We start from the raw sequence: 72,089 nt of genomic DNA on the forward strand, positions 1-72,089 counted from the left end.
AGCGGTAGTGCAGGGAGATCATGTCTCCCTGCACTACTGTGGTGCTTAACTGCATCGGTGTGCTGTGCACACCGATATAGTTAACAGTGGAAGAAGCTCCAGGTGGGCCCCTCAGAGCAAGGGGCCCGGGGCGAACGCACCCTCTGCCCCCCTGGTAGCTACGATCCTGAGAAGTGGGTTTAAGTATGTGTCCATGACTGAACACCTGAGAGGCGTGTGGCTGGAAACCGGATGTGACGCGATGGTGGAACGCACCAGAAGTGCCAATAGAAGAAGTATGTTGCGATCCATTCCGGAGATGCTGTGAATGAGATGGAGGCTTGAAACGCAAGATGAAAATTGGGCACCAAAACCAGGAGAATTAAAGAGCCCGTGGATGTATGATAAGGAAGCAGTGTCCCATGTCTTGTAACTTTAGAAAAAATAAAGTCCAAATTCCACCGTAAATAAGAGAATAAAGAAAATAATTACTAATGAGAATATGGATTAAATGAAGAAGTTAAACATTAATTGTAAACAAAGTTAAAAATTCAAGAAAATAATAGAAAAATAATAGAAAAAAATATAAAAAAGAAAATGAATGAAAAATAAAAAATAGAAAAATAAAGATAAAAATAAAATATAGCATATATGACAATAAATAAAATTACAAGGTAAGATATTACTATTTAACTCCATACCCCTCTTGTGTTTGGGATCATGTGCGAGATTGTGAAAACTGAAAAGGGAACAAAGGGAAATACATTATATGGACATATATAGAAAAATTATACAAAAATAGTTAGTATAAGCTCATGACATCGGTATTCCCTATTGAGACCTTTGGGTTCCATACTTTGTAAATAATGAATCTAAAACTAGAAACCTAAGCTGCGCAATTGTGTGTCCTGCGGGATACACACTTGCGCAGCTTAGGTTCCTAGTGTTAGAGCAAGTTCATCGGAATAGGAGAGGGGGCAGCCAGGTCGAATGCCTCAAATTGACAAAGGCGTTTTGGATTCATTATTTATAAAGGCCTGTATGTAAGACCAAAACATCACATGAACTTGTTGGGATTGCTTTACCTGAATAAAGATATTCTAAATCATAAAGAGGGACAGATTTGAAATGTAAACAAATTTAAATATTAAACAAAGATAACATAAGCAAACACAAAATGCAATTTTCAAATGAATTACTTTATTATTAAGGGAAAAATAAATCCAAACCTATAAAAAGTTATTGCCCCTCCCCACCGCCTTGAAACATAAATTAACTGTGGTTTATCACATCTTTGGGAAGCAGAGCTCAAATTCCTTTGCACACCCAGGCCTGATTACTGCCATACCTGTTTTCAGTCAATAAATCACTTAAATAGCACCTGCCTGACAAAGTGAAGTAGACCAAAAGATCCTCAAAAGCTAGACATTATGCCACGATCCAAAATAATTTCAGGAACAAATGAGGAAAAAGTAATTGAGCTCTATCAGTCTGGAAAATGTTATAACACCAATTGTAAAGTTTTGGAACTCCAGCGTACCACAGTGAGAGCCCTTTTCCACAAATGGCGAAAACATGGAACAGTGGTGAACCTTTCCAAAAAAGGCCGTCCGTCCAATATTACCCCAAAAGCGCAGAAACGACTCTTCCAAGAAGCCACAAAAGACCCCACAACAACATCCAGAGAACTACAGGTCTCATTTGCCTCAGGTAAGGTCAGTGTTCATGATCCCCCATATGAAAGAGACTGGGCAAAAATGGTCTGCATGGCAGAGTTCCAAGACGAAAACCACTGCTGAGAAATAAGAATGTAAAAGCTCATGTCAGTTTTGCCAGAAAACATCTTGATGATCCTCAAGACTTTTGGCAGAATACGCTGTGGACTGATGAGACAAAAGTTAAACTTTTTGCACGGTGTATGTCCCAATTGCATCTGGCAAAGAAGTAACATAGCATTTCATAAAAGGAACATCATTCGACAGTAAAATATGGTGGTGGTAGTGTGATGGTCTAGGGCTGTTTTGGTCCCTCAGGACCTGTAAGACTTGCTGTGGTAAATGGAACTATGAATTCTGTTATCTACCTAAAATCTTGAAGGAGAATGTCCGGCCATCTGTTCGTGACATCAATCTGAAGCGCTTTTGTGTTATGCAGCAGGACAATTATCCAAAACACACCAGCAAGTCCACCTCTGAATGGCTTAAGAAAAGCAAAATTAAGGCTTTGGAGTGGCCTAGTCAAAGTCCTGACCTTAATCCATTTGAGATGCTGTGGCATGACCTTAACCCCTTCATGACCTTGGGATTTTCCGTTTTTCTGTGTTCGTTTTTCGCTCCCCTCCTTCCCAGAGCCATAACTTTTTTATTTTTCTGTCAATATGGCCATGTGAGGGCTTATTTTTTGTGAAACAAGTTGTACTTTTGAACGACATCCTTGGTTTTAGCATGTCGTGTACTAGAAAATGGGAAAAAAATTCCAAGTGTGGTGAAATTGCAAAAAAAGTGCAATCCCACACTTGTTTTTTGTTTGGCTTTTTTGCTAGGTTCACTAAATGCTAAAACTGACCTGCCATTATGATTCTCCGGGTCATTATGAGTTCATAGACACCTAACATGACTAGGAAATTTTTTATTTCAGTGGTGAAAAAAAATTCCAAAATTTGCTAAAAAAAAATAAAAAAAAAATTGCGCTATTTTCCGATACCCATAGCGTCTCCATTTTTCATGATCGGGGTCGGTTGAGGGCTTATTTTTTGCATGCCGAGCTACGTTCTTCTGATCGCCCGTCATTGCATTTTAATGCAATGTCGCGGCGACCAAAAAAATTCTGGCGTTTCGAATTTTTTTCTCGCTACGCTGTTTAGCGATCAGGTTAATGCTTTTTTTTTCTTGATAGATCGGCCGATACCAAATATGTGTAGGTTTGATTTTTTTTTATTGATTTATTTTGAATGGGGCGAAAGGGGGGTGATTTAAACTTTTATATATTTTTTTTTACTTTTGCCATGCTTCAATAGCCTTCATAGGAGGCTAGCAGCTGGCACAACTCGATCGCCTCTGCTACATAGCAGCGATCATCAGATCGCTGCTATGCAGCAGAAATGCAGGTGTGCTATGAGCGCCGACCACAGGGTGGCGCTCACAGCTACCGGGGATCAGTAACCATAGAGGTCTCAAGGACCTCTATGGTTACTATACAGAAGCATCGCTGACCCCCGGGTCAGGTGACGGGGGTCAGCAATGCGCTCATTTCCGGCCGCAAGCGCCGGTTAAATGCCGCTGTCTGCGTTTGACAGCGGCATTTAACTAGTTAATAGCAGCGGGTGAATCGCAATTTCACCCACCGCTATTGCGGGCACATGTCAGCTGTACAAAACAGCTGACATGTCCCGGCTTTGATGCGGGCTCACCGCCGGAGCCCGCATCAAAGCGGGGGTTCTGACCTCAGACATACTATCCCGTCCGAGATCAGAAAGGGGTTAAAAATGTGGTTCATTCTCGGTAATTCTCCGATGTGGCTGAATTACAACAATTCTGCAAAGATAAATGGGCCAAAATTCCTCCAGAGCGTTGTAAAAGACTCATTGCTAGTTATAGCAAACGCTTGATTGCCTAACCAGCTTTTAGGTTTAGGCGGCAATCACTTTTTCAAACAGAGCCCTATAGGTTTGGATTTCTTTTTCCCTTAAAAGGCCTTCATTTAAAAACTGCATTTTGTGTTTACTTGTGTTATCTTTATCTAATATTTACATTTGTTTGGTGATCTGCAACATTTAAGTGTGACAAACGTGCAAAAAATTGGAAATTAGGAAGGAAACAAACACTTTTTCACACAATTGTAGTACAGGTAACTCCAGTACAATAACAAAATGTACCACTACATAATGGCTACTGCATACACCCTGCTGTCATCTATCGCCTTGTGTAATTCATATATATTGGGCATTAAGAACAAGTCTGTACCAGCCGAGTTTGTCCTAATATTGGTTCAATTTAGGAGATTTGGACTCTCCTTGTCATATGCGTTGCAGCACTTGAGTCTGGATTTCTAAGACCATTTATCAGTAGCACAGCAAAGACGGATGCAATGACATTACTGTATGATGCCAGCCGCCGTTGAGCATCCTAGTCCTGAAGTGGTCTGTGGAGCAGGGAGTCAAAGGCTTCCTTGCTCTGTTATAGTAGTCAACTCTGTCTATATCGTTTCGGATAGTGGTGTGATAGAAATATATATCATGTAGATCTCACTTGCATGTATACTCCTCTATAATCAAATATATACTTATATGCTCACAGCTAATATATACATTATAACCTAGACAGATCAAAAAATGGCTGACATGAACTAATATAAACCAGACAGATCATATGGGGTTTTCCATCCCTAAAAGCAGAATGATGTCAGATGTCTGATGACTGCTGATCAGATGTCTCAGCTTAATCAGCAGTCATATGAGCATTAATCACAATATTCCATATATGTTTAGATAACCAATGACAGAGGAGCTAGACAATATGATAATTAACTGACCACCCCTGACAACCCCTAACCACTCCTTTCTATGTGAAAATATAAAACTATGTATGTACAATAAAATTCAGTATTGATGGAATGTTGTTCTGTCACAGTTGTGTACAGTCCATTCTTGATGAGCGCTCAAAATACTCAGTCTAATTGGGAGCGGCCACAGCACACACAGGGATATATTTATCCAACCCTAATATTTCCATAACATTAATGGCGCCCAACGTGGGGCCCGGATGAAAAGCACGTGATCCTTCTTACCGGAGATACGGAAGTTATGGCCGTGGCCTGGCACAGGGGCAGGAGACTGCGCAGCTCCATAAGTAAGGTAAGAAAATGTTATCATCTTACCTGAAAGTCCCCTGTGCCCAGTCCTTGTCTATGCTTCTTGCCGGTAAGATGTGGTCACAAATTCCCAGGTAGTGTAAAAAATCCGGAGCCACGAATCCACCCTGGGAGGTGTCTGCTGTGAGCCGTGTATATGTATTTGTGTAAAATCCGAGAGAAGAAGGAAAAAGTGACTTTTGTTTGTGGTTGCTGAGAAACAGACCGCAGGATGTCAAATCGCTCGATAAGTTATTGCAGGATTCCCGTGCATAGGAGGAACACGCAGAGTTCCGGGGCAGGTGGTCCCATGATCCAGGCACGGGTAGTGATAACTTAAGAGGGCTACTGCAGATTCCCGTAGTGCCGGCGATCCAGTCAGGACGTCCGGACCGGGGTGGTAGAACCCGGGCGCAGGTGCGTCCAGTGCGATTGGCAGTAGTCTGTTACCAGCGCAACCTGCATGTGTCACAGAATTTAAAAGGGCATCTCTCGGATTGTCTATCTGTGTCTGTTTGTGTCATGTACTATTGCCGCTTTAAGAAGCAGAAATAGTTCTCTTGTCCGAACTTCCTCTTTCTCCGTGCTGTTTAGCAGAGAGATATGCATTGTAAATCAATTTTTTTTTTTTTTTTTTCTCTGACTGTTTTCAGCTGCAGTGCTGGGTATGTGTAGCTTTTTGTGAAGAATTTAAATTGTATCTATCATTTTTTGATGTGACCTAAAGAGATTCTAAAGGAAAAAAAAAAAAAAAAGAGAAAAGCCGTTTTCATTTTTAATTTTTTTTACTCTCTTAAAGGGTCTTTCTTTTTGCGGCATTTTAAAGTTTTTAATTAAGTTTTCCTCAATCTTCAATCTCTTTACCTTTTTATTTATTTTATTTTTGAAAAAAAAATTTTTTCCTCTTGTATCAAAGTTTTGAGTTTTTGGTTGTGAACTAAGTTTTTGACGGTTTTTCTTATCGTTTTGGGTTTTTCTTAGAGTTTTATATACTCATTTTTAGAAGTTTTTTTTAGTACTGTTTTCTTTTCTCATTTTTGTGTGTTTTTCATTTTCATTTTTTGCTTTTGCCATGGGGAATAGAGTGGCCGAGCAACAGGAAAGTCAGTAGATAGTGACAGAATACGAAGGTGTTAAGTATGTGAAGATTTTTGGAAGGTATAAAGTACGTGAAATTCATTAGAATGGCAGATTTCAAGCTGCAGAGTGGCACGACGTAGAAAGGAAAATAAGGGAAGTTAGCTGATGTTAGATTGCTGAATACTAATACATGGTATGAAGTGGCAGCAGAGCTTACATCGTTTAGGTGGAACAGAAAGTTATGTGAGCAAACCAGGAAGTGATTTTTGTGGGTATGAGACGGGAGAATCTGCGCAGTCTGCTTTTAGCAGAATCCATGGTATAGGTAGTTATTTTTGCACAGTATGTGGTGCGCCCCGTCTCTCCCTACAGGGAGAAGGCATAATTGCTCCTCTCTATTATTCTTGTTGTTCTAATCTATCCTCTTTTTCCTCTGTCAGTCTTTTCTCTCCGCACTCTCTCTCTCTCTCTCTCTCCTTTCCTCTTCCTCCACATTTTTTCTCTTCTCTCTCTTCCCCTCTTTCTCCACTCCTCTCTTCTCCTCCCTCTCTCCTCCCTCCACCCTCCATCTTCTCCTCCCTCCTTATCCACTCCCCCACCACACCTTTCTTCTCTCTCTCTCCACATTCTCTCTCCCCTCCTACTATTCCTTTGTCTCACTCCTCAACCCCTCCTCCTTCTTCTTCCTCTTTTTTTCCTCCGTGTTGCCGGCTGGGCCAACGCCCAATTCAAACAATATGGTGCTTACAGCACAAGGTGTCCCTGGCACAGTCCAGCCATTGCCAGTTGTGATATCGGGGAAAGAAGGTGAAAGCCCCCCCTACAGTGGGCAGCCCCAGACACATCAGGCAGCAGTCAGCTCAGCCCTGGGTGCAGAGGGGGGAGGAGTGATATCAGAACGAGCTCACTGACAGATCCTCCGTTACCTCATTTCACAGTCAACAATATTGTAACCCTTAAGGTTTTACATGAACTTTGATATCACCATGTATTGATAATGTACAGCTTCAGCACCGGTCAGAGCTGCCTACATCCACATTCACACCAACATGAAACTATAGTCCTAATCCATCATAGCTTCAGCAAGGGGGGAGACATCCTCACACAAAAAAGCAACTTCTAAGTCCAATATCAGTCAGTGTACGACCCCAGTACAAGCTATCACAACTATTCCTCTGATGAAGATGAAGAGGGAACATCATACATGCTGTCTAGTACTAGAAAAGAAACCCACAGGCACCAAGAATGCAGGGGCAGATAGAGGCACCGCCATTACACTATGTGCACTGCACTTCAAGTCAGGTGACAATAGTCCAGACCCAGGGATGCATCCCATGCCATTTTACCGAAGAATGTAGCAGAAGCAGCAAACATATGCAGCCAGCTGGAATGATCTCTGGGCCATGAATGAAAATAGAAGCAGGTGATGCACTCTGGCCAATCATGAAGGAACAATTCAAACTTCCAGCAGAATCAGATGTACACGCTTGGGAGTCAGGGCCACAGCTAATTGAACAGCTCAGAGAGTGGGCCAAAGGCAGATTGGCAGGACAAGCCATGACATGAGCCAAGATAAGACAGAGTCTGTAAAGAAGTTTCATTGCAGAGTAATGCAAGTATTCCAAGACTTGGGCTTCACCATTCATGACCAGATACACAGGCCTTTGGACATGGACTGAGACAGCCAATCAGGAAACCACTGATAGTGGCTAGGCCTGAGAACAGGTCAATAGCAGTGGACTGACCCAGAAAAAATGTTTTATGTGCGCCTAGGAGACTGTCTATTGCCGATTGTCACCAAAACTGCCACCATTATAGCACCACAAAGAGCGCGAAGAAGGAAACGGGTGCCGTGCTGCTGAGAACGCTGGAAGGGGAGCCAGAGGTGAAGACGCTGCAAAGTGCCGACCAACACACCACCAGAAGAACCGCTGCAGACTCCAGAGAGGAGACACCGACCTCAATAAGGTTAGCAAAGGGGAGAAGCTATGTCGGAGCAGGGGGAAGAAGTGATGGCAGATGCAGCCGCAGCCCCTGTAATGCCCCAAGACCTTGGGTTGGATGCAGCCGCCGGTCTCATGGCACCCCCGGGCCTCGTCACTGATGCACCTGCAGGCCCCGTCTTACCACCGCAGCTTCAATCAGCAGGCCGGACCCCGCTGCCGCTACAGTACCCATCATGCCGTTGTCCACAGTAGCCAAGAGGATTGAGTCTCAACCAGGGGTGCAGAAGACAGCCCCTCTCATGGTGACCACTGACCTGGAAGCGCAACCACCCTACAAAGACAGAAGAAGTGTCAAGTGTTACATTTGTGGCGACTCAGTTTGGCCATTTCCAGAACCAGTGCAAAGCACTCACGCCCCCGAAGAGACTGGACTCATGCAACCCAAGAGTTGGTCCAGAGAAACAGGTCAAGGAGGAAGTGCAGAAAGCAGTGAAGTACCCCGTCCATAGGACAGAGGCAAGCAAGCCAGGCCCGCAAGACACTATGCTCCTGACATGTAAAACTTCATCTGCAGGACCAATACCTCAAATTACCTTTAAAAGTGGATGGCGTTGTCAGATCCAAAGTGGTGCAGCCAGAAGTGTGATGACACCTGTGGAACTCGCTGATCCCACCTGCCTATCAGAATCCTCTGTGTCTCGCATGGGCATTGATGGTCAAGTCAGACATTCTCAGCTTACAAAGCCACTGAGCGTGTGCACTCAGCCAGGACACTCTATCCTGTCCCAGTTTGTGGTGTAAAGGACCTGCCACTCAACCTGCTGGGAGCGAACCTACTGCAGAAGCTGAAGGCAACCACAGTGTTCCAGGAAGATGGGACAGTGACACTTTCTTCATCCCTGACCCAAGAAGAGTCATGCTGGTGGCCCTACAAGAACATTAAACAATCGAGGCCTACCCAAGGAGGTACTGGATGTAGTACCAGAAAGTCTATGGTCTAAGGGACCCCAGCACGTGAGAAAACCTCAAGTTGCCCCAGTACGGGTGTCACTCAAGCCATGTACCCCGTACCCTCGTAAGGCCCAGGCCAGGCCTAGAGTCAAGCTGCCTCTGACCAACTGAAGGTCTACCTGGAAATAGGAATCATTGTTCCTCGCACATCGCCTTGCAATACCCCGCTTTTCCCCGCCAAGAAAAAGACTGTAAAAGGAGAGCCAGCCAAGTTCAGAATGGTATATAACCTGAGAGCTGTGAATGACGCCACAGTGTTTGAAACTGCAATTATGCCGAATCCGCACACTCTGCTCTCGAATGTGCCTGCCACAGCAAAAGTGTTCACAGTGACCGACCTGGCTAAGGTTTTCTTCAGTGTTCCCCCTCATCCGGAAGACCAGTTCCTGTTTGCCTTAATGCACCAGGGGGGACACCACACATGGACAGTGATGCCACAGTGGGCCCAGAACAGCCCTTCACAGTTCACCAAAGCAATGTCCACAGTTCTCACCAACTGAGTCACAGAACAAGCAGAAGTAACCCTGCTACAGTACATGGACAATCTACTCATTTGTGCAGTTGACTTTGACACGTGTAAAGCCCTTTCCTTGTATCTCCTACTCTACCTGGCGGAGCAGCACTGCAAGATCTCAAAGAACAAAGTCCAGTGGTGTCTGAAGCAAGTTACGTTCCAGAGACACTGTATTGCTCACCAGGCGAAACACCTGACAGATGACCGGAAGACCACAGTGGAGAAGATGGTCCCTCCGACAACTCCAAAGGTGCTACAGGCCTTCCTTGGTCTAGTTTCATATTGCAGAGCCTGGATCCCTGATGCTTCCGTCCTAATGCAGCCTCTGTGTGAATACGTCAGCGTGACCCCGTTCCTCCAGACAGATGTGGCCTTCAGTTCGTTCAAGAAGTTAAAAGGCTCTGTAGTCTCAGCGCCAGCACTAGGCCTATCTGACTACAAGAAGCAATTCCGTCTCTACTTGATGAGAAGAGAAGGCCTTGCTACTGGAGTCCTGACACAGCTTCAGGGGGGAAAGCAGAGACTTTCGGACTACTTTTCAGCTTGCCTGGATCCAGTTGCAAGGGAAGCCTCTTCCTCCCGCATGATAGCAGCAGTTGCAGCACACGCCCTCCTGGACAGGACTACTGACATCAGTGGAAAAACCATTGGAAATCCTGGCTCTGCATGACATCTCAGCAATCCTCAACCAAACCCAGCTAAAACATCTCTCCACCGCCAGGCATCTTCGCCTCCAGTGCTCTCTACTCCTGCCCAACAATGTCACCATCTCCAAATGCACAGTCCTCAATCCGCCCACTCTACTCCCACTCCCAAGGGGGGATACAGATACGGATCCTCAGATAAAAAGTCTGATCAAAATCTGCATGATACCTTCTGCAGCGATCTGAATTTGCTCCGGACGGATGACCATGATTGCTTCAGCATCATGCAACAGGAAACAGCAGGACTACCCAAGGTGGCAGAAGAGCCACTGACCAACCCAGAGTTGATCCTCTCTGTGGATGGCTCCAGATTTGCAGATGATGAAGGAAGATTCCACACGGGAGGTGCAGCGACCAGCAATCAAGAGATCCTGTGGTCCAGAAGTCTGCCGCCCAGTCTGTCAGCCCAGGAAGCAGAACTGATAGCACTGATGAAGGCCTACCAGATGGCAGAAGACAAGACTGAGAAAATGTATACCGATTCAAGGTACTTGCATGGCATAGCACACGACTTCGGACCCATCTGGGCTGCAAGGGACTTCCTCACAGCAAGCGGAACAACCGTGAAGCATCAATGGAGCCATTAAGGACCTGCTGAACACACTTCAACTTCCAAAAGTGGTGACAATGCTAAAAGTCAAGGCGCATGGAAAACTGAACACAGTTGGGGCACGAGGCAACAACATGGCGGATATGGCAGCCAAAGAAACAGTCAAGGGAAGACAATATGGACAAGTGGAAGAGGTCGTAGAGCCGGACGGCTACTACAGGACGGCTGAAGACAGGAAACCTGACAAGATGACATCCTGGGATCTGCTCAAAAAAGTTGCAAGAGCAAGCCCCAAAGGACAAGAAGGAATGCTGGATGCAGAAGTGAGCAACACATGAAGAAGGAAGGGTATACTAAATGGACTACAAACCCTGTTTACCCCGAAGCATGTACCCTATGGTGGTCCAGTGGGCACATGGGCCCACACACAGATTAAAGACACAGATGAATGATCCGATTGGTGCTTACTGGTTCACTCCAGAAATCTCCACCCTAACAGCCAAGTTCATAAACAGCTGTCTGACCTGTGGCAAATGCAACCCTGGAAGAATGAAGAAAGTTCCCACACATCAACTTGCCAGACCACTGTACCCCCTTCCAAAGGATCCAGATAGACCACATCCAGATGCCGCCAAGTGGAGAATTCGAATATGCCCTTGTGGCCGTGGACATGTTCTCAAGATGACAGCCAGAAGCTTTCCCAGTGAGGAACCAGTCAGCAAAGACTACTGCAAAGAAGCTACTCTCAGAGACGAGATATGCAGCTATGGGGTCCCAGAAGTGATAGAGAGTGACCAGGGACCCGCATTCACAGCAAATCTCACACGAGAGATCTAGACAGCAGTAGGGTCAGACTTAGGCCTACACACTCCCAATCACACTACTCAGTGTTAAGCACACTCCCAGAGGCCCAGAAAAGCTATCACCATATGAAATTTTGTTTGTGTCTAGTCCCAGGTTAGGGGTATCCTTTCCCTTAGCAGCTGATTATGTAATATGATACTTTGTCTGCTTATGTAATTGAAATCACCAAGAAACTTGCTAACATCCATTCTCGAGTTTTTTCTTCATTGCCAGATCCAGATTCAGTGTCCGGTATGCACTCCTAGAAGCCAGGAGACTGGGTGTTGGTGAAAAAGCTTGTAAGGAGAACACCACTCGATCCCAGATTCGATGATCCTGCTCAAGTGCTGCTGATGACACCAAACTCTGTGAAACTGGATGGAAGACCCACTTGGATCCACTCATCGCATGGCAAGAAAGCTCCCCTACCAGAAGATGACACCCAAGCCAGAATGATGTCGTGGATGCCCTGCCTGACCGGAAAAGATGACCTACCTGATAAAGACTACACATCGCTCACTACACCTGCTATTGACTAAGAGACTGATTGCAACGAACCCCCGTTAGGGACAGATCTCCTGACCGCCCATTTGCGAAAAGTCTGTATGGAGTGGGGCACAGGCGTTAGGCTTGTGTCAGTTCGCCAACAGCACAAAAGAGTTGCAGCGCTTTGGGACAGGAGGCTAGGATTAGGGCAAGTGATATCTAAGGGGGGCTTGTGATAGAAATATATATCATGTAGATCTCACTTGCATGTATACTCCTCTATAATCAAATATATACTTATATGCTCACAGCTAATATATACATTATAACCTAGACAGATCAAAAAATGGCTGACATGAACTAATATAAACCAGACAGATCATATGGGGTTTTCCATCCCTAAAAGCAGAATGATGTCAGATGTCTGATGACTGCTGATCAGATGTCTCAGCTTAATCAGCAGTCATATGAGCATTAATCACAATATTCCATATATGTTTAGATAACCAATGACAGAGGAGCTAGACAATATGATAATTAACTGACCACCCCTGACAACCCCTAACCACTCCTTTCTATGTGAAAATATAAAACTATGTATGTACAATAAAATTCAGTATTGATGGAATGTTGTTCTGTCACAGTTGTGTACAGTCCATTCTTGATGAGCGCTCAAAATACTCAGTCTAATTGGGAGCGGCCACAGCACACACAGGGATATATTTATCCAACCCTAATATTTCCATAACAGTGGAACAGATCAGAGAGCGCAGTCTTAGAGGGAACCTGTCACCAGGTTTGGCCAATACCAGTTACAGCCATCGCCTTTCAGGGCTTATCTACAGCATTCTATAATGCTGTAGATAAGCCCCTGATTCAACCTGCAAGTGAAGAAAAATAACTTGTATTATATTCACCTGGGGGATGTCCAGTCCAATAGGTGACGCAGGTCACGGTCCGGCGCCTCCCATCTTCTTGCCATGCCACCCTCCTGCTTGCTTCAAAGGCTCCCCGGCATCGCGCTCCTGCACAGGCGTACTTATCTGCTCTGTTAAGGGCAGAGCAAAGTACCGCAGTACGCAGGCGCTGGGCCTCTCTGACCTTTCCTGGCGCCTGCGGTACTTTGGTCTGCCCTCAACTGGACAGATAAGTACGCCAGTGCAGGAGCGCGATATTTTGGGAAGCCTATGAAGCAACAGGAGGGCGGCATTGCAAGACGATGGGAGGCGCTGGACCAGGACCATATGTGGGGTATCGGCATGCTCAGGAACTTGCACAAATGCAGGGTCCATTTTCTCCTGTTACCCTTGTGAAAATAAAACATGGGGTCTCAAGTAAAATTTTTGTGAAAAAAAGTTCATATTTTTCCTTCCGCATTGCTTCAGTTCCTGTGAAGCACCTGAAGAGTTAATAAACTTCTTCAATGTGGTTTTGAGCAACTTGAGGGGTGCAGTTTTTAAGATGGTGTCACTTTTGGGTATTTTCTGTCATATAGACCCCTCAAAATCACTTCAAATATGATGTAGTCCCTAAAAAAAATGGTTTTGTAAATTTTGTTATAAAAATGAGAAAACGCTAGTCAAATTTTAACCCTTCCAACTTACTAAAAAAAATTATGTTTAGAAAATGGTGCTGATGTAAAGTAGACATGTGGGAAAAGTTATTTTTTAACTTATTTGTGTAACACATCTCTCTGATGGGCTTAAAAATTAAAAGTTTGAAAATGCGAAATTTCAATTTTTTTCACAAATAAACGCCAGTCATATCGAAGAAATGTTACCACTGTCATGAAGTATAATATATCACGAAAAAATAAACTCAGAATCACTGGAATGCGTTGAAGCGCTCTAGGATTACTACCTCGTAAAGTGACACTGGTCAGAATTGTAAAATTTGGCCTGGTCATGAAGGTGAACAGGTTCGGAAGTGACGGGGTTAAAATTTGCCTTTCTGAAGTCCAACCTTAAAGTCTGAGTCTTCTGCTCTTGTAATCTAAAATTGGAGGATAACATGATTACTGCCTCCTAAATTCCCAGCCACCTTTACTTCCTGAACCATTTCCTCCCTGTTGGTAATAATTACCGTATTTTTCGGACTATAAGATGCACCGGACCATAAAACGCACCCCAAATTTTGGGGTAGAAAATAGCAGAAAAAAGATTTTTATAAGATGGGGGTCCGTTTTATTGTCCGAATTTAAGGTATCTTACCTGAGAGCCGGCGGTGGTACAGCGGGGTCACAGAAGGCAGGGTCCCTTTCTCAGGAAGCCGGCAGCGGCTGAGGTGGGGCATTGCTGCAGTCCCGGGGTGCGATGCTGTGGGTCCAGTGTCGGCAGTGAGGCAGAACTGGAGCAGGGTCCCATCCTCAGGATGCCGGCGGTGGCAAGGTGTGGCAATGAGGCAGAGGTGGGTGGTGCAGAGTGCACCTGAGCAGGGTCCCTTTTTCAGGACGCTGGCGGCAGAAATGTGGCGGCACGGTGAGCAGAGTGCATCATCACTGGTTTCCCTGGGGCCATCTTCCTGAAGTGGGCCGCCTGAAGCTTTAGGAAAATGGCCTCTGGCGGCCTATGGCTTCAGGAAGATGGCCGCAGGGAAAAAGGTAATGCACTCTGCTCACCGTGGACACTGGGACGCGGCGCCACCACATTTTTACCTCTGGAATCCTGAAGAAGGGACCCTGCTCAGGTGCACTCCGCAACACCCACCGCTGCAGCATCGCCACACATCTGCCGCAACCCCCCGGCAAGCCAGCGTTCGTACCATAAGACACCCCCCCAATTTCCTCCCAAATGTTGGGGGGGAAGTGCGTCTTATAATCTGAAAAATACGGTAGGTGCCAGATCCTCTTGTTCTTTCTTCTATCTTTTAAAAGATAAAGTTATCAGCAACAGAAGATAAGAGTTTTCTGAACCCATTTCTTTTTTTTTTTTTTTTAAATGGGCCATCATTCTCTGCAGCCGCCAATGCTGGATCCACAGGGCTAAAGCTACTGAGCAAGCCTCAATATATTTTTTAATCCTTTCTGCTGGAAGATTTTGTCAATCTTTTTTTGGGCGGCTGTGGGCTACTGTTTAAAGGCTGGGGGGGAAGCTAATATCCATGGCCCCTTACCAGCCTGAGAATACCAGCCCTCATCTGTCTGCTTTAGCAAGGCTGGTTGTCAAAAATTATGTTTATATAATTAAAAAAATATGGCGTGGGGACCCCTCTATTCTTGATAACCAGCCTTGCAGCCACCAGCTGTAAGTTTTGCCTGGACGGCGGTTATCAAAAATACAGGAGAACCCACGCAGGTTTTTTTTTTAATGATTTATTTACAGCGCAGGAGCCGGCTGATAAATTCTCCTATCATCTGTTGCTGCTCTCACTGTTATCAGCGACAGCAGGCGTTGGATGATGGGAGCTGTAGTCCCATCAGCTGACACCAGTGACCGGAGGTAAACATTATACCTCCGATCACAGCTGAATGCGGATGCTGTCTTTTGACAGCGTGGGAACTGCGGCTCTCTGACTAGCAGGGATGATTTTACCGCCGATCAGAAGTGGTGTTTGCAGTGCTGTCATGCAGATGACAGCGCAGCAAACACTGGATGTTTGGGCTCCTCATTCAAGTGAATGGGGTTTGAGTCTGCTGCTCAGTGTCTCTGCTGGATGACAGGCTGTATGGTCGCATCATGCAACCTGCCATGTAGATGTAGCGGGGCTGACTGTGCGGTCACATCCTGCTGTCCTTGACTTTTCTACAGCAAATATGCTGCAAAAAAAGTCAACCTGCATTTTTACAGTATTGTTTCACCATCCATTCAAGTCAATGGGTGAAAAACGATAAAAGAAGTGACATGCTCTATGTCAAAAAACGCTCCATAGCACAAAATCCTGGTGACAAAAAAAGTGTGTGCATCAGATTTCTGAAATCTCATGGGCTTTGCTGGTACTGTAAAAAGCAGCTGAAAATTAGCATACAAAAAAAACGCAGCAAAAACGCCCAGTGTGAACATAGCCTTAGGCAGCTTGTTTTCCTCGGGCAAAATGGTTATAACAGAAAGAATTACTGACTGAACAGTGAAAAGATATTGGGCAGGTGTCTTTTTTCCCACTGAGAATGGATGGTTCTATTGATACCAATTTGGGGCGCACACAACCTTCTGATTGGTTTTTACTGCATTATTTTTGGTGACCAAAAAACAGCAATTTTGGGGATTTGATGTTTCTGTGCACCCTGAAAAGCCAAACACGGCCGGGAAAAAAGCACAGAGTCCATTTGAACTGTATTGTGTCTGCTCCACCGGGGGCTCAGACTAAAGGCCATGTGAGGGGTCTCTGCATAAAGGCCATGTGAGGGGTCTCTGAATAAAGGCCATGTGAGGGGTCTCTGCATAAAGGCCATGTGAGGGGTCTCTGCATAAAGGCCATGTGAGGGGTCTCTGCATAAAGGCCATGTGAGGGGTCTCTGCATAAAGGCCATGTGAGGGGTCTCTGAATAAAGGCCATGTGAGGGGTCTCTGAATAAAGGCCATGTGAGGGGTCTCTGAATAAAGGCCATGTGAGGGTCTCTGAATAAAGGCCACGTGAGGGGTCTCTGAATAAAGGCCACGTGAGGGGTCTCTGAATAAAGGCCACGTGAGGGGTCTCTGAATAAAGGCCACATGAGGGGTCTCTGAATAAAGGCCACGTGAGGGGTCTCTGAATAAAGGCCACGTGAGGGGTCTCTGAATAAAGGCCACGTGAGGGGTCTCTGAATAAAGGCCACATGAGGGGTCTCTGAATAAAGGCCACGTGAGGGGTCTCTGAATAAAGGCCATGTGAGGGGTCTCTGAATAAAGGCCATGTGAGGGGTCTCTGCATAAAGGCCACGTGAGGGGTCTCTGCATAAAGGCCACGTGAGGGATCTCTGCATAAAGGCCACGTGAGGGGGTCTCTGAATAAAGGCCACGTGAGGGGGTCTCTGAATAAAGGCCATGTGAGGGGTCTCTGAATAAAGGCCATGTGAGGGTATCTGAATAAAGGCCATTTGAGGGGTCTCTGCATAAAGGCCACGTGAGGGATCTCTGAATAAAAGCCACGTGAGGGGGTCTCTGCATAAAGGCCATGAGGGGTCTCTGCATAAAGGCCACGTGAGGGGTCTCTGCATAAAGGCCACGTGAGGGGTCTCTGCATAAAGGCCACGTGAGGGGTCTCTGCATAAAGGCCACGTGAGGGGTCTCTGCATAAAAGCCACGTGAGGGGGTCTCTGCATAAAGGCCACGTGAGGGGTCTCTAAATAAAGACCACGTGAGGGGTCTTTGCATAAAGGCCATGTGAGGGGTCTTTGCATAAAGGCCATGTGAGGGGTCTCTGCATAAAGACCATGTGAGGGGTCTCTGCATAAAGACCATGTGAGGGGGTCTCTGCATAAAGGCCACGTGAGGGGTCTCTGAATAAAGGCCATGTGAGGGGTCTCTGAATAAAGGCCACGTGAGGGGGTCTCTGAATAAAGGCCACGTGAGGGGGTCTCTGAATAAAGGCCACGTGAGGGTCTCTGAATAAAGGCCACGTGAGGGTCTCTGAATAAAGGCCACGTGAGGGGGTCTCTGCATAAAGGCCACGTGAGGGGGTCTCTGCATAAAGGCCACGTGAGGGGTCTATGCGGTGGGTGCGGAGGCCATTGTGAGAACAGCACAACACTCGTGTTTGTCAGGAATGGTCGCCATTATGAGGACATTCCCCTACTGCGATACATTGGCCCTTGGTATATTGGGAAGCCCACCGGTCTGTCCTGTTATATACAGTACACTGAAGCAGGGGTCCCATTAACTATTATTGGGTCCGTTAGTGTTTTAGAAATGAAAAATTCTATATGCAGCACCTTATTTTTTTATAAAATCACTCAGTCCCCATAAATCAGCGCAAGTGTGAAGTCAGCCACTCACACAGCAGCTGGGCCATATACTGCACGTAGTACAGCACAATACACAGGGACACTACAGACAGTGTAGTGGCGGATTTCTGGCCTCCGTTATGTGCCGGCCTCCGTTATGTGCCGGCCTCCGTTATGTGCCGGCCTCCGTTATGTGCCGGCCTCCGTTATGTGCCGGCCTCCGTTATGTGCCGGAGCTGTATTCTCCTCAGTGGCCCTGGAGCTGCCGTCACGCCGCGGCACAGAGCGCACACTCCGGCTCCCACGCAGCAGACACGCCCCCGGCCTTGGAGCCGCTCTCTCCCCGCCTAGTCCGGGTTTACGTGGCAGCGCTACCGTCAGCAGCAGCAGCACACAGCGGCGGACATATTACATGCCGGCCCTGGGTGAGCGGTGACCGGCTGTGTCCCGTGATCAAGCGCTACGGACCCGGGCGGTGATACGCGGAGCGGCCGGGGCAGGTGAGGAGAGTCCTGGGTGACATGTGACCGGCGGCAGGAATGTCCCCGCAGCCACACATTCCGGAGCCGCCGCCTCACCCCTGCTGCACAGAGGGCACTCAGCGGGGAGGACGCGGAACGTGGCAGCGCGGGGAATGCTGGGAAGTGTAGTCACGCCGTGTGAGCTTCCCTGTGATGTGAGGGGCCGTGTGGCTCATTACTGGGGTCTGGGGCTTGTGGCTGGAGCCAGTCAGCTGTGGGGGAGGAGGCAGGAACCAGCATGAGACATAACAGCCCCCAGCTTCCCTAATGTGTGGGGAGAACCCTATACTCTGTATGTCAGCACTTCTGATGTCAGCAAATCAGAGGCACAGAAAAGGGTCACATGACAGGAACGCTCCAGTGTTGTGGACCACTTTCATCCACTGGAAACAATGGCTGGCCTATGATTCACGTGAAAACTCAGAAGATTTCCAAAGGCAGCTGCTCCCATTGTAATACCGCCATTCATACCAGCTGATTGCTTGGGAGGCGGATACACGTGGATTTCTGCTCCTGATAAACTGCAGTCACGAAAATCTGCAGCTATACCTCGCCCAGATCTGGGCCACAGTTTACGGCATATTTTCACGGCGTGGCTCACCAGATTGTCTAAGTTTTCATCCACACTGCAGGTTCTGTAATACGCAGCAGATTTTCCACCTGAGAAGTGCGCTGCGGACCCTCCCCCATGTCTGTGCCATAATAGGGGGGTCAGGGGAGCGCCCTGATCTGTCTGATATCCGCAGACTGTCAGGATGGAGAATGGCGTTTTCTCCATCTTCTGCTTATCTGAGAGAATCGGATCACACAGTGCTGACACTGATCACACTCCGATCACACAGTGCTGACACTGATCACACTCCGGTCACACAGTGCTGACACTGATCACACTCCGGTCACACAGTGCTGACACTGATCACACTCCGGTCACACAGTGCTGACACTGATCACACTCCGATCACACAGTGCTGACACTGATCACACTCCGATCACACAGTGCTGACACTGATCACACTCCGATCACACAGTGCTGACACTGATCACACTCCGATCACACAGTGCTGACACTGATCACACTCCGATCACACAGTGCTGACACTGATCACACTCCGATCACACAGTGCTGAGACTGATCACACTCCGTTCACACAGTGCTGACACTGATCACACTCCGATCACACAGTGCTGACACTGATCACACTCCGATCACACAGTGCTGACACTGATCACACTCCGTTCACACAGTGCTGACACTGATCACACTCCGATCACACAGTGCTGACACTGATCACACTCCGATCACACAGTGCTGACACTGATCACACTCCGATCACACAGTGCTGACACTGATCACACTCCGATCACACAGTGCTGACACTGATCACACTCCGATCACACAGTGCTGACACTGATCACACTCCGATCACACAGTGCTGACACTGATCACACTCCGATCACACAGTGCTGACACTGATCACACTCCGATCACACAGTGCTGACACTGATCACACTCCGATCACACAGCGCTGACACTGATCACACTCCGATCACACAGCGCTGACACTGATCACACTCAGATCACACAGCGCTGACACTGATCACACTCAGATCACACAGCGCTGACACTGATCACACTCCGATCACACAGCGCTGACACTGATCACACTCCGATCACACAGCGCTGACACTGATCACACTCCGATCACACAGTGCTGACACTGATCACACTCCGATCACACAGTGCTGACACTGATCACACTCCGATCACACAGTGCTGACACTGATCACACTCCGATCACACAGTGCTGACACTGATCACACTCCGATCACACAGTGCTGACACTGATCACACTCCGATCACACAGTGCTGACACTGATCACACTCCGATCACACAGTGCTGACACTGATCACACTCCGATCACACAGCGCTGACACTGATCACACTCCGATCACACAGCGCTGACACTGATCACACTCCGATCACACAGCGCTGACACTGATCACACTCCGATCACACAGTGCTGACACTGATCACACTCCGATCACACAGCGCTGACACTGATCACACTCCGATCACACAGCGCTGACACTGATCACACTCCGATCACACAGTGCTGACACTGATCACACTCCGATCACACAGTGCTGACACTGATCACACTCCGATCACACAGCGCTGACACTGATCACACTCCGATCACACAGCGCTGACACTGATCACACTCCGATCACACAGCGCTGACACTGATCACACTCCGATCACACAGCGCTGACACTGATCACACTCCGATCACACAGCGCTGACACTGATCACACTCCGATCACACAGCGCTGACACTGATCACACTCCGATCACACAGTGCTGACACTGATCACACTCCGATCACACAGTGCTGACACTGATCACTCTCCGATCACACAGTGCTGACACTGATCACACTCCGATCACACTGTGCCCAATGAGAAATATTACCGTCGTGTGACCCTGACCTTAGGCCGATGTCAGGTGACCGCATGACAAATCGTACGAGTGTAATCCAGAAAGATGACACTTTCCATCCTTATTGTCTTCCATGTGTCCATATTTTATATCCGTGTGATTCACTTTCATACATCTACGTTAAAAATGTACAAGATCAAATCCAGTTTCCTGGGTTAATAATGGAAACATAGCCGTAAAATCTGGCGATTACAGATGTTGACCGTGAATATGAAGCCGGCCTAATTCTGCAAAAAACAGACCTATAGGAGCAGATTTAGGCCACGTTCATACTATCAGTATTTGGTGAGGTTTTTACCTCAGTATTTGTAAGCCAAAACCAGGAGTGTTTCTATTATTCTTTTGTCTGACTGTTCCCGTCTCGGTTTTTTGTTACAAATACTGAGGTAAAATACTGATCAAATCCTGAATGTGTGAACCTGTCCTTACTAGTCTTGGCTAAAATCCCCATAGCAGAAGTGTATACCTCGCAGTCAGATGTACCAAAGGTTCCCCAGCGGTGGTGCGCTAACTTTGGTGCGTTCGGCTGTGAGCTGGGCTTTTTTTCTGTTCCTAAGCCTGAGAAAAGAAAAATGTGTCTGATTTTGTGAATCCCCTTCCCTGTCTGTGTAAGGTACAATGTATTTGTGCTGATCACATTTTACTTCCAGAGCCCATCACAGAAAATGATGGAAGAGAGCGGCATAGAGACCACCCCTCCGAGCACCCCTCCGCCCAGCACCGCGGGGACGTCACATACAGCTGCTACAGCCATTGCCACCCCAGTTCCTCCAGGTAGAGTCTGTGTGTCCCTGTGTCCTGACGCTGTCTGTAGACATAATTTATAACTAATGCATGTATGTTTGGTGAAACGTGATCTGATTGGGGGAATGCTACGTCTGGAAGTCATACAGATCTGTCCTAAAGCCATCAGTTTTGTGGACATCACTGTGACTATCGGCATATATGCTCTGTACTCTAGACCTCTGGAGTCAGTTTTGGACCTTACGGTGTTTTCTTAAAGGAGTGATCCAGCAATAACAATGATTGCTTTCAGTCCTCAGACTAGTAAGAAATAGTAGATTGGATTCTCATCATTGCTGCACCCCACACTCTTTCTCCTAAGGTCTCAATTTGGCATTTATCTTGTATCAGGTCCTGTCCTTGACATACCAGAAATGTCCAGAAATGCCTGTCCTGTCAATCAGTGGCGGCATCTGTCTCCAGCCTCAGCCAATGAGTGGCTTTACAACATTTCTGGCCATTTCCTATATGTCAAGAACAGGACATGGAAATACAGACCAGCGGGGAGCCAGTAAGTGCCGGAACAAGACCTGTGAGGGATCAGTTTCTGGTCTTAATAGTGCAATGGGGACTATACTGATAAAAGAAGCTTCCCTGACCCCCGGACCTGCTCCAGAACTGCCACTTTAGCGGTCCTGTCTCCGCCAGACATTAATCTATGACACTGTGACCACCAGACACTTGACCGTAGTGACCACTGATCGGCCGGGGGCTGGTAGTCATCATGTCATCAGTTTTGGTCCAGGGCTAGTGCACAGAGCAGATTACTGGGGTAAGTATAGGTTATTATTCTCCTTTTATCAGCATGGCTTCCAACTGTATATGTTTAAAAAAAGGAAGAAACCCCCTTAAACAATTTTTATTCCCAGAATACCTCTTTAAGCAAGTACAGTATGGTCTGAAAGCAGAGACTTAGAAGACAGAGCACTTGTAGATATTATTAAATCAATAGAATATTGTTCCTTATCCATAATACGAACATGTAAATCAAGAGTGCATCATCTGGAAGGGTATTATCCCACACAGACCAGGCGAACACAGTGACCACTTGAAGAAAGTATTTATAAATGGAATAGAAAACCACTGTCAGCTGTGAGGGTAGATAATAGAGCGGTAAAAGTGCCCAGTATCGAGACTGTTACTGGAGAGAGTGCCTCTAGCTGGATGCAAAAAAAAAAGATAAGTTATATTTCACCTATAGGTTTACTGACCAAGATCTGGACTTCAGTACAATGTTACTGTACAACCCTCCCTACAACATGCACCTTATGACCACACTTGCTTGGTAATGAATATTTCACAATAGTTTTCCTTTTTATTGGCATCATTTTTAGTTTCGTACTCAACAGCACATCTGTTTAGAGCAATACCTGTCATTTATATTTGCATCTCGTCCTATTGTGTACATTTGTAACACTATATTCTTATTTAAGTAGGCAGATACTATTGCCGTATAGGATGTCTTTACTTCATGCTCTGGATAGAATGTTCTTTTGTCTCTCCCACTAGAAGCACCTTATTTCATTATCCATAAACAGTGTTTGTCGTGTTCTTTATGTGCAAATAACATTTTTATTTATAAATACTTTCTTCAAGTTGTCACTGTGTTCACCTGGTCTGTGTGAGATAATACCCTTCCAGATGATACACTCTTGATTTACACACCTGTACACCGTATATTGCAGCAAAGTCAGGTAGGCTAGGGTTAAATCCTAGCTGTACAGGCTCTGATTAGATCACCAGGCTAGCCCTGCACATAACAAGGCTAGCTGTTCTCCTTGGTCATTCAGCTCAGGGAAGCTGACCAGACTGGATGTGTCTTGGAGCTGAAGAGAAACATAGGCCAGAGTAGGTGTGCAGAGAACTACTAGTGTCAGTGGTTGCTTTGGACAATAGCTGTAATATTTGACCAAGCTGGGGCTAGCTCAGCATGTATGTGTACTCAGAGTCTGATCTGTTTAGTTACTGCCTGGACAAGATTTGGAATTCATGTTTTTATGATTTAATTTTGGGCTTGTGGAAAGCAATAAAAACTGCACGTATTTGGACCAAAACTGCGTTGCCTGTGTGAACACTACCTATTGTCTACCAGTGAGAACTATCCTCTACAATACATAATAATATTCAGTGATGTCCAGAAAACTGATGGTTTCATAATATGACAAAACCAAGTGAAAAATGCACGACTTCAGATGTTAGTGAAAACCTATGTATGAAAGGGGCACCATTCTCCATAACAAAGTGAATGAGTGCACATGACACGTAAACTAGATAGGAGCAGTGTTAACACCAGAGCGTGCCCCACAGATTTGCTTAATGCCTGCACATGTGTATTATGTCAGCGATGTTAAGGAAAACACTGCTTGGGGACACACACAGACCACTCGCCCACAATCCAGGGTTGCATTTGGCCTCAGTCTTCCTCACCCTGATGACTAAGGGTACTGTCCCACAGTGCAATTTTGATCGCTACGACGGCACGATTCGTGACGTTGCAGCGTCGTATATTTATCGCTCCAGCGTCGTAGACTGCGGTCACACGTTGCAATACACGGCGCTGGAGCGATAATTTCATGACGTATTTGCGATGTAGAAGCCGTTGGTTACTGTGCGCACATCATATACAACCTGAGAACAAAACCAGGCAGCATATTTGATACAGGGAGGGTGAGAGCACTAAGTGGTGCAGCATAACCCCCTACCAAAGGAGAAAACCAGCTCCATGAGAGGCATTAAAGAAAGGAGAACAGTAGGAGACAATAGGTATTTTAACAAAATAGAAAATACTTTATTTAAATAGTATATTTTACATGCTTAGTAGCAGCAGTATACATAAAAGCATACAAAAGATGAATACAGTGCTCAAGGAGGTTAAAAAGAAGAGTGGAATACAACCCACCGGTGTGCGCTGTGGACGGAGACTACTGTGTAAAATAACCATATATATGGTCTGCTGCTATAGAAAGCACATTAACCTATAATGACAATAAGACGCCATGTGGCATGAAGATAGAAAAATGCAAGTTGCAGCGCTTACCAGTATAGAACTCCGAAGCAGGGCACACCGGATGGGGTCCACAAAAACGCCCCGACGCGCGTTTCGCCCGCAAGAAGATGGCTTTATCAAGGGGAGATAGAGCTGAGGTGTATATGGTGCCCCTTAAATACATCCGGTAGATAACCGGAAATTAATCATCTGACTGGTCTAGCCCAATGGTGGTATTGTCTGCAGCGCATGCGTGCATCCCAAACCCGGCGCCGCAAACCGCGTCACACACCACAAACAGGCGGGCCCGGGGTGAACCAGAGCGCACGCGCGAGGTGCAAGACCACGGCCGAGGCGGCGGGCAGAGGAGAGAGATGCAACGCAGGCGTATAGTAATAGGAGAGTCCCAGCGGTGTGGAAGGGCGCATGCGCGCACCACCAGCCGGGCCAGACGTCACGACCGGCGTCATGCCCGCGGGGGCGCCTGGGGAAGGTAGTCCCCAGTGCGCACTCACGTAGCAGGAGAGACGCCGTCGCGATGAATGGCAGGGCCGGGCGCGCGACGCATGCGCTCCACCGCAGGAGCTAAATGGATGGAGGCAGACACCTGACAAGAAAAAGGCCAAGATGCAAGGATAAGCAAAAAAAGGGGAGGAGGGGAGAACAGTAAAGTTTCGTAATAAGGACATATTATAGATTATGCAATATGCCATAAAGCCATATAAGGATCATCCCGCATACATATATTAGAATTCAATAACAAGACAAAAATTCAAGACAAATCAACATAGCACAATAATAGCGGAATGGTCCATTAAATGTTGGTAAGAATATCCATGATGGTCTTGTTAAATGATAAATTCACCTCCGGTGGCCTCAAAATTGTATGAGATAGGGGTCATCAGAACCTCAGCCCTAATATTGTGAGTTAAAAAATACAAGAAAAGAAGAAAAACATTAAAATCTGATAAAAACAAAAAGAACAATTACATAAGGATCCCAAGGGGGTATCCACTCAAGGGGGAAAGGATATATGAGACAAAGGGAGTGACGTAAACAGGAGTGGGACACTACTGGTACATCTATAATCAATCATAAAAAGAATCAGCTAATAATAGAGGGCTTATAATCCACAAAAAAAGGGGGGGGGGGGGGGGAGGGGAGGGAAAGGGAAAGGGAGGGAAGGGAAGGGGGAAGGGGAAGCACAGGAAAAGGGAGGAGAGACCAGATAGAAAGAAATATATATATATGATATGTGATTAAACTCAGAGGAAAGGAGAAAAACTTAGATATTCGTTTAGTCCCTTTGGTACCAGCGTGTCTACGCGGACAATCCACCCAGCTTCACGCTGGGCGAGAACTTTTTTATAGTTGCCCCCCCGCATTCCAAGATGGATACTCTCGATGCCTCTGACCTGGAGAGTACCCGCATCACAGCCGTGAAATTGTTTAAAGTGGCGCGGGATTGTCTTCAGGTCAGAGTCATCTTCTGCGGTTTTAGCGGCAACTATGTCCCTAACGTGTTCACGGACACGTACACGCAGTTCCCTAGACGTGAGCCCAATATAAATCAGGGAGCAACCACATGTGGCATAATACACCACGTTAGAGGTGCCACATGTGATACGCTGCCTGATGGAGAATTCCTTTTTGCCATCAGAAGATTTGAACGTATTAGCCCGTATGATGTTGGCACATGCCATACAATGGCCACACTGGTAGGAGCCAAGAAGTGGACCCCTTGTGCTGAACGGATTAGTTACTGAAGGCACATAGTGGCTACGTACGAGCATATTGCTCAGATTAGGGGATCTTTTGGCCGTCATGAGAGGGAATTTGCCCAAAGTCTGAGCCAATGCAGGCTCTGTCAGTAATACGGGCCAGTGTTTCTTCAATATATCTCTCATATTAGACCATTCATGGTTATAGGTGGTGATATATCTAATTTTGCCACCATCCGATTTTTTACTCCGATCATTACAGATGGTGTACAAAAGATCCCTACGGGGTGTCCTCCTCGCTCTGTTAAACCCCCGTTTAATACTTCTGCCACTATAGCCCCGATCCCTAAAGCACCCCTCAAGGTCAACCGCCTGTGCAAGAAATCTATCATCCGTAGAGCAGATCCGCCTCACCCTTAGAAACTGTCCGACCGGGATGGCCCCAATGGTGGTGGGATTGTGAGCGGAATCGGCATGTAATAAAGCATTCACTGCCGTAGACTTCCTATGAACGTCAGTCTGGACCCAACGGGTACTGTCAATCTCCAGCCTGACATCCAGGAAGTCAATACATTCCGAATCACAATTGTATGTCAATTTGATGTTAATAGAATTGTCGTTAAGCTGGCCCATGAAATCCCCGAGCTGCTGCGCCGTGCCCCCCCCACAGAAAAAGAACATCATCTATATATCGTAGCCAGCACAGCACATGGTCCGCCCCCTGCACCCCCCCGTCGCCAAAGATCTGTCTCTCCCATGAGCCCAAAAAGAGATTGGCGTACGAAGGGGCACAGGCCGCGCCCATGGCTGTGCCGCGTCTTTGTAAGAAGAACTTGTCCTTAAAGGTGAAAAAATTGTGGGTAAGGATAAAGCGCAGCAGCTCGAGGATTAAATCACACATGGGGCCACCCAGGTCGGAGGTCCCCAAGAAGAGGCGGACTGCAGCAAGACCATCCTCATGGCTATTTCTTAATAGCCTCACCCGACATATCTTTTTTGAGCTTTGTTTGAACAATCTCAATCTCGGCCTCAATCTCACCCAGTTTGGTGGAATCCAGACCTTTTAAAAGTGACATGAAACCGAGAGAGCAAGTATTAGCCAGTTCCTCCCATCTATTTTTAAAATCTTCATCTAAAGTGGGAAAAGATGGAAAAACCTGGATTCTCAGTCCACGTGGGATGAGCCCCCCTTCCAGGTATTTTTCAAGGAAGGCGTGGTTCCACCATACCCTTGTCCTTCTTTTTAAAAGATCCTTAAAGTGTCCAATAGTCTCCTGTAAATCACTATTTGACCCCTCCAAACCCCCATTAAAACCGTCCTTGAAGGTATCGTTAATTTGGGCACGCCATGTCGAGTCCCGTGCCCTAAAGTCCATAGTGGGCCTGAAAGATACTGTGAAAGACACAGAAACAAACCTTTGGTTGAAATATTACCATCGTATGTCAAAGACACGACGGACGTTCTTACCCGGGTTGACGGCGTCCTTGTGGACCCTGGTGTCCTCTTGGTCACCGCTGATGTGCAAACCTTATATACATGCATTGACCATGAGGATGGTCTTGCTGCAGTCCGCCTCTTCTTGGGGACCTCCGACCTGGGTGGCCCCATGTGTGATTTAATCCTCGAGCTGCTGCGCTTTATCCTTACCCACAATTTTTTCACCTTTAAGGACAAGTTCTTCTTACAAAGACGCGGCACAGCCATGGGCGCGGCCTGTGCCCCTTCGTACGCCAATCTCTTTTTGGGCTCATGGGAGAGACAGATCTTTGGCGACGGGGGGGTGCAGGGGGCGGACCATGTGCTGTGCTGGCTACGATATATAGATGATGTTCTTTTTCTGTGGGGGGGCACGGCGCAGCAGCTCGGGGATTTCATGGGCCAGCTTAACGACAATTCTATTAACATCAAATTGACATACAATTGTGATTCGGAATGTATTGACTTCCTGGATGTCAGGCTGGAGATTGACAGTACCCGTCGGGTCCAGACTGACGTTCATAGGAAGTCTACGGCAGTGAATGCTTTATTACATGCCGATTCCGCTCACAATCCCACCACCATTGGGGCCATCCCGGTCGGACAGTTTCTAAGGGTGAGGCGGATCTGCTCTACGGATGATAGATTTCTTGCACAGGCGGTTGACCTTGAGGGGCGCTTTAGGGATCGGGGCTATAGTGGCAGAAGTATTAAACGGGGGTTTAACAGAGCGAGGAGGACACCCCGTAGGGATCTTTTGTACACCATCTGTAATGATCGGAGTAAAAAATCGGATGGTGGCAAAATTAGATATATCACCACCTATAACCATGAATGGTCTAATATGAGAGATATATTGAAGAAACACTGGCCCGTATTACTGACAGAGCCTGCATTGGCTCAGACTTTGGGCAAATTCCCTCTCATGACGGCCAAAAGATCCCCTAATCTGAGCAATATGCTCGTACGTAGCCACTATGTGCCTTCAGTAACTAATCCGTTCAGCACAAGGGGTCCACTTCTTGGCTCCTACCAGTGTGGCCATTGTATGGCATGTGCCAACATCATACGGGCTAATACGTTCAAATCTTCTGATGGCAAAAAGGAATTCTCCATCAGGCAGCGTATCACATGTGGCACCTCTAACGTGGTGTATTATGCCACATGTGGTTGCTCCCTGATTTATATTGGGCTCACGTCTAGGGAACTGCGTGTACGTGTCCGTGAACACGTTAGGGACATAGTTGCCGCTAAAACCGCAGAAGATGACTCTGACCTGAAGACAATCCCGCGCCACTTTAAACAATTTCACGGCTGTGATGCGGGTACTCTCCAGGTCAGAGGCATCGAGAGTATCCATCTTGGAATGCGGGGGGGCAACTATAAAAAAGTTCTCGCCCAGCGTGAAGCTGGGTGGATTGTCCGCGTAGACACGCTGGTACCAAAGGGACTAAACGAATATCTAAGTTTTTCTCCTTTCCTCTGAGTTTAATCACATATCATATATATATATTTCTTTCTATCTGGTCTCTCCTCCCTTTTCCTGTGCTTCCCCTTCCCCCTTCCCCCTTCCCTTCCCTCCCTTTCCCTTTCCCTCCCCTCCCTCCCCCCCCCCCCCTTTTTTTCTGTGGATTATAAGCCCTCTATTATTAGCTGATTCTTTTTATGATTGATTATAGATGTACCAGTAGTGTCCCACTCCTGTTTACGTCACTCCCTTTGTCTCATATATCCTTTCCCCCTTGAGTGGATACCCCCTTGGGATCCTTATGTAATTGTTCTTTTTGTTTTTATCAGATTTTAATGTTTTTCTTCTTTTCTTGTATTTTTTAACTCACAATATTAGGGCTGAGGTTCTGATGACCCCTATCTCATACAATTTTGAGGCCACCGGAGGTGAATTTATCATTTAACAAGACCATCATGGATATTCTTACCAACATTTAATGGACCATTCCGCTATTATTGTGCTATGTTGATTTGTCTTGAATTTTTGTCTTGTTATTGAATTCTAATATATGTATGCGGGATGATCCTTATATGGCTTTATGGCATATTGCATAATCTATAATATGTCCTTATTACGAAACTTTACTGTTCTCCCCTCCTCCCCTTTTTTTGCTTATCCTTGCATCTTGGCCTTTTTCTTGTCAGGTGTCTGCCTCCATCCATTTAGCTCCTGCGGTGGAGCGCATGCGTCGCGCGCCCGGCCCTGCCATTCATCGCGACGGCGTCTCTCCTGCTACGTGAGTGCGCACTGGGGACTACCTTCCCCAGGCGCCCCCGCGGGCATGACGCCGGTCGTGACGTCTGGCCCGGCTGGTGGTGCGCGCATGCGCCCTTCCACACCGCTGGGACTCTCCTATTACTATACGCCTGCGTTGCATCTCTCTCCTCTGCCCGCCGCCTCGGCCGTGGTCTTGCACCTCGCGCGTGCGCTCTGGTTCACCCCGGGCCCGCCTGTTTGTGGTGTGTGACGCGGTTTGCGGCGCCGGGTTTGGGATGCACGCATGCGCTGCAGACAATACCACCATTGGGCTAGACCAGTCAGATGATTAATTTCCGGTTATCTACCGGATGTATTTAAGGGGCACCATATACACCTCAGCTCTATCTCCCCTTGATAAAGCCATCTTCTTGCGGGCGAAACGCGCGTCGGGGCGTTTTTGTGGACCCCATCCGGTGTGCCCTGCTTCGGAGTTCTATACTGGTAAGCGCTGCAACTTGCATTTTTCTATCTTCATGCCACATGGCGTCTTATTGTCATTATAGGTTAATGTGCTTTCTATAGCAGCAGACCATATATATGGTTATTTTACACAGTAGTCTCCGTCCACAGCGCACACCGGTGGGTTGTATTCCACTCTTCTTTTTAACCTCCTTGAGCACTGTATTCATCTTTTGTATGCTTTTATGTATACTGCTGCTACTAAGCATGTAAAATATACTATTTAAATAAAGTATTTTCTATTTTGTTAAAATACCTATTGTCTCCTACTGTTCTCCTTTCTTTAATCATATACAACCTGTGTCACACGATGCAATCATGCCGCCACAGCGGGACACTAGACGACGAAAGAAAGTTTCAAACGATCTGCTACGACGTACGATTCTCAGCGGGGATCCGGATCGCAGGAGCGTGTCAGACACAATGATATCGTAACGATATCGCTAGAACGTCACGAATCGTGCCGTTGTAGCGATCAAAATTGCACTGTGTGACAGTACCCTAAGACCGGGAACGGTACATACACATAATACAAGAGGTGATAACGCGGGATCTGCTGTAGACTCTGTAGCTCCTGTTACCTCTAAGGATGCTACTGGCTACACTAATACACTCTGCAGTGCAGTGAGCGTCATCAGAAGTAAGACACTGATAAGAACGCACCTGGCCACAGCGTACCCTCGCCGGCAGCATCCATATGGTGCCCACTCTGGGAAGCAAATGAGGAGGAGTACTGGTGCACCCAACTCTTGGCCACGCCAAGGGTGCGTCAACGTTTGCATATGAAATAATAGTTATATATATGTATGTTATAGGGCCTACATCCCACACTGTATTCCCCGTTTAAAATACATTTTGGGAATGATGGATTCCCTTTACGTAAGTAGATAAATAATTGCTTGTGATTATGATAAATGCACATCTGTCTTTGCTTTTCATGTCTTGCATTGTGATGAAACCAACATGGCTGTATAAATCTCTGACCTGTACTTTTTCTTCACGTTACAGTTTTATCGAGTCCACTGGCTACTCCGATGATCCCATCTGCACAGTCTTTTTCACCCCCTAGTTTTTCTACCCCTCTACCTCCTTCCACCGTTCCTCCCATGAGAACCTCAGCTCCTCTGCCGTATACACCCCCGCCTCTGGCCTCAGGGGGGCTGCTGCCGCCTCTTCACACGTCTGCACCTGCAGCGTTCAGCAGTCCGATGCCATCTTTCTCTTCTCCTGCATCTTTTCCTCCTCCTCCACTCGGCTCTGCTCCTGCACCAGTCTTATCAGGACCACCTATGGGTCCTCCAGTCACAGGATTTTCTATGGCTTCCACCTATGATATTACCAAGGGTCACGCTGGGCGAGCACCGCAGACACCATTGATGCCTTCATACTCTGCACCCCCGGTCACAGGTTGTGTCTCTAATGTTTTGTATTCTTACTCTCTTCCATTGGGGTGTCATTACAAACATGTCTGGAGGAAATGTCTCCTAATGTCTTTAAAGCTCTTGTTTGCAGTTGTTCATGGAGTGTAATGGAGAGTTCTCCTGTGAATTGATATTACAACTTTCAAAAAAAAAAAATGTAGCCATGTTTCAGCCACCGTGTAGTAGTTTTTGATCGGTGGCGTCTTGGTCCAGAGACCACTCTGATCACTCAGAGAAGGGGCACAAGTGTCCACCTTGAACGTGAGCAATGTATCTTTGTGCTCTTTGAAGTTGACTGTCACAAGCCTTAAGGGCTTGTTCACATGTTGTGTTTTTGCAGCGTATTTTTCTAAGGGCTTGTTCACATGTTGTGCTTTTGCAGCGTATTTTTCCACCCATGCTGCTAATTTATTTTTTTTACCCTGCAGATTCAAATCTGTAGCATGTCAGTTCTTTCAGCGTTGTTTCCGTGTTTTTAACCCATTTAAATAAATTTGACAACATGCCTATTTTATGCAGAATTTTTCCTGCTAACACGCTGGTTTTTGCAGCAGAAAAATGTGCAGCAAACACGTGCACATAACTTAAGCCTATGTTCACATGCAGCATTTTTTCTGATGCCAAAAACTGCTGTATTGGCAGGAATCAAACTGCATCCAAAACCCACCTTTTTTCAGCATTTTCGCTGCGTTTTTACATAGTTTTTTGGGTGTGGATTACATTTCTGCTTTGTCTTAAGTACACGTTTAATAAAGTTAGTTCTATTCACCAGAAATGCTTCAAAAACACAGTTGTGTTTTTTGCAGCATTTTTTCACATTGCATTATCTGGGTGCAAAAATGCTGAAAGAATTGGCATGCTGCAGATCTCGAAAACGCAGCAGTTTTCCAATTCAAGTCAGAAAAAAAACTTGTACATGAGATTTCTGAAATCTCGTATCTTTTGCTGGTACTGTGAAAAAGTAGTTTGCGTGAAAAAGTAGTTTGCATAAAAAACCGCTGCAAAAACACAATGTGAAAACATAGAGGCTTTAACATGTGGTTTTTTTTTTTTGTTTTGTTTTTTGCAGTCAAAACCTTCACTCCGCATTAAAAAAGCTTCATATAAAACACAGCAAATAGCTGCATTTTTTTGCTGCATTTTCCAGACATATTACATGGGATTTGTCTACTGTACATGTTCATTTTATTCGCCAAAAATGTTACAAAAAATGCAGCACAAATGTTATGCTGCGTTCTTTGCGTAATTTTCTCATTGCTTTCTATTGGTGAAAAAAAAAACGCTAAAAGAATTACCGTAACGTGCTGCAGACGCAGCTGGAGTGAGGCCATGCGATTTTTAAAGGGTTGTCCAATGCAACAATTGTGCTTAAACTACCGTAGTAAGTTATGCTACTTATTACTATCCCTCATGTCTTGTATCTTAATATCTCATCTTGAAGCTTCGGCCCTGGTTCTCGACAGCTCCTTCTCCAGTTATGGCTTACCACAGTGCTTCCTGTGTTGCTGTATGAGGGAGGCTGGCTGTCTCATCTTAGTAGCTAAGCCAGGCTCCTCTGTTGGTCCATCAGTTATGACTGACAGAAGATGGCTGGCCCATCTTTTGTGATGAGCAATCAGCCAGTCCCGTCACAAACTTCACTGCCGGTGAGCCTATACAGGAGGTGCTGTACTGTGTTGGGTCCAAAATGGAGATGACAACCTTGAGACTGAACATTGGACAACCCCTTTAAAATACTTTAAGAATACCTAATTTAAGTCACTTTTCGCAACTGCCGAATGTTTAGTAATGACAGGGTATCACGCGATTCCACAGTATTTCCGGGCGGTGGGCAGTAACGACACCAGTTGAATATGATTTGCACATTTATGATCACGTGCCGACTAGACTCCTGCTCTTCTCTTTTATTGAGCGAAGCCGGAGAGATTTGTCTACACGTGATCGCCTACCTCTGCAGGGCATATAAAAGGATTGTGACAATGTGCACATCACACACTGTCATGATTCGGCAATCTGCAATTATTCTCTATATGGCTTATTCTGAGACCAGAAAACCCCTTTAATAAGTTTTGCACCTTACTGATTTAACCACATTTCCAGATGTTTTATTACTCTGGACAACACCTTTAATCTATGTATGTGGATGCATAATTTTAAAATAATTGGAAATACTTTATTTTATTTCCATGACCAACAGATCTGTGTTGTTTTCCACTAACATGAGAGATAATAAGTGTATTCCCTAATGTAGGAGGATCAGGTGCTGTCAGATATCAGCAGCATTAGGGAAGACGTGGCACACAGCAGTCGCTTCATGTGGGTCACGTAGAGACTTGTCACACTCAACCCTATCTTTTCTTAAACTTACTGTATATACATCACACTTTCTTGAGTTTATATATTAGCCACATACCATAGGTGTCTATGAGTGATGAGATAACGTGCTCTGATAAGGTGTTACCGGGTGCTAACTGAGTGTCTTCGGTAACCCTGACGAAGAAGGCCGAGCACCTTCGAAACGCGTTGGTTAGTCACCTCCTTTTTTGGCTCCAACGCCGCTCCGTAACTTAGTGACGTCACTGCTTAGGCACCAGCGAGCCGGCGCTAGCGGCCATCTTTTTTCCTCGCGGTTACCAGGGACGCCTTTGGCCGGGGCTCCCAGGTGCCGCGTCAGCTGCAGATTCTTCTTCCCCCCGCTCCTCTACTCCCCACCGACGCCGCATCTGACTACTCAGCGGACGCCAGTTCGGGCTATGTTTTGGGCGCTGTGGTGGAATAACAAGTGCAGCTAGGTAAGCACCTCTCCGTATAGCCGGCACAGGCATACACATATACGCATTTATAACGTCAATTTGAAGTATCATTGTACAGCACTCATTCAGGTTCTATAAGTATAGTGGTTTCTGGGGTAAAACCCTTCGGATCTAAATATCCGCTTCTCGCCACCCAGCACCACGCAACACGCACCCCCGAGCGCGGTCCACTTTGTCCGCATTGTGACATTTTAGTGTATACACAGCTAAAAACACCCAGGAATGGCTAAGAGGAAAACATTGGACTATTCTGAAGTGGCCTTCTATGAGCCCTGACCTAAATCCTATTGAGCATCTTTGGAAAGAGCTGAAACATGGAAAAGGCACCCTTCAAACACGAGACAACTGGAGCAGTTTGCTCTTGAGGAGTGGGCCAAAATACCTGTCGAGAGGTGCAGAAGTCTGATTGACAGTTACAGTAATCTTTTGATTGCAGTGATTACCTCAAAAGGTGGTGCAACAAAATATTAAGGGTACCATCATTTTTGTCCAGGCCTATTTCATGAGTTTTATTTATTTTTTTAAATTCTGTGGAAGCATGGTTGAAAAGCAATGTCTAGCTTTCATTTGTTCATTTTCATAGATTTTTTATTTATTTTTACTTCTGTCAGATTCAAGTTATTTCTGTGACCATTGTGGGTTTTCCTGTCATTAAACGAGGGGTACCAACAGTTTTGACCACGTGTGTACTAGGGTACTGACCTAATAATATTCAAATATTCTTAATTTTCCTGCTAAGATTATATAACACATTAATTCAGTTTTCTGCAGTGTCCAAAACACATTCTTATAAGACATCAGATAAAAGAGCCAAAACTTATTGGTGTTTTTGTTTCCTTTTTGTAGTTTTACCAAATGCTGTTCCCCAGCTTGCTCCTGTCGCCCCCGGTGTATCAGGCTCTTCCATTACATTCCCGGAGGAGCCTGAAGACCCCAGGGTGTTTGCAGCCCACAATGACCAACCTGCTGGAGGAATCTGGGGCTTCATTAAGGTGAGATGCGACAGCTTTATCCCTCCTGCTGCAACCTGTAGTCCTTTTTGCTTCTGCATTTTTTGGCAGCTTTCCAGGAGCCATAACTTTTTTTAAATGACATATATCCATGTGATGGCTTGTTTATAAATGGGATAAGTTGTATTTTTTATGCCTTGATATAATGTATTGAACGACTTCCAAACTTTAATTTTTTTTAAAAATCTAACTGCCATTTTCACAAATGTAGTAGAGATAATTTAAACTTCTCCCATCCTGTGTTCTTTAACCTCTTAAAGGGGTTGTTCCCATTCATATAGTTTCTGGTGAGTCTTTGCTGTTGCTCCCGGTATGAGGCATTGACTGCGGAGCTGATGTCATTTTGACAGCTAACCCTCTCAGGTGCTCTAAGCGGAGCAGGGCTGCCACTAGGAATTTCAGGGCCCCATACTGGCAAAATTTTCAGGGCCCCCTTAAGACTCCGCCCAGGCTCCACCCCAGCCCCGCCTCCACCCCTCGAACTGTCCACAGTCCCACCGCTGTCTCTTGGCAAAACTCCACTTCTCACAAATCACACATTAACAGTTCCCATCACCAGATCAAACACATAGCCAGCAGCTTTTGCTTTGGCCAAAAGGTTTTTTTTTAATCTGAGACGACAACAAGGTAGACTCTTTTGGCCGGGCCCTACTCTACTCTAACCTATTAAACATTTGTTAAAATATGCAATAAAATTTAGGTGTATTTTTATTTATTTTTCAATTTTTCAAATGACCAATAATACCACATACAAGGGACAAATACCACAACACCATGACCAGACACCATATTATCACCACATAGTGACCTATAATACTATCTACAAGGAACAAACACCGCCACACCATGTGCAGACCACATATTACCACCACAGTGACTGAACAATATCACATACAAGGGACAAATACCACCGCAGCATGTCCAGACCACATATTAACATCACATGGTGACCAACTACATACAAGGAACAAATACCAACACAACATGAACAGACCACATATTACCACCACACAGTGACCGAATAATAGCACATACAAGGAACAAATACCGCTACACCATGGCCGGACAACATATTACCACCACATTGTGACTGAATAGTACAATACTGATCATTAATTTTAAAAAAATACTATCACCATAAGTGCCATTATACACAGGAGATCTGTACTTAGTATGCAGTGTGTATACAGGTAATACAGTGGTCACCGATGCCATTATACACAGGAGCTCTTTATATAGTGTCAGTGTACAGGTAATACAGGGATCACCAGTGACATTATACACAGGAGCTCTGTATATAGGGTACAGTGTACATGTAATACAGCGATCACTAGTGACATTATACACAGGAGCTCTGTATATAGTGTATAGTGTACAGATAATATAGTGATCACCAGTAACATTATACACAGGAGCTCTGTATACAGTATACAGTGTATGGTGTCAGTGTACAGGTAACATACTCACCAGTGACGTCTCTAGCTAAAGTCCTTCATCTTTGCGTTTCTTTTTAATCCAGCGCAGACCGCCATCGCTTCTTTCAGCCAGGACTCATCTCTGCATAAAATAACACAGTTATCTAGAGCACCGCTTCCAGAGCACATTCCCCATTTTTTCCCTTTCTTCTACACTACACATCTGACTACAGAAGTTCACCCACCATTAATATATAATTGGTTATTATGCAACCCACCATTCCAAATATAAATTATAATTCGCCACTGTGCCCCCACTATCTGTATATAGCCACTTTCCCCATGTAATATATAAATTAATTAGCACCTGTATTCTTTCTCCCAATTTATTACCAGTCACTTTATCCTCAACGACCCCCACTATGTACTTCCCGCTCTAACCCTTACCCCAATTCATTATAGTTACATGCCCCTTCTGCCTCAATTCATTGTCATGTCTTCTCTCTCTCCCACCCTCTATTCATTATCAATTGCTCTTCCCCCACCCTCAAAATTCATTAATTGCTCTCCCCACCTTCAATACACCATTTGCTCTTCCCACCCCCACCTTCAATTCAATTGCTGTCCACGTCCCTCACACTCACTTCATGTGCAGTCCCCATCACCCCCACTTCATCATTTAGTCCCCTATCATCATTTAGTCCCCTATCCCCCCGTCACTTCATCTGCAGTCCCCCTTACATAATCATTTGCAGCCCCCTATCATTTCATCATGTGCAGAACCCCCTCAAACACACTTCATCATCTGCAGTCCCTATCACTCCCACATCATTTCCTGTCCCCATCACCCCCACATCATCATTTGCAGTCCCCATCACCCTCACATCATCATTTGCAGTCCCCATCACCCCCACATCATTTGCAGTCCCCATCACCCCCACATCATCATTTGCAGTCCCCATCACCCCCACATCATCATTTGCAGTCCCCATCACCCCCACATCATCATTTGCAGTCCCCATCACCCCCACATCATTTGCAGTCCCCATCACCCCCACATCATCATTTGCAGTCTCCATCACCCCCACATCATTTGCGGTCCCCATCACCCCCACATCATTTGTGGTCCCCATCACCCCCACATCATTTGTGGTCCCCATCACCCCCACATCATTTGTGGTCCCCATCACCCCCACATCATTTGCGGTCCCCATCACCCCCACATCATTTGCAGTCCCCATCACCCCCACATCATTTGCAGTCCCCATCACCCCCACATCATTTGCAGTCCCCATCACCCCCACATCATTTGCAGTCCCCATCACCCCCACATCATTTGCAGTCCCCATCACCCCCACATCATTTGCAGTCCCCCATATCATTTGCAGTCCCCCATATCATTTGCAGTCCCCCCACATCATTTGCAGTCCCCATCACCCCCACATCATTTGCAGTCCCCCCACATCATTTGCAGTCCCCCCACATCATTAGCAGTCCCCATCACCCCCACATCATTTGCAGTCCCCATCACCCCCACATCATTTGCAGTCCCCATCACCCCCACATCATTTGCAGTCCCCATCACCCCCACATCATTTTCAGTCCCCATCACCCCCACATCATTTGCAGTCCCCCCATATCATTTGCAGTCCCCATCACCCTCACATCATTTGCAGTCCCCATCACCCCCACATCATTTGCAGTCCCCCCATATCATTTGCAGTCCCCATCACCCCCACATCATCATTTGCAGTCCCCTATCCCCCCTTCACTTCATCTGCAGTCCCCCTTACTTCATCATTTGCAGCCCCCTATCATTTCATGTGCAGTACCCTCTCAAATACAATTCATCATTTGCAGCCCCCTATTATTTCATCATGTGCAGTACTCCCTAAAACATCATCATCTGCAGTCTCACTCCCCCCACCTAACCTATTTAAAAAAACAAAAATGTTTTTTATACTTACCTCAGTCGTTCCAGGCCGTCTAGTGTTTCCAGCAGTGAAGCAGCAGCTAGAATGTATGGGCTGCTGAGAGGACCTGACAGGAGCCCATATATTCTAGCACATTCACTACTGAGATTGCTAGAATGTATGGGCTGTAGTCAGGACCTGCAGGGGGCCCATACATTCTAGCTACAGCCGAGCAGGAGCTGCGCAGCCGACTAGGTAACACGGCGTGCACAGCTCCAAAACGGCTCCCGGGCCCCAGCGCCGACATGTGCACCGCAGTGCACAGTATTTTAGTGCACGATGGGGCCCGATCAGTAGAAGCACAACAGTGGGGCCCCGGATCTGCGGGCCCCTCTGTGTACTGCTGCTGACCGGGCCCCATACAGCAGTAACGGCTGTAATGCCCGGATGGCGGCCCTGAAGCGGAGCATTCCAGTGTGGACGGAACGTCTAGCTCCGAGTCGTTGATGTGACTTCAGTGCTGCAACAAATGCCAGATATTAAGAGCATCGGCAGAGACTCGCCAATGGACCCGGAGAGTACAACATGTTTTGCTTTCTTTAAAAAACAAATTGCTTCAAGAGACTACTTCTATTTCAAAGGGAGCTATATCTTTTGAGGATGCAGCCAATTTTCTTTTTCGCGTTTTTACCTTCGTATTTTTCAGCTGACAGATTCATGAGGGCTTGCTTGTTTGCCTGACAAGTAGTTTTGAAAAGCATGGTTCATTTTACCTGGACCTTTCACCAATTATATACGCCATGTCATTCATGAGATCACCGTGACTCAGCGCATGGTGATCGAATGAACGTGTCTGCTGTTTCTCACAGTAGGACACATGGAGTCATCGGCCCCCAAAACTACGATCGCTGTGATTGGCTGGCTGTAGAGAATTGATCAGCCAATCACAGCGTTTTGAAATTGCCTGAAACACTGATGTCCAGCCTACAGTCAGTGCTGTAAGAACACCAATCATAGGCTGGAGCCTAGCAATGCTGGCGTAACCAGGCCAGCTTTGATTGGTGTTATCGACGATTATGCCAATGACACCAATCAGAGTGCCCAGACATCATCTGACTCCACAGTGACTGCCCTGTACTTCCTCATTCTAGCTGAGGACTTGTACAGGGCGGTCACTGTTTCCCTTTGTGTGCTGTGCTGGGCCTTGTGGTGCCAAAGACTATTCTAAGCCTGTACTATCACTGCTGCTGCTGCGAAAGAAGAAAGAAGACTTCCTGACCCTTCCCTGTTCAGTTCTTGATCTTTCCTAATCCACCCCAATCCCTCTATTCTCGCTTTCCCACACCCTTCTGCCACCAAGCACTTGATCGCTCGATTTTGGCAGTTTTTTTCGTGCTTGCTGCAGCTGCTGATCAGAGATGCAAATCCCTGAACAACATCCATGCTCGCTCTTTTCCATGCCTTTTTTTGTCCCTCTTCAGTTCTTTCCCTCCTCCCTTCTTTTTCACCACCTCCGTATGTGTGTACAGCAGCCACCAAGCTGTGATCAATTACACAAATCACTGATTAGCACCCGTGCCCGCTTTTGGCAACAATTTTTTGTATCCCCTTTTTGCACCACATTCGTGCGTGCATCCTATATAGCCGTTGAGCACTCATTACTGACGTACATTAGTGATTGGCTTCCTTTTTTTTTTTTTTTTTTTGTGAAAAAAGAATTTAGATTACTTGATAGGACTAGATTGGGACAGTAAAAATATACTATAGTAATCTATGCCTACTACAGTATTTTTTACTGAATTGAGTCAGAGTTAGTGTTAATGCCAAAAAAAAGAATCACATCCGTATGTGCGTCCTACAGCCTTTGAGCACTGATCACAGATGGAAATTAGTGATCGCCCTCTGGTTGCCGCTTTTTTTTGTGTGAACATTTTTTTAAGAAAATTTAGATTAGGGACAGTAAAAATATGCTTTAGTAATTGATGACTACTGCAGTATTTTTTACAGAATTGAGTCAGGTTTAGCGTCAGTTGCGGGCGCTCAGTAATACTGATAATTTTTTACTGAGGTCCATTTATTAAGTTTGTTTTTTATTTCACCAAATTTTAATATTTTTCTTTTTATATTCTATTATTTGTTTTTCCTCCTTTAAATAAAAAAGAGGTTCACACCAAGCACTCATACACACACATGAATATAATTTGGTACACACAAACACCGCGTACGTGGAAATTGTCTCCCCGCTCGTCCCAAACCCAGTATTCAGTGGAATAGGCATACGCTTTCCTTGCCTCCGACACTGATAGTGAGGGAGAGTATCCCACCTTCCTTTATTTATCCTCCTCCTCCTTCCTCTAGTGATACCGAACCGCCACACAGACGCCCAGGATAGAAAATAAACCAGCGCCCACCGTTACTGCCCTTTATGTACCTCACATCCCGAAAATTATGAGCCACTGATTGCTGATTTTGTGGTGCAATCAGGAATCCCAATTTGACACCACGTAAATCTCATGTTGTGGCAGACAGATTTGTATTTCCAGCAATTTTTATCCCCAAATCCCACTTTATTATTTGCCAACTGGACCCCTGTAGACGTTGTAGAAATTATGACATAGGGCTTGGTTCTTCACATGGGGATAGTGAAGAAGCCAGAAATTAGGCAATATTGAAGTGTTAATGTTTTGTATAACCCTCCACTGGTCCAGACATGCTTTGAGGCCATCCACAAATGTTTGCAATAAAACGATAATGCATGGTGTCCTCCCTGAGATGACCCCAACTTTTACCAACTTTTCAAAGTTCAGCCACATTTGCTGAGATGTATGTTCCCCAAATGGACATCTGCGTGGATAAGTCCTTCATTTATTTCAAGGGGATGCTCAAATTCCAACAATACCTGCCCAGTAAGGCTACTTTCACACATCAGGTTTTCAGTGTCAGGCTAAATCTGGCTAAGTTTCAAAAAAACTGGATCAGGCGAATGTTGCCGCCGGATCAGGTTTTTTTCCCATAGACTTGTATTAGTGCCGGATTGCACCGGATGACATTGCGTTTTGTCCGGTTTTCACCGGATCTGGCAAATCTGCCACTTCCGGTTTCTTGAAAAAACGTCTATAGCAACGTTTTTTGTCTCCGGCGAAAAAGCCTGAAGTGCCGGATCCGGCGCTTCTGGCTGTTTGCTAGAATGGAAGCCTATGGGAGCCGGAAGGTGCCGGATCCAGAAAAAGGCGGATCCGGCGGCCTGATCCTGTTTTTTAAACTGAGCATGCTCCAGATTTTTTTTTTATCCAATAATCTAGATAGGCTAGCCGGATCCGTCAAAAAAACGGATCCGTCGCATCAGTTTTTCACAATCTGCGCCGGATCCAGTTTTTCCAACATTCGCCGGATTTAGCCTGACACTGAAAACCTGATGTGTGAAAGTAGCCTAAGAGGGCCAGGTTCAGAATTAAGCTCCACAAACTGAGAGCACCTCATGGTACTCCCACAGGTTTAGAGTTTATTTAGGGCAGGACACCCCGATTTAACCCCCTGAATGCCCCGCTGTCTTGGGAGTGAGTGGGAAAATTGTAAGGGATTTAGTGTACCCATTACTGGATCAAGGTTATCACCTCTACTTGGGTAAGTTTTATACCAGCATCCTACTCTTCAAGTCCCTCTCTGTGCGAGCTACTGTAGTCTGCGGTACTGTCTGCAAAATCAGAGAGGCCTCCCTAAACGCTAATTGGGCAGCTGCTCAGAAAGGGTGACAGCAGGGCCCAATTTAGTGACCACCTGCTGGTGGTCAAGTACAAGGACAAGATGGGTTGTCATTTTCTTGACCACCTTACATGGTGCTTTCAGAACCCCCACTGCTGTATGAGGTACCTCTACACAGGTCTGCAAATCAGAGGGTGTACTGGGGTACAATAAGAACATGGGAGGAGTTGATCTCTATAATCAAGTCCTCCAGCCATACAGTGCCATAAGGAAAGCCAAGGTGTGGTACAAGAAGCTAGCTGTGCACACCGCACAGATGGTAATGTACAATGCCTTTGTGCGACCACGATGTGCAGGCCAGACCCAGGACCTTCTTTCAGTTCCAGGAAGGTGTAAAGTGTGTTACAGAAGGGGGACACAAACGGACACCATTTATCAGTGTGACACCTGCCCTGACAAACCTGGTCTATGTATGAAAGACTGTATCAGACTCTACTACTCATCCATGGACTAATAAATTTAATTCTGACTTGCACAACTCATATGCCAACCTGATGCACGCTAGACACTACTCATGTATGCCACCACATTAGTAAAGTTTGGGGGAAGATACCAGAGATTTGTCTCTGGGGGCGTGTACTTTTTCCACTGCGTGAGATTGACCAGTCATAAGCAGGCCGTGTCATACATGGGCTAGAAATAAACATGCTCTCCTCTCCTCGCTGATTTCCGCAGCAACTGTGTAGAGAGACAGCAGGTCTGAGTTAAGTATCATTACAAACACTTCCAGATTTCATCTCCTGACAGTCAATCATTGCGAGAGGGAGTCTGTGGCTTCGCATTGTTAAATAGAAAGGTCAGTCACAGACTAGTGATAGGTACTTTTTAGAAGTGATGTACAGGATGTTGCAGAATACAAGCACTTGGATTTACTTAAATGATTCCATTTCATGTTTAATAAATGTGGATGAGTGGATGGGTCACTTTCCTCTATGGCTACAGCTGTTTGAGGTCTATTAGAACCGTTCTTATCAGCAACTGGACTATATCAATATAACTATGCATTCAATGTATTTTCCAACTCCTTGTAAAACATAAAGACTATTTTCTGAGGTTTTCTTTTGCTTTTTTCACACTCTTGATTGTTTTACTGCTTTTCTATATACTAGAAAAAAAGCATTAAACTCTACCATTTGTTGTAGGGAGTTGCTGGGAATCCCGTGGTGAAATCTGTGTTAGATAAAACCAAACACTCAGTGGAGAGTGTGATCACTACTCTGGATCCCGGCATGGCTCCATATATACGTAAGTAATGAAATATCAAATCTATCATTATGTACATGTTGATTTTTGCTTTACTTGTGGATGATGATGATGATGGACATAACTCCACATAAACTTTGTATTTTAGCTGCAGGATTTGTTTGGTCCTAGGCTGTTTGCACACGTTCCAGATTTTTCCCGTTTTTTTCGCTATAAAAACGCTTAAAATACGCATACATATGCATCCCATCATTTATAATGCATTCCGCAATTTCTGTGCTTATGTTGCATTTTTTTCCGCAAAAAAAAACGCATCGCGGGAAAAAACGCAGCATGTTGCGGATTTTTTGCGGATTTCCCACTATATTATGCGGGAAATATGTGAAAAATCCGCATGCGGATTTCTTGCAGCAAATGTCCGGGTTTTTTTCAGGAAATTTCTGCAAGAAATCCTGACATGTGCAGATAGCCTTATTCATTGGAGGCTGAGTGGCATTAGAGAGAAGTGACAAATTCGAGAAAATTTCATACTAGAGAAAAAAAGTAATAATGTCAATGACTAACAGTGATCGATTGTTAATGATTGATCATACATATTTTATTTCTTTAGGATCTGGAGGAGAACTTGACCTAGTGGTAACATCAAAGAAAGAAGTGAAGGTTGCTGCTGTGCGAGATGCTTTCCAAGAAGTTTTCGGCATGGCCCTTGTTACAGGAGAAGACGGACAGTCAAACATTGCTCCACAGCCTGTTGGTTATGCTGCGGGCCTAAAGGTGATTTATTTTATTTTTGCATAGATATTAGCTATGATCGAACCTGCTCTGTAAGGTGTTATCCAAGCATTCTCAGATGCTAACAGTGTCTTCGGCATGCTGGAAAAATATGCTCAATTACCCGCGACTGCATGTGTTGCGGCTGTTCGACAGCTGCAACACATGCAGGAATCACCTGTTTGCTAGGCAATCCCTGCATGTATTGCGGCTGTAGAACAACGGGGAGACATGCAGGCACGGGGACTTGATAATATTTTTAGAGCGCGCTGAAGACACTCGAATAACACCTTATCCCAGCAAGTTCGCTCATCACTACTAGATACTTTATAAAAAGTACTAGTTGTAATACCCCACAGTGAAGGAACATCTCTAAATATGTTGTCTAGAAGCCAAGGACCTTTAATTTCTCCTAGTAACAACTCTTATAAGGTGGCTTACTTGCTGGGCTCGGTGGAGGGGACGGATATTAGCTCTTGTATAATCTATTAATAAAAAAATAATACATGGCTAATAGGTTCAAGTATCATTATAGCCCCTTAACTGTAATACCTTCTGCCTACAGGGAGCTCAGGAAAGGATCGATAGCCTGCGTCGGAGTGGAGTGATCCATGAGAAGCAGCCTGCTGTGTCAGTGGAAAATTTCATTGCTGAGCTTCTGCCAGACAAGTAAGCAATGGATATATGAGCAGAATAACATCTTTCTGCTGGTGTCTCCATTTAAATCTCTGTTATTCATGTTGTTTTGTATCATGTTAGTCACGTATAAGATTATACTACAGGTCGGTATCCTATTGCACGGGTAAGAGACATTAAATGAATAATCTATGTGCATATATCATATTGTTATGCATGTTTCAGGTGGTTCGACATTGGCTGTATAATTGTTGATGACCCGGTCCATGGCATACGTTTAGAGGCCTTCACACAAGCCACACCTGTACCTTTAGAGTATGTACAACAGGTATGTTAAAAAAAAAATTCCAGTCCGGTAGCACATACACTCAAGTTCTCGTGATCGGTCATCTTCCAATTGTCTCGGAGTTTATTCTAAAGCTATTCAGATGTATGATGACACCTCTATGGGCACTGAAAGGGGTTGTGTTATGTCTGGAAATGGTTAAAATTGCAAAGTGCTTGTAAAAACAACTTTTGCAATTTAATTCTTATTACAAATCCACTCCAATCTCAAGAACAGAGGGATTTTTAATTTTATATAGTTTGCCACTTGATGTCTAGGTATCTGGTCACCTCTGCAGTAGATGGTTTCCTGGTCCAGGAGTGTCCCCTTGCATGGTGTTTGCTATACAGCTTTCAAGCGCTTCTCTGAATTTGGCTGGATCCGACCAACTTCAATGCCGCAATGCTTCTCCGATAGTACACAGGCAAATCTATTTTTTATAGGGCTTCTTGAGTTGCCAGTGTCTCCGGTATGTGTGGCAACAGTTTTCACATTTACTGGAGACACTTGCACATGTAGACCCATTCAAGTGAATGGGTCTGTGCACATCAGTGTGTTTCCACAGACCGTGTGTCTTAGAGCAAAACACACTGACATGTCCATTTTTTTTAACAGTAGCAGGTGTCGCAAAACGTCCCGCACACTGATGACACACCGATGACCAGTGTGACACATACCAGCACCTGGGAATCAGCGATACTGTTAACACTGTTCCTTGGCGCCAGGTGCTTAAGACATCTCACATCACTGTCCCATGTTCGTACTACGATCAGCGTAAGCATTGGACAGTGTTGAGCGTTGTATTCAACTATTAACAGCAAGAGCAGGCGGTGGCTGATGGGAGTATTCATCAGCCGCCACCTGCGCTATAAATAAAAATGACATGGGGTTCCCCTGTGTTTTTCATAACAAGCCAGGCAAAAGTGACAACTGCGAGCTGGAACCCCCAACTGTCTGCTTTAGCAAAGCTGGTTATCAAGAATAGCGGGGTCCCCTTGCCATATGTTTCAATTATTTAAATAATTAAAAAAAACAACCTGGGGCCCCCTCCATTTTTGACAACGAGCCAAGCTAAAGCAGACAGCTGGGAACTGATATATTCAGGCAGGTAAGGGGCCGTGGATATTTCTCCTCCCCCAGCCTAAAAATAGCCTGCAGCCGCCCCAGAAAAGGCGTATCTATCACTCCCTGTGGTGGTGGCAAGTGGGGTTCATATTTGAGAGGTTGGTGTCAACTTTGTATTGTCCGGTGACATTCAGCCCACTGCTTAGTAATGGAGAAGCGTCGATAAGACACCTATCCATTACTAATCCTATAGTTGTGTTGTAAATAAACACACCGTGAGAATAAACAAAACACCCTTTTCTTTTTTTTATTTAAAAATAACAAACATCGTTCCACTCACCTAACACCCATTCTATTGAAGCCATCATCTTCTGTAATAAAGCAAAACTAAAAATCAACCATATCCCTCACCTCTGTTGTTCTGTCCCATGCCATAATCCATGTCTGGGGATAAACAGTTTTCAACCTGGGCGGGGCCAAGATGTGACCGTCCAAGCTGAGAACCACTGAGGAATGAGATGCTGCGAGCATCAGTGACCAGCGCTGACATGATTGAGGTTACCGCAGGTCACTGAGGCTGTGTTCCCAGCTGGGCTGAACTGCGATGCCCTCAGCACCGTGAGAAAAAGTCAGTGAGTTCACTGCAGTTCACCGTGAGAAATTTCTCAGGGTTAATATGCAGTGAACAACTCCTTTGTGCTGCTGTTTGATATTGTCAGCAAGGAGAATCACTGTCCAGCGCTGTAGTTTTGATAAAGAACTTCTTATTTACTGGGCTTATTGTTGTAGTTTTGATGAAAATCTGTTTTATCAGCAGGAGATTATCATTAGTGTAGTAGTAAACCTGCTTCTTGGTGGTCCAGTAATATCCCCACCACTGATTGTCAGCTTTCTGCTTATGCACAGTGTACACAGAACAGTCAGTGCTGTGGTTGGGGTTATACAGCGCTCAGCATTCAGTGCACTGCTAGATGTATAAAAATACTTACTGACTCCTGCCTTGTCCAGTGTCTATCACTCCTACTGTCCCATATTACGATGCTATGGAATTATTTGTTTAACAGATGTCTTTCTGAGGTATGAACACAATGATAATATAACATTTCGTACTCTTCTTCCTCCCACTGTATAGGCCCAGAATCTCACCCCACAAGATTACAACCTCCGGTGGTCTGGCCTGTCGGTAACGGTGGGCGAAGTGCTGGAGAGAAGTATCCCCCATGTCAGCAGGACTGATTGGCACGTGGCATTCACAAGCATGTCACGCAGGCAGATGATTTACAGTGCCGCCAAAGCCCTTGCAGGAATGTACAAGCAGCGTCTCCCTCCAAGAATTCTCTGAAAACAACCTGACATGACATCTTTTTATATAATTGTGGGTTTTTTAGATCTGAAATTGAGACCAAACGACTCGGAACAGTAGTTCTCTATTGTTTAAGGGAAACCTAAAACGCTGCACAATTCTCTTCTACCAAGAAATTCAATCTTTTGTACCATCGAGCGGTTACATTCGTTAAATACATTGCTAAACATCAGGAAGTGTATCGTCCCCATCCCTTCCTGCACCCGCGATATCTGTATGTGCTCAGCTGTAGAGGTGATGGTGGAAGGCCGGACTTCTTAGCAGAGGAGTATATATTATATACTGCCTGTACTTCCTTCAGTAGATGCGCCATTAATCACATGTATATTCTATAGAAATAACTCGCCAAGCTTTAGGTCCTACGTGTCGGTGTATATAATACACAATGTGTGTCTGTTCATGTCCATATGTGCAGATCATACAGCCCGGAATATATATCGGATGTGATTGCACCTTTATTACTGTTCTGGTTGATATTGCAGTTAATAATATGGACGCCTTTGGGTGCACTTTTTTTTTTTTTTTTTTTTTTATTTAAATGCAACCCATTTTGGCAAAAAAAAAAAAATTCTTGCAATTGTGTTTCATTAGATTTTTTTCTGCATTTGGCTTCTATAGCCTGTGTTGCACTGCACGTATCTGGCTGCAGAGTTAACAGTCAATCCATCAGTGAGCTGCTAAACTTGTGGTAATAAATGAGTTCAGGAGAACAAAGACTGAATTCAGACGTCCGTGTTTCACGGTCTTTGTTCGGACCGTAATGTCTGAAATAACCACAGGTCTCCTAACACAAACTGAAGAGTCTGAGGCTTTTGAGTTTAGGTCCGGAGAGCCACAATCCAAACTCGGCCCGTGAAAAACAAACTTCTGAATTCAGCCAACAGCTCATTCCACAGTCACAATAAGCTCACTGATGGATCCATAGTTAACTCATTCTGCAACCAGCTATGTACAGTGTGACCCTGGGTCTGTACCAGCTTAAGGGTGGAATATTTTAAGTAAGTGCCTGTATTTAAGTAACAAAAAAAATTAACCCCAAAGGTGTCCATATCCTTATAATCCTTATAATACCATAAAAAAAACCATAAAACCAAAAACCATATCGAGGTAGCTGTACAGTAGTGACCTGGCAGCATCTGTGTTGCTAATGGTGTCATATGATATCAAGGAAGGTTTATCTTTATTTTGGTCCTCGGGAACTAATTCATGCTCTCAGTGGTCTCAGGGGAATTTCCTCTAACACCACAGAAAAGTAGTTAAAAATAGCTAGGACTAAGGGTTTTCCTACCCGAAACCCATACGGTAAGCAGTATAGATTTTCTGTTTTAATATGTGCACATTATCCCAATTTTGTTTATCCTATATGATTAAAGGTTACGTTTTAACTTCTTTCCTTTGGTGCTGGAGAACATCTCCTTCTGGACCATTGATTAGTAAAAAATGGTAAATACAGCTTCAGAAATCCGATGTATATAAAAGCATCAAATTTATTAGGTAAATTAAAAATAAGACGACATCATGGTAGTCACAGCCCCGGCTTGGGGAGATGATAGGCAGACGCTCAGGTCTTTAATCATTGCTGATTGCAACGCATCTGCCTATCATCTCCCCAAGACGGGGCTGTGACTACCATGCTGTCGTCTTATTTTTAATTTACCTAATAAATTTGATGCTTTTTTATGTATCTGATTTCCGAAGCTGGATTCACCATTTTTGACTATTGATTGATCTTCCTGCGGCACTGGTGGATTTTCCGAGCTCCGGACTCCACTATGGGTGAGCTGACATATTCCCCTTTCTTATCTTTATTCTATTGAGAGCTATATGACCTGGAAGCCAGATGAGTGCATGACATCAAGACCACAGAGTGTCTACCCTGGAGACAACAGAATGTCTACCCCGGAGACCAGGGCTGAGAAGTCGGTAAGCCAAACCTACGACTCCTCAATTTCCATGACTCCGACTCCACCATAATGGACACTGACTCCACAGCCCTGCTGGAGACCACAGAGTGTCTACCCTGCAAGTCTCCAGGGACACTTTAACACAGGAGTGATGAGCTGAATTAACGCTTTATCTACTAGTTCTGGCCGTTCAGCATTCCTTTTTCGGTCCTGAGGGATTGCAGTGATGTCAAACAAGCATATGATCTTTGGACTGATCCTTCACAGCACATGCCACTGAAAGCAATCCCACGTTCCCTTTTTATCTGAATGTACATACAGTATGATGCTACGGTATAGCCTTATGTCTTTGCTACAGATGGAAACCTGTCAATGCCTATAACTATTCCGGACAAGGCTCAGACTCTGTGCAGAAAGTCATGTGTTAACCAATCACATACGGGGTCTTATGTTCAACCTCTAACTAAACAGATATATCGCACTTCGCGGTATGATTAGTTGAAATCTTGGCTTTATAGTAATTTCATAGACCATGGCATTATCCGCTGCTGAGAATATCTCCTTTGGGTCCTGTACATGTGATCAGTAAGATACCAGAGGAATTTACAGTAGTCTGTATTCTGCGTCTGTGATCACCAATCTGCATAATATGGTCTCACAATTTGTTATACAAAAGTCTCAAGTGGGACAGCGGAGATGAATCTGTATTCTTTGTTTCCATATTTCCCAGTCTCCTCTTTTTTTGTGCAGTAATGTTTTGGCTTTGTACATCACCATCACCATATATGAATGTAGGCACTAGTTCATAATAGTATTTTCTAAGGGTGAGTTCAGACCGGATTTGCCGCAGATTTGTGGTGTGTATTGTGTGCTGCCAGCCTGCGGTACATTACTGTACAGTATATATTACAGTATAGCTGGCGGGAGTTTTAAAAACTTCATCCACATATGGGAGAAGAAAAATCTATGGAAAAATGGAGCCTTCTGCGGATTTCTCAACAAGCTCCAAACTTTAAGGACACAGCCGCACATCAGATTTGTTTTTTCTCCTGTGTGATATTAGTTTTGCTTCCATTTTTTTTTTTATCTTTAAAAACATATGGCAAACTGCCCTATTCTGATTCGCAGAAACAGATGAAAATAGAAGGGAGTATACATGGAACAGACACAGGGATCTATTAAACATGGATGTACAATTGGTAATATTAAATCTGTGCTGTCTATTTTTATAATGGACAGAACACGCTTGAGAAAAACTGATGTGTGAACATGTCCTTACTGATTTCTGTAGTCCTAGTGGGCATTGTAATAGATAACTGGGCATGTAATTTAGTTTAATAATTCTGATTAGGATGTAATAGTGAAAAATCCTTTTAAACGTTTGAAAACTAATCTTTCTTTTTTTTTTACCAATTAATTTTTACAATCGTGACATGTCATCCGCTTTATTTATAATATTTACAAGGATATGGGCATATTTTTCACTTTGATTAGGATTTTTACAGGTGCAGTTGTGGGGTTCCCCCGCATCAATCATTGATCACTTATCCACGTCTTAAAGGTGTTTCGGGAAATAAGTTTTTTACTCTTATTGGCTTGAGCTGGATAAAGAAAAATACACTGATTTTTTAGTCACCATTCAGCAACATTGCTAATCTGGTCATTGTTGACAGACTGCAGTGGTGACGTCACAACTACAACACACGTGTCCGCTGCAGCCAATCACTGGGCTTAGAGGCTGTCTTAATTGTCATCACCACTGAGCCAGTAATTGGCTGGAGCGGGCGTATGCGCTGTAATCACAATGTCACCACTGGATCCTGTTGCCAAAAAAGGAGTATTGGTGAAGATGTTTGGCTCCAACATGGGACCGGTGACCTTTTTGTTTTCACCCAGCGCAAACTATTAGTTATAAAGATGTATTCCATGAAAACCTCATAATGGGGACATTCTGTGAATAAGAGAATGATCCTGAACCTAATGTTGCTGAGGAGTTGATTAAAGCAGTGGTCATGGATGCACACTCACAGAATCAAAGAATGTTAGAGTTGGAAGGGACCTCCAGGGTCATCGTGTCCAACCCTTTGCTCAATGCAGGATTCACTAAACCATCTCGGACAGAGGTCTGACCAGCGTCTGTTTGAAAACTTCCATTGAAGGAGAACTCACCACCTCTCGTGGCAGACTGTTCCACTCATTGATCACCTCCATCGCTCTATACAATGTCTATAGGGTTGACAGAGATAATCGAGCGCTCTGCTGTGCAGTAGACTTTGATTAGAGTAGTAGCGCACTTGAATGACCACCACGCCTTTCAAAAGCCTCCAAAATGGGTGCCTGAAAACCTATTTTAGTAATCAGTTAGCTCACCACTGATGAGGATCTACCACCTATCCTCAGGGATATTTGTGGCATAACCCCTGTATTGACAACAGCCTCGCAGAACTGCGTCCTATGGCCAGCCTAGAAGAATCCTGTACCATTGCCTAAACTGCCATGTACAAATGTGCAATTTTGGAACTTCTTTATCATTTGAAGGACGTACCTACTTAGTTTGGGAAACTGAACTGTGTCTGGTGTAGCAGTTACTGAAATCAAAATACCCATGAAGTAAAACATTACTTCCCAGAAGTGAAAAAACTGCTCTTGTCATTCTGCCTTGAAAATACCGTTTGAATATTTTCTACTAGTAATATATAAAAGATTTCTGGAACCTGTTTTAGTGGGCGCTTGATAAGTAGCGTGCAAGTTACTATATTATAAATGCAATGTTGCAACGTACTGTCTTTCAGGGAAACATCACATTGGGGTTAATTCGTGAGAGTGTTTTCTGCAGAGAATTCGCGTGAAACACTTTGAAATGGTTCTTACATTATTCGCTCTACTTTTCTTTAATCAGTGATTCTGATTCTTAAACAATTGACTTCTTATTGTGAACAACAACAAAAAAATCTGAATCCGAGCCAGGAGAGCATGCTCACTGCGACTTCACAGTCTTTGCAGGAATAATTGCTAAAAGCGGGCATTTGTTCCAGCCAACACATATGGGCAGTCATTCCCGGTAGCCCCGGTGTAGATGGTGAAACTGAGTAGTACGCTAATTATGCAAGTTTGCCATATTTTATAAGGTTGCTTTTCCTTGCGGCTTTGTAGGTTTATTACAACCAGGAGAAAATTTTAATTTGTGATACCCATAGGATTTCTTACATCGCTATACTTCCTAACATTTTATATGACCCTATTAAGGTAATTGCTTGCTAAGATCCTCTTAGTAGATGAGTTAACTTTTCTTGACTCAAGTGGATTTTGCCTTTTCAAATCACATTTTTACATGCTAATTATGAAGTTATAGCATCTATAATAATTATCAGTCCAGATTTTAATTATATCTAAAGTGATATATATATATATATATATATATATATATATATATAATATCTTTTAGTCTTATACATTAGCTTTTACTTTTAATCTAGATGCCTAAAACTGATTTTAGATTTTTTTTTCCTACTCCATTCAGAAGCAGTGCACTAATATACTTGCTGCTAGTGGCTTATTATGTGTATGTACATTAAATAAACCTTTTTTACAGTTAGATTTGTTTCCAGTTCCTTTGTTTCTCAAGTATCAAATGAAAGTTTGATTGGATAGCTTGGGTTTTTACATTAATTTCTAAATATTTTACCAATGCCCTGTAAAAATATTTAGCATATACATAATTTTTACATTTTAAATGCAGTCTAAACCTCTATAGCATCAAAAAGAGGAGGGTCATTGTAAGGGCTCATTCACACATCATTATTTTTTTTCGTATGGGTTCTATCTGTTCTCTTTACACTCAATGTGCCTTTTCATATGTCCTTTTTTAATAAAAAAAAATAATAGAATCTGAGACATGTCCTATTTTAGTCCACTGTGCAGATCAGTCTTGCCAGTTCAAGTAAATGTCACCATGAAATAAAAATATAGCACATGGATGCCATCGATGAGCTTTCTGTAATTTACTGTGTAAAATGGATGCAATAAGGGCATGGATCCAGCACAGTGAAAAAATTGACCATTTTTCTAATGTGTGAATCTGACCTGATACATATCTTCCTATAGTAAAGGAAATTGCATAAGTTGTTTATTGGTGGCACGACTCTGTTGTTTGGTGTCCCTAATGCTAATAGCGCACTAGCTCGCCCTGTTCCTCGGGTTACTTCTGATGTAAAACGCTTGGGCCATGCACCTTGCCTTAGCTCCTGAATCCGCCCTCTGTCTTTACCTTTCCCCCACCGAGGGAAGAGGAGGAAAAGGTAGTGTACCGTAATACACCAACCAGACTAACAAGGTAATGCGAACAGGGGTAACGAAAAATACCAAACATGCAAATATATTCACACTTACAACAGAGGTAAACTCCGGGGAGTGGAGGATGGGGTCAAACCAACGTAGAAGAAAGGGAATTATCACACACTCAAAAACCTAGCAACAGTCACAGACAAATCCACCAAATGCCTTTCTCCAATAACTACCAACAACCACCAGCCATGCAGCATAAGCTAAACTTTGACAATGAGTGCTAGCCAGGACCTAGTTTATATAGTAGATGGGAGTGGCTAACAGTGCACAGCTGAGAGCCTTAATGCAGGAAAGCTTCCAGGAGCTCTCAACTGAGCAGATTAACCCCTGCACTGCTAAAAGAAATTTACACCATTTGATATGCAGGGGAAGTGCTTCTAATCGGTGCAGGAGTAGGAGAAATCAGACGCTGCGGTCTTCTGGCTCCTCTCTGTCATGGTAAACCTTTAGTAGCACTGAGGTCCCTTCATTATAGTAATCATTGGATATTATAGCTTGTAGACCTTTGCTAATGAAATTACGGTATTTCAAATTCCAGTATAGTGGGCAAAGTAAATAACTTTAAAAGGCCATTTCAATTGGCAAGTAATGTTATATTAACGATCGTTCTGTATTCGTAGAACGTTTGTCAGCCTGAGTAAACCGGATATGAAATGACCGCAAATGACTATGGTCAGGAAGTGTAAAATTTGTCCAAAGGTGGCTTAAATGGCGTCGGGGTATATCAATTTGTTTCATGAGAGGCCACAAATTAATTTGTTCAGTACTCCAGAATATGTTAGTGCCAGAACATCAATACATGTGATCTGAACGAGTACCTAGCAGAAGCTTGTGCAAATGATCAGCACAGCACTGTTGAGCGCAGATATGGACATCAACACCTCACGGCAAGCGTTGGCTGTCGGACCAGCAAAGGACAATCTGTCTCCCCATGCTTGACGCGAATAGAAAATGAATCCCTACAAATGACCGTATCAATAAATGTTCCTTCATGCCTCAGTCGCTGCCTTGGATGAAAAGCCCTTGGATCCGAGTTACTTGAAAGTACTGTTACTTTCTATTGTAATTAATAGTTTCAGAGTTCCTGAGAAAGGTGCAGAATCTGCACAAAAACTCATAGTTTTATTATTTATGGTTAAAAAAAGAACAATACTTTTAATCACTCGGATCCAAAGAATTTTCTACCAAAGTAGCGCCTGAGTTATAACAGTTATCATTTTTTTCCAGTCAAGTTCTTGCAGGCCATTGGAAATCTAAAGGACTCCTAAAACTTTATTCTTATCATATATATTTATGATGCTCATGTAATTACAGTGAAAGTGTACTCTATTAATGATATATTGCAAAATCAGAGGCAGTGGCTAGCCTACAGGTGCTTCTCACAAAATTAGAGTATCATCAAAAAGTTAATTTATTTCAGTTCTTCAATACAAAAAGTGAAACTCATATATAGAGTCATTACAAACTGATCTATTTCAAGTGTTTATTTCTGTTAATGTTAATGATTATGGCTTACAGCCAATGAAAACCCAAAAGTCATTATCTCAGTAAATTAGAATAATTAACAAAAAACACCTGCAAAGGCTTCCTAAGCATTTAAAAATGTCCCTTAGTCTGTTTCAGTAGGCTCCACAATCATGGGGAAGACTGCTGACTTGACAGATGTCCAGAAGGCAGTCATTGAAACACTCCACAAGGAGGGTAAGCCAAAAAAGGTCATTGCTAAAGAAGCTGGCAATTCAGAGTGCCGTATCCAAGCATAATAGTGGAATGTTGAGTGGAAGGAAAAAGTGTGGTAAAAAAGGTGCACAAGTAACCAGGATAACCACAGCCTTGAAAGGATTGTTAAGAAAAAGACATTCAAAAATTTGGGAGAGATTCACATAGAGTGGACTGATGCTGGAGTCATTGCTTCAAGAGCCACCACACACAGATGTATCCAGGACGATGGGCTGCAATTATCACATTCCTTGTGTCAAGCCACTCATGACCAAAAGACAATTCCAGAAGCGTCTTACCTGGGCCAAGGAGAAAAAAACTGGACTGTTGCTCAGTGATCCAAGGTGTGTTCAGATAAAAGTAAATATTGCATTTCATTTGGAAATCAAGGTCCCAAAGTCTGGAGGAAGAGTGGAGAGTCACACAATCCAAGCTGCTTGAGGTCTAGTGTGAAGTTTCCACAATCAGTGATGGTTTGGTGAGCCATGTCTTCTGCTGGTGTAGGTCCCCTGTGTTTTATCAAGACCAAAGTCAGCACAGCTGTCTACCAGGAAATTTTGGAGCACTTCATGCTTCCCTCTGCAGACAAGCTTTTTGGAGATGGAAATTTCATTCTCCAGCAGGAATTGGCACCTGTCTACATTGCCAAAAGTACCAATAACTGGTTAAAAAACAATAGTATCACTGTTCTTGATTGGCCAGCAAACTTGCCTGACCTTAACCCCATAGACAATCTATGGGGTATTGTAAAGAAGATGATGAGAGACACCAGACCCAACAAAGCAGACAAGCTGAAGGCTGCTATCAAAGCAACCTGGGCTTCCATAACACCTCAGCAGTGCCACAGGCTGATTGCCTCCATGCCACACCGCACTGATGCAGTATTTGATGCCAAAGGAGCCCTGACCAAGTATTAAGTGCATTTACTGGACATACATTTCAGTAGGCCAACATTTCAGATTTTAAAATAATTTTTCAAGCTGGTGTTATAAAGTATTTTAATTTACTGAGATAATGACTTTTGGGTTTTCATTGGCTGTAAGCCATAATCATCAACAGTAACAGAAATAAACATTCGAAATAGATCACTCTGTTTGCAATGACTCATATATGAGTTTCACTTTTTGTATTGAAGAACTGAAATAAATTACCGTATTTTCCGGCGTATAAGACGACTTTTTAACCCCTAAAAATTGTCCCAGAAGTCGGGGGTCGTCTTATACGCCGGGTACGGGTGCACAGAGCGATCCTGGATGGTTCCCAGGGTCTGAAGGAGAGGAGACTCTCCTTCAGGCCCTGGGATCCATATTCATGTAAAAAAATAAAGAATAAAAATAAAAAATATGGATATACTCACCCCTCCGGCAGACCCTGGCTCTCAGCGGTGCAAGCGTCTGCCTCCGTTCCTAAGAATGCAGTGAGTGAAGGACCTTCGATGACGTCGCTGTCACATGAGCGGTCACGTGAGCGGTCGCGTGACCGCGACGTCATCGCAGGTCCTTCACTCACTGCATTCTTAGGAACGGAGGCAGACGCTTGCACCGCTGAGAGCCAGGGTCCACCAGAGGGGTGAGTATATTCATATTTTTTATTTTTATTCTTTATTTTTTACATGAATATGGATCCCAGGGCCTGAAGGAGAGTCTCCTCTCCTCCAGACCCTGGGAACCACACGCCGTATAAGATGACTGGGCGTATAAGATGACCCCCGTCTTAGGCTACGTTCACATTTGCGTTGTGCGCCGCAGCGTTGGCGCCTCCGCGCACAACGCAAACAAAAACGTGGCAAAACGCACGCTAAAACGCTGCGTTTTGCGCCGCATGCGTCGTTTTTGGCCGCAAGTTGGACGCAAAAAAAATGCAACTTGATGCGTTTCTTGCGTCCAACGCTTGCGGCCATGCGGCGCTAAACGCAGCACAACGCATGTCCATGCGCCCCCATGTTAAATATAGGGGCGCATGACGCATGCGGCGCCGCTGCGGCGCCCGACGCTGCGGCGCTGACCGCAAATGTGAACGTAGCCTTATACGGCGGGTATATCCCAAATTCCATATTTTATATGGAAAAGTTGGGAGTCGTCTTATACACCCAGTCGTCTTATACACCAGAAAATACGGTAACTTTTTGATGATATTCTAATTTTGTAAGATGCACCTGTATATCAAGTGTGAGGCTGTGACCGGTGTCCCCCCCCACTGTGTTCCCCCCAGGATGTCCACTGAGGCATACTGAGGCCATGGGATTGCATTGCAGTCACAGGCATAGCTATGATTGCAATGCAGAATAAAAGTAAGTGTTAGTCTTGGGTAAACTATTTGTCCAAGACATATTTAAGAAAATCTGCTGGGCTTTTATTTTTGAAACGGACTACAGGATGGTAGTGGGGCAGTCTGTTTCCTTCCTGGCCGGGTTTTCCATGTGGCCCAGTGTCAGTGTCAGTCTGGTGTTTGCGGGAGTAGAGAGCAGAAGGCTTTGCAGAGCTCCACCTGTGTAAGGCAACACAGGCAAGCGGAGCCGAACAGCCAAGGGAGCTGAAAGACCTGCATCCAGAGCGTGAAGTTGCCCATGGCAACAGGTCTCAGAGGTGGACTGGCTTGTTTATTGGCAGCAGTCTGGAGGATATGGTTCACGACTGCTGGAGGATATTGTGTGCTATGTATTGCTGTGAGTTGAACATTAAAGAGACATTTTGCTTTGAACTTTCCTGGGTCACTTCCTCATCCCTGCAAAGCGTGGATACCGCTGCACTACACAAGGTATCATTTTATTTAGTTTGCCATGATGTACATGCCCATATATACAGCTTAGGAGGGTTGATCCTTTTGATTCCCTTTAACCCCTTCCCGACATGCACAGTACATATACTGCTCTGGGGGAGCTGCGTTCCTGCAAACAGCAGAACATGTATGGTGCCGCGATTACGCCCCCTCAAGCTGAGCTCGGCAATCTGGTGCAGGTGTCACCTCTATATAAGGGCTGACACTCCACAGAAAAGCCCATGATTGGTGCTCGCACCGATTGTGGGCATTTAACCCCTGTGATGCCGCTGTCAGTAGTGACAGCAATATCGAGGAGCATCCATCAGGACAACAAATTGCTATCGCATTGTCCTGATGGTCTCCATGGAGACCCCTGGCCGCAAGATAGCGAGGTCCTTCAGGGAAGGTGGCGTGGCAGTGCCTGCTAAGAGCAGAACCTGAGACGCCTCCTTCCCTACCTGTCAGATGCTGTTCTGATGCTCTGCAGTGAAGAAGCATTGTAGAGCATCAGAGCTGCGATCAGATGCTAATCAGTGATGTCCCATCCTAGGACAATGTAAAAAAAACGTAAAAAAAAAATTCTTAAGTTTTTAATACGGTGCTAGCGGGGATTTTACCGAGGTCACCGCAGTTCAGCCCAGCTAGGAACAGAGCCTCAGTGACCAGACATAACCTCAATGGAGTCACCACCGATCTCTGAGGCTGCATTCCCAGCAGCTCATTTACCAGTGGTTTTCAGCCTGGACGGTCACATCTTGGCACCGTCCAGGTTGAAAACTGTTTATCCCCCAGACATGGATTATGGCGTGGGACAGAACGACGGACAGATATGGTATATTGTTGTTTTTTTATTTTACTTTTATTACAGGAGATCAAGGGCTTCGCTGGAATTAGGTGTTTAAATAAAAATGGAAAACTGTGTTTAGTCTTATTTCAAATAAAGGACTTTATTCTTGCTGTGTCTTTATTTACCATACAACTGTAGGATTAGTAATGGATAGGTGTCTTATAGACGCCTCTCCATTACTAAGCCGTGGGCTTGATGTCACTGGACAATACAAAGGTGACATCAACCCCACAAATATGAACCCCACTTGCCACTGCTACAGGGCAAGTGGGAAGAGCCTGGCAAAGTGCCAGAATTGGCAAATTTAATAGACGTGCCTTTTCTGGGCAGCTGTGGGCTGCTATTTTTAGGCTGGGGGGGGCAATATCCATGGCCCCTTACCAGCCTGAGAATACCAGCCCCCAGCTGTCGGCTTTAGCAAGGTTGATTGTGAAAAATGCAGGGGGGACTTCACGCTGTTAATTTTAAATTATTTAAATAATTGAAAAAACAGCATGGAGACACCCCTCTGTTCTTGATAACTAGTCTTGCTGAAGCTGACAGCTGAGGGTTGCAGTTGTGGGTTTTGTCTGGTTGGTTAGCAAAAATACAAGGGAAACCACGCCGTTTATTTTTTATTATTTATTTACAGCGCAGGAGCGGCAGATGAATGCTCCCATCCGCCGCTCCCAATCTCACTGTTATTAGTGGCAGCAAGTGGCAGCTGATGGAAGCTGTAGTCCCATCAGCTGACACCAGTGACCAGAGGTAAAGTTTATATCTCCGATCGCAGCTGCGGGCTCACGCTGACTTTTGACAGTGTGGGAACCATGGCTCTCTGACCGGCGGGGATGATTTTTCCGCCGATCAGAAGTGGTGTTTGCTGTGCCATCATGCACATGACAGCGCCGCAAACACTGGATGTTCGTGCCCCCCATTCAAGTGAATGGGGTTCGGGTCTGGGTACTGTTCTGATACACAAGCCCAAACTTTTTGTAACTGTTCAGCTGAACCCGCCGGACCCTAACATCCAGGTGTCCGCCCATCTCTAGCCCCTTCCCTTCTGAGGCCCAGTGTGCCTAAACAACACTTAGCATCCATGTTTGGCATTTCTGTAGTGATGAGAGCCCACCTCAATTACAGGTGCGTGTCTCCAGAGGGATGAGCTTGCATAAAGTACTGGTGACTGCAATGTACTGGTCACTACAGCCTACGGGTCACTTCAACAGCAGTTTGCAATTTTCACTCAGCAACATCCACATATGGGGCATTTCTACATTCAGCAGAAATTATGGGACAAATTTTGGTACCATTTTTACCCATTTCCCAGTAGGAAAATGTAAGACTTGGGGCTAACACACAATCTTGGTGGTAAAAATTGTTATTATTTTTTCTTCACTGCCCAATGGTATAAAAGTCCGTGACACACCTGTGGTGTCAATATAATCACCGCACCCCTAGATGAATTCATTGAGAGGTTTAGTTTGTAGAATGGGTCAACTTTTGGGGGTTCTGCTGTTCTGGCACCTCGGGGGATCTGACAGTATGACATGTCACCCTCAAGTAATGCAGCAAAATCTGTACTGTAATATGGCGCTACTTCCATTCTGAGCTTTGCAGCGTGCATCAAAAGTTAGTTTTCGACCACATATGGGGTATCAGTGAACTCAGGAGAAATTGGACAACAAATTTTAGGGTCCATTTTCTTCTGTTACCCTTGTGAAAATACAAAATTTGGAGCTAACAAAGATTTTTGTGGAAAATACATGATTTTTTTTATTTTCACAGCTTAACGTTATAAACTTATGTGAAGCATCTGGGGGTTCAAGGTGCTCACCACACATCTAGATTAGTTCCCAAAGAGGTCTAGTTTCCAAAATTGTGTCATTTGTGGGAGTTTCTACTGTTAAGGCACTTCAAGGGCTCTCCAAACGCAACATGGCATCCGCTAATTATTCCAGCAAATTTAGCATTCAAAAAGTCAAATGGCACTCTTTCACTTCCAAGCCATGCCGTGCGCCCAAACAGTTGTTTTCCTTCACATATTGGGTATCTGCATACTCAAAAGAAATTGCACAACAAATTGTATGGAGCAAGTTCTCCTGTTACATTTATGAAAATGCAAATTTGGAGCTAAAAAATATTTATCTGTGAAAAATTAGATTTTTTTTATTTCCACGGCTCAACATTATAAACTTCTGTGAAGCACCTTGGGGTCCAAGGTGCTCAATACACATCTAGGTAAGTTCCCTAATGGGTCTAGTTTCCAAAATGGGTAACTTGTTGGGGGTTTCCACTGTTTAGGCACATCAGCGGCTCTCCAAACATGATATGGCGTCCACTAATTATGCCAACAAATTTTACATTCAAAATGTGAAATGGCACTCCCTCCATTCCAAGCCCTGCTGTGTGTCCAAACAGTGGTTTCCCCCCACATATAGGGTATCTGCATGCTTAGGAGAAATTGCACAACAAATTGTATGGTCCATTTTTTCCTGTTCCTCTTGCAAAAAAATGGTATAAAGAAAAATATTTGGTGAAAGAAAGTTAAAGCACCTGAAGGGTTAATAAACTTCTTGAATGTGGTTTTGAGTACCTTGAGGGGTGCAGTTTCTAGAATGGTGTCACAATTGGGTATTTTCTGTCGTATAAGCCCTTCAAAGTCACTTCAAATGTGAGGTGGTACCTAAAAAAAATGATTTTGCAAATTTTGTTGTAAAAATTAGAAATCGCTGGTCAATTTTTAACCCTTATAACTTCCTAACAAAAAAAAAAATTATGTTTCAAAAATTGTGCTGATGTAAAGTAGACATGTGGGAAATGTTATTTATTATTTTCTGTGAAATGACTTTGATTTAAGGGCATAGAAATTAAAAGTTTAAAAATTGTGAAATTTTCAAAATTATCTCCAAATTTCTGATTTTTTCACAAATAAACGCAAGTCATTTCAAAGACATTTTACCACTATCATGAAGTACAATATATCACGAGAAAACAATCTCAGAATCATTGGGTCTATTGAAGTGTTCTAGAGTTATAACCTCATCAAGTGACAGGGATCAGAATTGTAAAAATTGGTCTGGTCAGGAAAGTGAAAACAGGCTTCAGGGTGAAGGGTTAAAGGGAATCTGTCAGCAAGTTTTTGCTACCTCATCTGAGAGTAGCATAATGTAGGCAGGGAAAAGCTAAATCTAACAATGTATCACGTAGTTTACTTGGTGCAGCAGTTCTGACACAATCAAAGCTTTTAGTTAGATTTACAATTAAGCAGAGCTGAGAAAGCTAACCCCGCCCACACCAGGCTCTCTGTGTACAAAGTCCATAGACAGTGAGGTGTTTATAACAGGAGGGGATGTTGCTGGACTAGTATTGCAATGTTAATCTGTTAGTGATAAATCCTTCACAGTTAGTATACATCAGCACTTGCTTTGACAAGTGACACATCCCTGAATTTGTGTTTCAGCCCCTACCCCTTGCTGTCTTCAGATTACCTAGCAAAAACCTGCAGATTCTCTTTAAATACAGCATGGGACAAAATCGGGGTATAAAGTGGGAGTCAGGATATAATGTAATTGTTTGTGGCATGCATAACAGCAGTAGATAAAGGTTGTGGCATTTGTTGACTGACTCAAAAACTGGTGACAGGTTCTCTTTAACTATGTGTCAAAGTGACACAGGTCAACCACAGTCTGAGCACAGTAAATAGTATCAAGGATTCACAGAGACACTCAGCTTGCACTCACAACAGTTACTCACCACTGTTAACTCAGCATCAACTTCAGTTGAATATAGAACAATCTCGTATTGCGAAACAGGCAGAACTGCCGATATGCTGCAAATTCATTTCCTAAGGGGTGGTGATAGTGTAATGGAGCCTGGTAGCTAGTGTTTGGTTCATTAATAATGTAGATCAGGGTGGAAAAGAAGCGGAGACAGGCCGATGGGGTAGTAAGAGGATCATTGCAAAGTATATAGGGAGGCTAGATGAGCGCCGATGCAATTGATCCACTCAGCCACAGACACACAGAGAATCTGGCCACAATGCAGCTACAACACTGGAGCCAGTACATCACAGCAGTGAATAGAGTAAGCAACACAGATAGCGCGCAAAGGCGTGGTGGGGTACCTCATTATACCATCATGGTTATGCAGCGCCCCAGAGTCCTGGTCGTTGCAGTACTGTGGCTCCGCCACTAAGGGGAGCCATGGTGCGTTCGATGGCACTGAAGGAGTTCCTCCAATCAGGTATCACAGACACCAATATGTTTCACAGCAGGGCCTCCGGGGGGAGCTAAGGGTGCTATTCATTAGGCCACTCCCCACGATAGTGGGTAAACTGGGGGCCAGGCAGGAAGTTAGAGAGAACGCTGACTGGATTGAACGAAGCAACACCTAGTGAGAGAGGGTGTTGTGGAGGAAGAGACAGTAGGGTCTCTGAAAGGGGTGGGATCCTGGCAGAGGCTTGGCATTGGAAAGAACGTAACGGGACCGTGCCTGCTCAGCATAGCGGCGGTGCCCAAGAAAGGACTAGAAGCGAGATAGATTGTGCTGAGTGAGAAACGAGATCAAGCAGAAGGAGAATACCAGCAGGGGTTTTGTTGAAAGAGGCAGCACCTTGCTGAGGCGCATTACCGGTGGCCGGAACGCCGAGGGAGTGGAATAATATACAGCTTTAAGCCATACTCCAAACAGCGGCAGGACAGTCAGTCTCAGGCGGGCTGTCTACCACATATCACCTATGAAGTCTTGGGGGGCAATTGCGGGAGAGGGGCGTCACTAGGGTCCCGGAAGAACTCCAGGCCTACCTGACAAACGGGTGCCGTTCCAACCTGTATACCAGGGAGGGACGGAATAAGAGAGGAACATCTAATCGAGTTGTGAGGGAACTTAAGAAACAGACACAACAGTTGTGGGGTACTTTCCGTGAGCACAGCAGGGAAGGACTACAACACACAGCGCTAAGAAGGAAGGCACTGATTTCCACCTGTGAGGAGAACTCTGGAGGTGCCATTGGACCGGCCGGACTTGCGCAGCCTGGTGGGCCGGATTCCGGACTGAGGACCGAGAGATCTCCAGTAAAGAGGTAAAGAGACTGCAACCTGGTGTCCTCGTTATTTACCGCGACCTGCACCCCACAACTGCACCGCTACACCACCGTTACCACACCACTTATTGCACCGGACGTCCCCCACTGACGGACAGGGCCACGGACCGGGTCTAGCCACCGTGACAACCCCAGGACTGAGATCCCAGAGGCCCGGCTCCGGGTACCCCTCGGCCCTGCGGCGGTGTGGGGGCGCTCCAACTTGGCGTCACGAACAGGATCTACTTAAGCCTGAAGAATCAGGTCATGTGTGCCTAGAGACTGTGATTTATTGTGCTTTAACTGTACTTTATTGAAAAGACTGTGCCGTGCCAGTTGCCGCCAAAATCCGCCGCCATTGCAGCGCTAAGGAGAGCGCAGGAAGAGAAGAGGGGCGTGAAGTGGGCGTAGGCAAGCTGGAGAGCGCGAACAGCAATGGCCGCCCAGTCTAAGTATTTCTGTGTCCTGAGGACGTGCCCGTCAACAGCCGAAGTCCGCCTCCTGATCCTGGTCGGAGGGTGGAGACCATGGGGACGGGGCCGCCCACGAAAGAGACCGCGAAAAGAGGACATTGGAGGACAAATAAAGATGGCGACACCAGGAGCACCACGCGGAGCTGACCCGGTCCGGCCCGAGGCTGCGCAACCCGAGACAGCCTCCGAGACGCCAACGCTGCGGGGCCTGACCCTCGCAGAGCCACCAATGGGTCGACCTCCTTTGCCGCTGTCTGCAGAACGTGTGGCTGCGGCCGAGGCCCGACAGCTAGCCCGCCGGCTGAGGGCCGATGCCCACGTACTTACACGGCTAGGCCAGCCCACAGAGATCCGTCTGTCCCCAGTGTCCCCTGTCGCCACCCACCCGGCCGTGGCTGGAGGCATGTCACCGACGCCGGACTTGAAGATTTCACCAGATGCTGAACATCTGCGGCGTCTGATGGCCGCATGGAGGAGCCGACCCCAGCCTGCGGAACAGGTTGACTTGACCAGCGCTCCAGAGATCCCGTCCTCACACTGGGGTGTAGTGGTGGCCTTTAACCCCCGGTATGGAAGAGGGGTGATTCAGGAAATTGGAGAGCCGCTGCAGGTCCGCGTGGATCGGGAGGAGGTGGAGCCTTGCAGCGGGAGGCTCGATCGTGACCTGGAGCCGGGAGATGCCGTCACTTACACGAGGTGGAGGAGGGACACTGGCGAGACGGGCTGGTTTGCCCGAGGTGTCCAACGATGCGTTGCCCTCCAGGCTGCTGCCGGAACACCAGAAGGAGCTGATTCAGTGGGGAAAGCAGCAGAGCCCGGCCCTGCGGAACCCCGAGAAGCCCAGCCTTGCCGTGCCCCGGAGGGACGGGTGCACCTGCCGACAAGGAGGACCTCCCGGCGAGGGATTTTATCATTACTGGGACCGGAACGGCGTCCTGGCTCACCGGTGCGATCTGTTGGCCTGGTGAGGCCGGATAAGAGGTCGCCTTCTGCAGAACCCCAGTAAGATTTTATTGCTTTATGAAAATGTAAATAGTTACTGTTTGTTCTTTTGTTCCTGTTGCTGCTAAACCCGTTCAGGGTAAACTTTAAAAGGTGACCCCTTTGTTGACCCGGGGTCACTATTGTTGTTTTCCAGAAGTTTTGCACAAAGTTACACAAACTGCAGTAATCATGGACTGTGCATGATTCGAACTTTCCTGTAAATAGTTTGCACCTTCTTAAAGGTGCTTCCTACTGGTTTTAGTTAAAGACACTTTGCGAAGATGCCATTCCGGAGCTCTGGTATGGACTGGTAGGCTGAGAAGAAGAGCTACCTCAGAGAGACTTGATCTCCTCTTAAAGGGGAGGTTAGAATTGAACTTGGAAAGTGATACTGTTTCCGAACAGTAATGTTATGATGATGCTCTGAAAGAAATGTAACCGTTTTACATGAAAAGTTATATGTGTTTAATATGTTTGAAATGTGAAATTTGAATAATGTTCTTTAAAAGGAAAGATGCAGAAAGCCTGTTGAGGTAGACTAGAGTTCTGCATAACTAGAAACGTAAGAAAGTAATAATGAAGGTGAGGATAGAAGGTAAACCCTGCGTCCCCATAGAAAGTTAGTTCGTTACTAAGGACAGAAAGTAGACCCGTAGGGGTTAGTGAGTGAGTCCTTATAGGAGCCAGGCAGAGTGGGCTCCATGTTCTCAAACTGAAAGGAATGTTATGTCTATACTATGTATAGTAGAGAAAGCAGTAGGCCCTGGCTGAACGGGGCGGTCCTGTAAAAGAAAGGAGAGGCAGTAGGTCTGGTGCCATAGGGACAGGCGGTCCTGCAGGTTCAAAAGTAGGAGAATGAAGAGTTACCTTGCCCTGTAATGTGATTATAGGAAGGCCTTTGATAAACTAAGAGTGTATGTTTCTTAAAGGCAATGTTAATTTATTGTTCCAGCATTTGCACTTAGTAGAATACCCGGTTGGGTAATGAGAGTTAATTGTAGCCTGTTGCTATGATATTTGATTATGTTTTGTAACGTTAAAGTGTCCTCACCTCCCATAAAGGGAAGCCTGTTCAAGTATGCTTATTGTTTTGCACTCAACAAAATTGTATGTCTTTTTGCTAACCTGTATTGTTGTTTTCTTCCCAGTCCCGGAGTACTGTGTTTAACCAGGGGGGAGTGCAGCGCCCCAGAGTCCTGGTCGTTGCAGTACTGTGGCTCCGCCACTAAGGGGAGCCATGGTGCGTTCGATGGCACTGAAGGAGTTCCTCCAATCAGGTATCACAGACACCAATATGTTTCACAGCAGGGCCTCCGGGGGGAGCTAAGGGTGCTATTCATTAGGCCACTCCCCATGATAGTGGGTAAACTGGGGGCCAGGCAGGAAGTTAGAGAGAACGCTGACTGGATTGAACGAAGCAACACCTAGTGAGAGAGGGTGTTGTGGAGGAAGAGACAGTAGGGTCTCTGAAAGGGGTGGGATCCTGGCAGAGGCTTGGCATTGGAAAGAACGTAACGGGACCGTGCCTGCTCAGCATAGCGGCGGTGCCCAAGAAAGGACTAGAAGCGAGATAGATTGTGCTGAGTGAGAAACGAGATCAAGCAGAAGGAGAATACCAGCAGGGGTTTTGTTGAAAGAGGCAGCACCTTGCTGAGGCGCATTACCGGTGGCCGGAACGCCGAGGGAGTGGAATAATATACAGCTTTAAGCCATACTCCAAACAGCGGCAGGACAGTCAGTCTCAGGCGGGCTGTCTACCACATATCACCTATGAAGTCTTGGGGGGCAATTGCGGGAGAGGGGCGTCACTAGGGTCCCGGAAGAACTCCAGGCCTACCTGACAAACGGGTGCCGTTCCAACCTGTATACCAGGGAGGGACGGAATAAGAGAGGAACATCTAATCGAGTTGTGAGGGAACTTAAGAAACAGACACAACAGTTGTGGGGTACTTTCCGTGAGCACAGCAGTGAAGGACTACAACACACAGCGCTAAGAAGGAAGGCACTGATTTCCACCTGTGAGGAGAACTCTGGAGGTGCCATTGGACCGGCCGGACTTGCGCAGCCTGGTGGGCCGGATTCCGGACTGAGGACCGAGAGATCTCCAGTAAAGAGGTAAAGAGACTGCAACCTGGTGTCCTCGTTATTTACCGCGACCTGCACCCCACAACTGCACCGCTACACCACCGTTACCACACCACTTATTGCACCGGACGTCCCCCACTGACGGACAGGGCCACGGACCGGGTCTAGCCACCGTGACAACCCCAGGACTGAGATCCCAGAGGCCCGGCTCCGGGTACCCCTCGGCCCTGTGGCGGTGTGGGGGCGCTCCAGTTACACATCTAACATCCTTAGTCTAAGGATACAAATATAGACTCTGCACACATTGGTAAAGGTAAGATTCTGATAGGTATTAAGGTTGTCACTTTCTTTAATGTGAAAAAATACTGTAGATCATAAAATTGCATTTTTGGAACATTTTGTGATCCCATGATACCATGTCTTTTTGAAGATGCGTGATCGTTCAAAAATTCCTTGTCAATGGATGGATTTAGAAGTATACTGCCAAATTTCAAGAATACAAGTTAATGCAGATTGAAAAGCTTTTTCTAGAGTTGTTGCAAATCAAATCGCAATTCCCATTTCATTGGCCACGGCAATGGCCTGTGGCTGATGGACTGGAGAGTGAGTACCGCCTCTTACCTGAAAATGTCCACAGCTCTTCTTTTGATGCCTACCTGATGCGACGTCATTGTTGCAATGTGATGCACATGGGCCATCATGCCGGGATGGCTAATCAAATGAAATGTGACGTAAGAGGTAAGAGGTTGTACTCCCTCACCAGACAAATAGAATGAGATGTGCGAATAAATTTGCTCCAACTGTGGTTTAAATGTAGCCAACCTTTCACAGCAACTATATGTTCAATCTTAGCTGCTTGACCACTTAGGTACTGTAATCGATGTTGGCAAAATATTGCTAACTCTTGCCATTCAATCACAGGGGCTAACATTTAAATATGTCAGAAAGTGAGATCCAGTTACTTAAGGAATTATCCTTTTGTCCCAAGGCCCATGCAAACATTTTTGGATTATTCTTAAACATCAACGATTTTGTGCGCAGGTTAACCTTGCATAGGCATTTTTTAATAAAAGAAATAAGGGATATTGGGTGTAACCACCCTAACCATATGAACAAAACTGATGCAAATGAAGGGGATAATGCGAGAAGCAGGAGATACACGCAGTGTGAGTAAGGGTATGTTATAAAGGTCTCGTACATCATACCTTTACGCACACCACGTGCACCTCCATTTCTTGTCACAGCTACTATATAGCAAACACTTGGGAATGTTCAAAATGTCTACCCTATCGCATATTTCTCCATGCTCTACGACATGATGTTTGTGCCTGCTACACGAATAACATTTCACTTGATTTTAACAGCTCAAGATGTTGGTTGAGTGCGGCTGTCTTCTCTTCCACTATACTTTGGGACAATTGCTCAGACTCACCAGCACCTCCCAACAGTGCTAAGGGCACACCAACATTCCCTGCTCTATTAATCTGTAGCAGCCACTGCAGGGTACAGCAGAACAGCACTTATTCAAATGTAGATTAAGTATATTAATCTCATATAGCATTTAATAAATGTGTTTAGATTAAAAATATAAATATTTTTTTCTGACAATACCATTTAGTGAATATAGGAACATGTTTAGCTTCTTTATAAATATTACAACCTATTGAATCACGTTATTACACAGCATTGTAAGCACCCCGATTGTAGGGATCAGTTCTAGAATGACTCACTTGCTGATATTTTTTAATGAAACACTGAAATGTATAAACATTAAGATGATGCTATCTGGTAGAAAAGAAAACTACATCTTTTCTTTCATTTCCTGTATTTTTTTTGTTGAAGATTGATAACATAAAGGAAAGGTGAGTGCCCTACCCAAAACACATGATACATTTATTAATGACACTGCCTGGCTCCTATAACACAATAAGACAACTACAGACATGCAGGTCTTGCTCTAATACTTATTGATAGATCAGGAGTACAAACAATTATATATCTTCCAGGTCAAAGGCAATGATGCACGTCACCCATATACGTGATGCACATGTGCTATTTTAAGCCCACATCATTTTCACAGTTGTGATATATAAATCAAAAGGTTATATTGTGCTTATGTCACTAATATTGGTCAGTGAGAGAAGACAGGTTTATTGAATGATTAATGGCAACCAAGAAATTCTACTAGTAAATGCTTTTGGCCGAACATGCAGATCTAAATAACATTCCCAGTGGTGGCTGTCTAGATTCCTATAATTAAAGACTAATTGTACTAATAATAGCTAAAGGCTAATTATCAAATAATTAAAGGCTGTGAACACCCTATGACATGCGCAAAGTTGTGCTCAGTTATTTTAGTGAAAATCTGACCTGCATTTCGTTAATGAAAAAGATCAAGCCCAATTGCAAGGGAATTAGACTGTGAGCCCTCGCGGGCAGGGTCCTCTCTCCTTCTGTACTGGTGTGTGCCTTGTTTTGCTCATTTCTGTTGTACTTGTCTATATTTGCCCCATTTCACATGTAAAGCGCCATGGAATAAATGGTGCTATAAAAATGTATGATAATAATAAGGGCAGACCTGCATGAATGGATTAAAAGGGGGAGACTTTGAAATGGCAGCAGTGATGCAGACGTAGTAGTGTTGGGTTTAGTGTTGTGGTAGGTCCCAGATACCAGCATTGGTGTATTGGCAGCCACAGGGAGAAGTATCAGTGCTCCAGTATATTGCACTGTAAATGGAATCTACAGCTCTGCCAAAAATTAAGAGACCACCACATCAAAACCCTGTCATGGGCAGTCCAATCTCCAGACCTGAACCCCATTGAAAATCTCTAGAATGTAATCAAGAGGATGATGGATAGTCACAAGCCATCAAACAAAGAAGAACTGTTTACATTTTTGTGCCACAAGCAGTGTGAAAGACTGGTGGAAAGCATGCCAAGACACATGAAAGCTGTGATTAAAAATCATGGTTATTCCACAAAATATTGATTTCCGAACTCTTCCTGAGGTAAAACATTAGTATTGTTCTTTCTAAATGATTATGAACTTGTTTTCTTTGCATTATTTGAGGTCTGCAAGCACTGTTTTTTTTGTAATTTTGACCATTTCTCCATTTCAGAAAAAAAATAAAAAATGTATTGCTTGGAAATTCGGAGACATGTTGTCAGACATTTATAGAATAAATGAACAATTTACATTTTACTCAAAAATATACCCATAAAGAGAAAAATCATACAAACTGAACATTTTGCAGTGGTCTCTTAATGTTTGCCAGAGTTGTATTTCAGACCGAGACCAGATACATAGAGAGCTCCTTAGCCAGGCATGCAACTGTTTCAGGCAATCATTTGCCTCAGGAATCATGTACCGTACGTTAATGGCATTACCACTCAGGGCAGATCAATAATTCTAGTATTATCGATTGCTCAAAAGATTATTCAGAAGCCCTCAACTCCTGTTGAGTGCATAAACAGCAATGAGGGGACCCATAGATTTTATATTGCGCTATTATGGTTCGTTGCCCAAGTGGCTTAGTGAGAATACTTCACCTTATGTTAGAGACTGTTCACAAAATGTTGGAAAAGCTACTAAAGGGCATTGCTGTCAAAGTGACTATTAGTGCAGGTGGGTAATGCTTGCTGCGCTAAAGGAAAAACATAGCCCCAGTGGAGCCATG

At 45.0% G+C, this 72,089-nt stretch overlaps 1 protein-coding gene and 1 long non-coding RNA gene across 3 annotated transcripts; one reads left to right on the top strand and one right to left on the bottom strand.

The window, feature by feature from the left end:
• Positions 1-703: 703 nt before the first annotated feature.
• On the bottom strand, positions 704-18,140 carry LOC143808575 (uncharacterized). The gene is made up of 3 exons (XR_013221979.1): positions 18,003-18,140; positions 17,871-17,951; positions 704-718 (listed from the first exon to the last, which is right to left on the bottom strand). It is a non-coding gene; the product is annotated as an uncharacterized LOC143808575 (long non-coding RNA).
• PRRC1 (proline rich coiled-coil 1) lies at positions 18,110-48,404 on the top strand. 2 transcript variants are annotated; one of them, XM_077291377.1, is made up of 9 exons: positions 18,110-18,318; positions 21,491-21,614; positions 31,544-31,942; positions 35,616-35,761; positions 44,012-44,114; positions 44,683-44,846; positions 45,409-45,512; positions 45,705-45,807; positions 48,002-48,404. In XM_077291377.1, exons 2-9 carry the CDS (start codon positions 21,506-21,508, stop codon positions 48,209-48,211), a joined length of 1,338 nt encoding a protein of 445 aa, XP_077147492.1. In that variant the 5' UTR covers positions 18,110-18,318; positions 21,491-21,505; the 3' UTR covers positions 48,212-48,404. The 2 variants fall into 2 exon arrangements, with proteins under 2 accessions (XP_077147492.1, XP_077147500.1); XM_077291385.1 differs by lacking the exon at positions 31,544-31,942 and having other exon boundaries at positions 18,177-18,318.
• Positions 48,405-72,089: the final 23,685 nt, after the last annotated feature.

This window comes from Ranitomeya variabilis, chromosome 1 (assembly GCF_051348905.1).
Source record: "Ranitomeya variabilis isolate aRanVar5 chromosome 1, aRanVar5.hap1, whole genome shotgun sequence".
Classification (NCBI taxonomy): domain Eukaryota; kingdom Metazoa; phylum Chordata; class Amphibia; order Anura; family Dendrobatidae; genus Ranitomeya; species Ranitomeya variabilis.

What these genes read in the sequence shown, in the direction of transcription:
- PRRC1 (XM_077291377.1), top strand. Translation starts at nt 21,506, where the DNA reads ATGATGGAAGAGAGCGGCATAGAGACCACCCCTCCGAGCACCCCTCCG. An exon ending in CTCTGCACCCCCGGTCACAG is followed by an intron (nt 31,943 to 35,615) that starts GTTGTGTCTCTA and finishes TCCTTTTTGTAG; the next exon opens with TTTTACCAAATGCTGTTCCC. An exon ending in GCTGAGCTTCTGCCAGACAA is followed by an intron (nt 45,513 to 45,704) that starts GTAAGCAATGGA and finishes TGCATGTTTCAG; the next exon opens with GTGGTTCGACATTGGCTGTA.